General features: G+C 51.6%; 1 protein-coding gene and 3 long non-coding RNA genes across 6 annotated transcripts in view; 3 read left to right on the forward strand and 1 right to left on the reverse strand.

Moving 5' to 3' along the window:
• Positions 1 to 1,248: 1,248 nt before the first annotated feature.
• On the reverse strand, positions 1,249 to 28,487 carry TRIM29 (tripartite motif containing 29). 3 transcript variants are annotated; one of them, XM_086338299.1, is made up of 10 exons: positions 27,602 to 28,487; positions 18,165 to 18,260; positions 17,499 to 17,732; positions 15,696 to 15,894; positions 13,013 to 13,114; positions 10,398 to 10,481; positions 8,187 to 8,282; positions 6,864 to 6,935; positions 5,316 to 5,392; positions 1,249 to 2,478 (listed from the first exon to the last, which is right to left on the reverse strand). In XM_086338299.1, the coding sequence occupies exons 1-10, from the start codon at positions 28,403 to 28,405 to the stop codon at positions 2,416 to 2,418; spliced, it is 1,827 nt and encodes a 608-aa protein (XP_086194425.1). In that variant the 5' UTR covers positions 28,406 to 28,487; the 3' UTR covers positions 1,249 to 2,415. The 3 variants fall into 3 exon arrangements, with proteins under 3 accessions (XP_086194425.1, XP_086194424.1, XP_086194427.1); XM_086338298.1 differs by having other exon boundaries at positions 6,837 to 6,935; XM_086338301.1 differs by lacking the exon at positions 6,864 to 6,935.
• On the forward strand, positions 19,137 to 19,970 carry LOC147357599 (uncharacterized). The gene is made up of 2 exons (XR_015141454.1): positions 19,137 to 19,402; positions 19,517 to 19,970. It is a non-coding gene; the product is annotated as an uncharacterized LOC147357599 (long non-coding RNA).
• On the forward strand, positions 28,120 to 34,928 carry LOC147357600 (uncharacterized). Its single transcript, XR_015141455.1, has 2 exons — positions 28,120 to 28,810; positions 34,756 to 34,928. It is a non-coding gene; the product is annotated as an uncharacterized LOC147357600 (long non-coding RNA).
• A 31,638-nt stretch (positions 34,929 to 66,566) lies between these two features.
• The window catches only part of LOC147357601 (uncharacterized), a 5,125-nt gene continuing 1,639 nt past the window's right edge, over positions 66,567 to 70,052 (forward strand). The window contains exon 1 of the long non-coding RNA XR_015141456.1: positions 66,567 to 66,701. This is a non-coding gene — a long non-coding RNA (uncharacterized LOC147357601). The remainder of the gene's footprint in view (positions 66,702 to 70,052) is intronic.

The raw sequence follows: 70,052 nt of genomic DNA on the forward strand, positions 1-70,052 counted from the left end.
TGGGAAGTCTGGCTGCTGGCTGCTCTCCCAAAGCTGCCTGGCCCAGCAGGGCAGGGAGGGGAGGAGGGGTTGCCCCTCCATGATGGGCCAACAGGGAGCTCACTGAGGCTCTTTTCCTGAGGTGGGTGGGGCTTCTCCCTCAGTATTGTTTGGGCCCTGGTGGGGAGCAAAGAGGGCCATGAAAATGGGGGGACCTGGGGGCTCCCAGCCATACTGGAGAAGAGGTGAATGCAATTTTCTTGCACTTTTTTCCTTCCCTGCCAAGTTATGCTTCCTTCTGTCTTGCTTGCCTCTTCCAGGGAGCCTTCCCTGACTGCCTCTCCAGGCCTCTCCATGTCCCCAGGGACTGGAAGGCCTCTCTCCTTTCCCCATGGCCCAAGCTCAGGATGGCACTACCCTTAGGAGCCGAGCTTCCCTGCCAAGTCTCAGCTCTGTGCTCCTCAAGCCCAAGAAGCCCTCCTCCTACAAAGAAGACTCTCAGGTCTGAAGCCTCTGCCTGGCCTCCATGCCCGCCTGTGGGCCCTGCTTCCCCTGGGGCCTCGGGGGTAAGCTTGCTGGAGGCTCCGAGCTCTCGCAGCCCTCGTGGTGTGCCGGTGATCCCCTGGACCCCACCCCATTGTCCTCCCTTCTGTTCAGTGTTAACCAGGCAACTTCAGAAGGTCCAGTCTCCTGCACTGCCCACTAGGGACTCAGGTGGGCATGGGGAGGGCTGGGAGCACTGCCCACTAGGGACTCAGGTGGGGGTGGGGAGGGCTGGGAGCACTGCCCACTAGGGACTCAGGTGGGGGTGGGGAGGGGTGGGAGCATTGCCCACTAAGGACTCAGGTGGGGGTGGGGAGGGCTGGGAGCACTGCCCTCTAGGGATTCAGGTGGGGGTGGGGAGGGCTGGGAGCACTACCCACTAAGGACTCAGGTGGGGTGGGGATGGCTGGGAGCACTGCCCACTAGGGACTCAGGTGGGATGGGGAAGAGTGGGAGCACTGCCCACCAGGGACTCAGATGGAGTGGAGTGGGCTGGGAGCACTGCCCTCTAGGAACTCAGGTGGGGTGGAAAGGGTTGGGAGCACTGTCCACTAGGGACTCTGTGGGGTGGGGAGGGGTGGGAGGGAGGCTAAGAGGAACCACGTCTTCTGGAGGAAAGAAAGGAGACGACCACATGCTCATCAGCGGTGGAAAAAGTGGGTTCAGAAGAACTGCAGCCAGTCCCTCTGGTGACCCTGAGGGAAATGGTGGTTCAGTACAAAGAAGTGAATGATCAATGGTTTATTCAGGAGGGGAAAGCCCAAGCTGAATGTCTCCCTCCCCCGTGCCTCCCCCCATCCTCCCTTCCTCCCGTCCCCCCTCCCACCCCTGACAGCTGGCCCTGCTCCTCGAGGCCCCATGGCCCTTGGCAGGGATCAGTGAGAGGAGGGATGACCCTGCATTGGTGCTCCTGGATTGGGCTCCTCTCCAGGAGGCCTCATGACAACATGCAACGTGGAGAGCAGTCGGCGGGAGGAGGAAGACTCTGGTGGGGGCAGTGGGTGAGGGTGCAGGCAGGGTGTAGGCACCCTTGAATATAAGCGCCTCTGGCTGCCAGCCCCGCCACACGCTCACCTGCCTGCTCGCTGCCCATTGCCAGGGAGAAACACAATTATGGAACTACTGAAATTCCGCAGGTAAACTACATTTCCCTCAGAGAGGCTGGGCCAGCAGCTGTCTTCCTGGGTGGGGTATGTCATGCCAACGGCCAATGGAATGGCTTATCTCAGAAGAAAGGGCTATCCTGACGAAGGTCCTCCTGGCGGCGAGGGGAGCCCGTCCTCAGGGACCACACACTCACGGTGGATGTGGGGAGACCCAAGGCTGGGCAGGGTGACCCCAGGGCACTGGGAGCTTTCCGTCTGTGGAGGCCAAGGGCTACGGCCCTGCCAGGCTGGGCACTGGTCAGCAGGACCTGAGCAGGGCACATGGAGCCAGTCTTCTCCTGGGTCGGGGGGCAAGCTGCCAGGAAGAAGTGGCTCACGCGGATGGGAGGCAGGCAGCTCTTGTGGCCAGGTGCCTACTTACTGCATTGTGGCATAGGGATCCTTGGAGAGAAGTAGCCAACAGGCCTGGAGACAGCAGGGCTGGGCAGGGAAGGTGGGCGAGTACTGCGTGGGCACCCACCACCGGTCCCAAGAATCCTGCCCAAGAGCAGGAGAGTGGTGGGTTAGGGGAGAAAAGCCCAGCTGTCTCCCACCTCCATCCGAGCACAGGAAAGATGGTGACCCTTAGTTACAGAGCAGGAGAGGCCTGCATGGAGCACGCTGATGAGGAGGAAGGGGGCGGCCAGGCGGCCCTGAGCTAGCGGGCTGAGGGCAGATGAGAAGCGTAGCGAGAGCAGTCGGCGGGGAGGGCGGGGGTGGCGGGGCCTCGCTCCAGCCCATCTGGAACTCATGGGGCCTCGTTGGACCCGATCCCGTTGCCTTTGTTGACGTAGAAGGGCCGGTAGTGCGACTGTGTGGGAAAAGGAGAGTGGTTAGGAAGTCCGATGGCATGCGTGCCCGCCAGCCAGACCCCACACCCTCACCTCCACCAGGAAGCAGCTGTGGTCTGAACCCCAATAACCCTAGGGCCCTGTGGCCTAACCTGTGAGCTCCATCTACCCTGGGACTGGGGTGGGCGCCGGTGGTATCACAGTCTCCGGGTTCACATCCTGATTAGAATTCTTTCCACCAGTTGACGGGTGAGCCTGAGCCTCAGCCTGGTCAAACGCTCTCTCCATGCCCAGGAAGCCCCTCCCAGCACCATCGTAGCTCCCATTCATCCATCGTTCTCTACTCTACAGACCTGGTGTGGGGCTTTCCACAGACGGGCTCACTGAATTTCCACAACCACCCAATTAAGTGGGTTACTATTAGGAAACCCATTTTATACATGAACAAACCAAGGCACAGAGAGGCTAAGCAACCCGCCCAAGGTCCCTTAGCTAGTAAGCAGAGGCACTGGGATTCGAACCCCAGCAACCTGGCTCCAGAACTCAACCCTCGCCTCCACCCATGGCAACGTAGCACTTCTGAGTCTCAGGGGTTGGCCTCTGCTCTCTCTGCATCATTCTCCCTGACGGAAGGGGGTGTGGAGAGGGTGAACCACCCCCCAGCCCAACACAGACTGGGGGCCTCCCCCCTTGCAAGCCCCTCCACCTCTCTCATCCTGGTCCCCTCATCAGGATTCAGAAAGCATCTCTCAGGACAGAGAGGGTGACAACTTTCCTGCCAGCCCTGTGTATTACATCCTGCAGCAATTTCATGAAATCAGCACGCCCCTCTCCTCCCAATCACTTCATCAGGGCCCTGAGCAACCACTTTCCAGGCTGCAACAGAAGAGCACATTTCAGCTGCAGCTTGCCCCTGAGAGTGCCCTGGACCCTAGAGGGTCTCCAGAAGTGGCTTTGCCCTTGAACTGGGTCAGAGCCTTGGCCCATCTCACACCACACTGATCTCAGGAGACCCCAAGGGCGACCCCAGCTGCTGCCCTGGGCCTGCCTGCCTGGACACCTGTGTCTACAGTAGCTCCTTGCCTATATCTGGTCCACCGTGGAACTGGGGGCCTGTGGAACGCGAGGGCTAAGAGAACTTAGCTCTGGCCTTGGTTAAACCACTCATTAAACAATGGAAGAGACAGAGATTCAGGGCAGGGAGAGATGGCCAAAGTTCCTCAGCTGCTTAGCAGGAGAGCAGGGCTTGGATCCAGTCTCCTGATCCCCAGGTGCCAGCCTGGACCCCTGAAGAGTCAGTAAGGTGAAGTGGGTAGGCCCAGAAATGGCCAAAGCCTTTCTTAAAGGAAGGCTGGGTCAAGCAAATGGATGGCAGGTCAGTGAATAGTGCTGTCTTATTGAGAGCTGAGCGGTGGGTGGGCACAGAGCCCCACGGCATCTGGGCAGGATGCTCCCAGCACATACACACCGATCCCCTACCTGTTTCCTCCCAGGCTCAGGGTCACAGCACATGAAAGTCAGAAGACTTAGGAAGTCATCCAGGCCATCTGCCCATGTTACAGATGGGAAAACTGAGCCACAGGGAAGAATGACTCAAGTTGGTGAGAGGACTGGGGCAAGAGCCCAGGCATCCTGACTCCCAGGCCAGCCTCTGCCCACACTAGCACCTGCCCGCATCCTCCCCACTGTGCTGGTGCCAGCTGGGGACCGCAGAACCCTGCCCTGCCAGGCATCTCAAGGTGGTGACGAGTCTTCTGTGCTGGGACTGGGGCTCTGGGATGGTGGGAAAGTAGGGGCGGGTGGGGAAGGACTGAGCCAGGAACAGAAGCCTTCCTTTTTCTTCCCATGTCTGCTTTTTGCAGCCCTGCTCTTGCAGTGGCCCTGGGCCTGGTTCAAATTACACATACCATCACTCAGTTCCATCGCCAGCAAATTAAAGATTCTCTTCCAATTAAACCAGCGTCAGTCACTCTTTGTAGCCAGGAGCAAATCACCTCTATGTTCTGACCTCCAAATACAAAGACAGCAGGGAGCCAGGGGCTCCAGGCCCTGTGCACACAGAAGCCACCTCCATCCAAGGCAGCTGATTGACCCCTTCAGCAGGGCCTGGCGAAGGCCTTGGGAGAGAGCATTCCCAAGAGGAGGCCCAGCCTCCACAGGCCCAGCCTCCAGCTGTCCATCAAGGACAGCCCCTGATCACTGAGGTCTTGGGCGGGGCTCAGTATGTCAGATCTACAGATATTAGAGATCAATCCCATCTCAGCACTGCATTGTGGAGTCCCAAAAGGGGCTCTGACTCATCCAGGGTCCCACAGCTACCAGGTGGTTGGACTCCAAGACCATGCTCCTTCTTGTCCTGCTCTTTGATGCCCCTACTCAGCGACATTAGCTATCGAATCTTAAATATCTCTATTCCCAACTTCACAGCCTCTGTTTCACCCACACTATCATCCCAATGGCCTCTATGCTGTCAGAACTAGAGATGCACCCCCAGGGAAGTGGGACTCGTGTCCAGGATGCCAGTCCCCCATATTCAGCATTTTGTCCACCATTCAACAAGCAGAGGCAGCCAACAACCATCTGCAAATTTTAAAAACTGCCCACTTTACAGACTAGAAAATCAAGGCCCAGAAAATCTGTGCTTACCCAGGCCCCCTGCCTATCAGGCCTTGTCCTTCTTTACTACCCTTTGCTGGAAGCTGGTGTTCAGGCCACTGCCTCCTCTCTCCATCCTGTGGCCAGGAGATATCACCATGTTCCCACAGGCCCTGGACAAGTGATGACCAGATGCTCTGGGACCCCCATTCAGGGCCCACTCTGGACATGCTAGTGCCCAGGCGGGGCACTCCTCACTCACCAGTAAAGTCTGCTTGCCGGATTTCCAGGTCTGGGGCTGGGCCTTGGGGCTCTGGCTCCTGATGAGGGAAGGGTAGCCTGGGAAGACAAGGGGCTCCAGTCAGAGGGAGTACAGGCTGGTGTCGGGGGCTCAGGGCTGGAGCAGCACAGATGCCCTCTCTAAAGTGACCTCCAAGCTCCATCCAGCCCATTACCAAGTGTAGCCGGGGGGTTGCCATGGAAAATCCTGAGGAGGTGGGCTGGAGGGAGGAGGCACCAAGGCAGACAGAAGGAGGAGGAGCAGGCCAGGTGGGCTGGGCCAGGCAGCAGGGGAGCATCACCCCAAATCCAGGCCAGGATCACACCACTTGCAGGGATCGCCACCCACACCCCTGCAGGCTTACCCCAGAGGCCCCTCTCCTTCCCTCCCCAAAGCCCAGGAAAGCCCCTTTATAAGCACAGTCTGCCCCATCTCCACCAGGAGGTGCTCATTCCAACTCCCTGACCCCTCCCCTGCATGGACAAGGCTCCCCATCGCCCGGCCTGCCTCCGGCCAGGCACTGCGCTGGACTCCACCTAGGTCTTCCCTGTTCCTGTTGTCCTGGACTGCACGGATAATAATCAGCGGTCAGAACTGGAGCCCAGGTGTGCTGGACTCGAAACCTACCCTCTTGTCCCACCTCCCCAGTTCATTTTCCTTTTTCCTGCTTCCCAAGCAGGAGGCTGGGGCCCAGAGAGTGGCAGTAATGTGGCTGTGGTCCAGGTTTCAAACAGCAAGTCCATGGGGCGCTGTCTAGGTCTGGGGTCCTAGAGATGCTAGTTCGGGGCAGCGCTGTCTGAGCCCACCTCCCCATCCCTCTGCCCCAGCCCAGCTGGTTTGTAAGGGGCTCCATCCACAGAACTGTGAAAAGCAGTATCAGCCCTCAGCCTGCAGAGACCGACGAGGCTGCCTGGGAAGGAATAGACTGACCTGGACATAGAGGAGCTCAAGAAATTAATAAGGTCTGTCTTGGCAGGGCAGGCTGGAGCCCTGCACTGGGCTGCTTGAAGGGCAATGAGCTGGTCAGGCCCAGAACCACCTGCAGCACTGCCGGGCTGCCAGCGAGGCTGGCCCTTCCCAGGGCTGACACTTGGCAAGAAGGCAGAGCCAGAGCAGAGAACCTGGCTGTCTCCCTGCATCTGGGGGTGGGGGCAGCCTTGGAAGGAGAGGAGGAAGCAGAGGGTCCCTTAGGTCCTGAGCGGGAGGTTAAGACAAGGGGGGAATTCAGGTCACTTCTCAGTCCCCAGAAAGAAAACCCCAGGCCAGCCACGAGAGAGGTGGGGATGGGGTGGGGTGGGGTGTGGTCCAGGAGACCAGCCTGTACAGCAGGGAGTATCCGGGGCAGGTAGGCTAGGATGGTGGGGGGGCATGCATCCTCTGCCAGGGGGCTCTGGGGAGATGGGAGGGACCAGGACACCCTAGAAGTGGCAGAGAGCCCCATAGGATGTCCCAGTTGCCCTGCTATGGGAGAGAAAAGAGAGGTGATGCAAAACAGGCGGGTACCAGGATTATTTTTAAACAGCCCACTACCGTCCAGTGGTTTGGAAAACTCTGTGGTGGCCTGTCCCAAGGTGGTGAACTGATAGGGGACTTTCCCAGTGCCTGCCAGGAGAGAGAGAGCCGTTAGCACTGGTCCTAGCAGGGGCCAGAGGGGTCACCCGTCCTGCGGGCGCTGCTGCTCTTGAAGTGCTCACTCAGCCCTCCCCAGCACCCCCAGAGTAGATGCAGGTGGGAGCCACTGGGCAGCCCATGCCCAGGACCCCCATCTAGGCCAGTTCTGAGCAGATCTGCATGAAGATGACAACAAGTGTCCCAGGGGTCCTGGTGTATTTGAGGAGGGGCTCTCCTAGAGCAAGGGCCCCTCACCTGGAGAGACTGTGGACCGCCAGGGAGATGTTGAGGAGCAGGAAAGCTCTGAATCACACCTAAGGGGGGCCATCTTTCCTGCTTGGTGGCCTTTGAGCCACGCTTGACCAGAGAGCAGGGAAGGACCTGCTGGAAGCCAGACAGGCCAGAGCAAGTCCCATCGCAACACTGACCTGGGGATCCTGCAGTCTGGGACCCTCTAGTCATATCCCCTTGCGGGTAGATCCCAGAATCCCACCCTGGGTAGAGGCTGGGACCCAGCCCAGAAAGGGCAGCTGGATAAGCAACTGTCTGAGGCTGTTGCCTGGGGGTCCACCTGCGCCTTTCCCACCCGAGCCCAGCCAGCCTGCTTATCCAGGCTCCCAGGCCAGAGGTCTGCCAGCTAGAAGGCAGATAGACCTGCTGCCTCCACCCCCAGAGCTGCCCCGTGGACCTTTCAGAAGAAACGTGAGGGCTGTGGGTCCACTGGGAGCTGGGGTCTGGCTCAGGCCAGCCCCTTGGAATGACCTCAACCCCAGGGGACAGGAGGCATCGACCACTCAGTCTTGTCAAAGAGCTCTGGGGGCAGAACCAGACTCGGGAGGGAGGCCTTCGAGATCATGTAGTCCGCTCGGCCCAGAGGGGACTTGGCAGGCCTCTGGCTCTGTGGGAGGCTGACAGGTGCTTCGGCCACAGGGTTCTAGAGTCACCTGAGGCTGGGAGTCACTGGGTGACAAAGTTAAATAAACTTTCTGCAGTAGGAAGACTCAGGAGTTAAGCCTGATGGAAGCCCCCGGGGATGTTGGGGCACGGGGTACAGAGGGTGTGGTGTGTCTCCCCCACCCCCGACACTGAGCCCTGTATCACAGTGCATCCTGAGGGACCCGCATGCGGTGGCCCAGCCCTCCTGACAGCAGAGACCTGATGGAGGCGGGGCATAGTGAGCAGAGACCAAGGCAGGGCTTACAGAGAACCCGGAAGGCAAGGGCCCGATGCGGGTGAGCTCACCTTTCAGGGAGAAGGAGGAGCTGCCTTGCACTGCAGGCACGTCGTCAGAGCTCTGAATGGTGGAGGAGTATTCCCAGACCCGGGAGGTGTAGTTACCTGGTGGGGAAAGGAAGCAGAGTCAGCCCTGAGCGGCCTGGCACGTGGGGGTTGGGCAATGAGCAGAGGCCATTTCTGCAAATCTCTCCAGCCAGGAGGCAGCTGAGTCCTCATCACACCTCTGACCAATCCTTCCTGCCATCAAGCTGTCCTTCTAAAGCATCGTCCTGTCCTTACTCTCAGATTAAGGAACAAAGTCCTTAACAAGACCCCCCTGATGCTCCCACCCCTCTCCACCACCTCCACTTCCTGGCTTCCCCTCCCCGTCCCCTTCCCGTCCTCACTCAACACCCCAGCCAGGCTGCGCCCTGAGCTCCTGATGCACACCAGGCTCACTCTTGCCCCAGGCTTTTGGCACAGGAGAGTCCACCTGCCCCCCGACACTTAGTAAATTCATGCATTGGGTCTTCAGGCATCAGCTTCCATGTCATCTCCCCCAAGTCAGCGTGTGTCTCAGCCCCATGCCCCGTATCACACTGTAGTTACACGTTGAATGGTCCATCTCCCCCACTGGGTCTGTGGGGGCAGGTGGTGTGCCCGTCTGACCCAACCTTCCACCCAGTGCCCGGCACCTAGCCTGGTTCCTGGAAGGCGCTCACTGTCCGGCTGATGGATGAATGAATGAGTGAAGGAACAAATAAACACAAACACAAGCTAAAAGTCGGAGACGGAGACAGCTGCTACAAGCCCTGAAATTCTGTGTGCCAGGATGAAGCAGGCTGTGATGGTCCATTTGCAGATGGATATAAAGAGAACTGGGGACAGTGTGGCAGGGACACCACGAGGGCATTCGAGAGCCTTCCCCGGCCCCCACACATGGAGGCCTGCCCACTCCAAACCCTCCCTTTCAGCAGCTCCGAGCACCGTGGCTCCACTCAGTTGAGCTCACGCCACAGAGGCACCCCCAGCCCTGGAGATCTCCTGCTGCTGCCTGGGGGGGGGTCAAAGGTCAGATGGGGTGGGGGGCTGGCCGTCTGCCCCATCATGAACCCCCGCCCATAGGGATCTCTGACAGAGTCTGCATTAAGGCTCTCACTAAGCATGCCCACCCAAGGCTCCAAGGGGCCATTTTCTTTGCCCTCTCATCCATCCATTCATCACCCCCTCTTCCTCCCATTAAACAAGTGTTTGCTGAGCCCATCCTTCTGGACCCTGAAGTGTTAGCGGGGAAAAGGACAGACCCAGCATCTGCCTTCACAGAGCTCACAGCGTCCGGTGCCTGTGACAAACCCAATCCTGGACATAGAGGCCTGGGCACTGCGCTGTCCACAGTGCCCCAAGCCCCAGATCTCCAGATCTACCAACACTCCCACTTCCTTCCTTGCTTCTCCAGACCCCTGGTGCTGTGTCCCCAGGGACTCTGGTGGAGCTGGCCTGAGTCCCCTCCCCATCTGCATGTGGCACACACCCAGGAGCCCCCCGAATCTGGGTCCATCAAAGGCTGGGCCCTGCCCTCGGCAGAGCAGTGCCCTCCGCACTTTGGGCAGAGGAGGGGACGCTGCACTTGGCAGCTCTCCCTGGGGAAGCACGTCTCCACCCCCATTTCACCCCTTCTGGGTCTTAAGGACAAGTCGCCCGCTTACCTCCTGGCAACCATACCTCCTGGGTCTGCAGAGATGGCCCATCCCATAGCACACCTGACTTTTCCTTGCCTGCTACCCTAGTCTGTTTTAACCAGTGTCCGACTTTCTGACACAGGAGTGCACAAATCAGGAAAGGTCCCCTGTGGACGCCTGGCCTGCCACCTGCTGAGGGAAGTCTTCACACACCTCACCTTGGGGTCCGCTTTCCCCAACTCATCCTTCAGGGAGAAGACCTTACGGACTCAGGGATTCCAGTGACGCGGAGGTGCCTGGCTGCCTTTCCTCAGCCGAATGATGTCACACACACGCGTACACACAGGCACACGTGCAAACCACACGGACACACATACACATGAACACCCCCTAAGCTTGGTAGGACCCCTCCTCACCCACCTCCAGGCCAAGCCCACTTCAGCTCCCCAAGTCCACCTCGTATGGGGAGTCCAGCCCCCTGCCCGTCACCCAGCCCCCGCCTGCTGCCTGCATGGCCCCACACAGAGGCCCTGCCACCCTCTCGCGAGCCGCCTCCTACCTTTGGTACCATACAGGTTGTTAAAGTTCTTCTCCTTGGAGAGGCGGCTGGGGGAGGCTGGCTGGTACGAGGTCCTGGCCCCACCTGTGAAGGGGATAAGGAGGGGGCTGTCATCCCAGAAAGGGGGTCTGGGTCAGCCGGGGAGCCTGTGGCTCTGACTTCAGGGGTGTCAAGCAGGAATCCTTGCCCCCCCAAAACAGCCTGGGTCAGGACCCGGATTCCACCACCAAAACAGCACCCTTGGGTCTAGGATAAGGCGACCACGTAATTTACCATTCAGATCGGAGCAGTTTTGAGAGTGAGGGATGATGCTAGTAGTCAGGCTGAGGGTACCAGTGTAAACTTGGAGAGTCCTGAATGGACTAAGATGTATGGGCATCCTAATTAGGGGCTTTGAGGGTCACCAGAGCCCCGCTGCGCCAGACCCTGCGTGCTGAGACCCCAGAGGCTGGGTGAGAGGTGGGGTGTCTGTGAGGAAGCTGGGCCAGGACCACCGTGGGGGCGGCGGTGCAGTGAGGGCTGCCAGCTGGAGGGGCTGCTGAGCTGGGACCATGAATACCTCCCCACCTGGGTATGCTTTCCCCGGGGATTGGCCCTAAATGGCATGGGTTTCCCTCCCTCCCCTATTTGGGCTCCACAACCATCTGGGGAGAAAGGCAGAAAGGGGCTCCACACCCTCACTTCACAGATGAAGACATCGCATGCGTGCGTCAGAGTGCGCATCGGCTCCTGCCCTCCTGTCTAACCAGCCCCACTCCCGTTCTGGAGGAGAGCAAGCATGCTAAACCTTCACACCTTCGGTCCATCCCTCTCGCCCCTCGCCCTCTGTCCATCACAGCCATGCCCTCTCTACCAAGCCCTCAGCCCCTCTTTCAGGGAGCCTGGAAACTAACCTCTCCTCCAGAAGTCTCACTGCCCAGCCCCACTGCTCCAAAGCTCCCGGACTAGGGCCGCTGGCCCCGCTTCCTGACCTCTGTGCTGACTCTCCTTGGCCCCTCCCTTGTCTCTGTCTTGAGCCTGGGAGCCCCCAGAGGGCAGATTTCCTCCTCCCTCCTGCCCCGGGTGCAGGGGCAGAGACTGGATGAACCTGTTTCTTCTGCCTACAAATGTCACAACCTGACTCACGGTCGCAGAACTGGAGGCTCTCCTGGCAGCTGAGCCCAACCCCCTCCTTCTCAGGTAGGAATATGAAGGGGCAGTGACCAGCCCAAGGCCACTGGGCCCTGGCTCTCCAGTGACATCTGGGCGGGTCCATGCTCCTTCCTCAACACCCCCCCCCATTATTACTCGGCTCCCCTCCATCTGCAACAGAGCAGGCCAGACCCGCAGGGCCAGTCGGGGTCTGATACCACCCTGGGTCTGGTCCTCAGAAGCTGGTGAGCCAAAGGTCTGGACCATAGCCGGGGATGCTGGGACAGCTGATCAACACAGCTCATCTTCCCAGAGAACTAGGCACGAAGGACAGCGCCCCCGGGGAGGGAAGGAAGTAGAACTCGCCTGGCTGGCCCCCACTAGGAATGTAGGGCAGGGTACCTGCGCCCAGCTGCCTCGGTCGGAAGCCCAGGTGTTGTTTTGACGTTGGGTGGGGCGGCCGAGGTTCCTCTCTGCTGAGCTCACCTCTCCAAATACCCTCTGGGGTCCCTCCTCCCCGCTGTGCATGAGTGTCTGAGGGTGTGAGTCAGTGCCCAGGGCCTCAAGGCTCCCCCTCCCGGCCCCTGGTGTCTTCCCCAACTCTCCTGTCTCCCCCTTCCCTACATACCCTCTCTTCTCCTGACCCCCGACCTCCAAACACACACGTGCATGCACCCCTCTGTCTACCGGGCACACCCACCCTTATGTAACAAGCATCACAGTGGTTTGTTTGTTGCTGATGCCAAAGAATGTGACGGGCTACCGCAGGGCAAGGACAGGCCAGCGCTGGTCTCTTCCCTCACCCAGCTGGGCAGCCGCCCATTAGGCTGGCCCTCACCCGGGCCTGGGAGGGACAGCTGGCTGCCTGGGGGAGGGGGAGTGAGGAATTTACAAGAGCAGCCCTTGATCCCTGCCCCCACTGCCTTGAGGAACAGGATGGTTCTGGAGGAGCCAGCCCTCCTCCAGGACTACAGAAATCTAAGCAGAAGCAAAATACAGCTCAGCCTGGTGGATGGAAGTGGATGAGACTGTCAGGAGTCCCTCTGGAAGGAAAGAGAAGGAGGTGTGGGCTGGAGGTGGGGGTGGGGGATGGCACAGGGCAGGGGAACCAGTGGAGCAGGTGCCAAATGGAGAGCAAGAGGAGGTGCTGGTGACTGCATCAGTAAGCAGGCACAGGGCCTCCCGGGTGGCTCAGTGGTAGAGACGCAGGAGACATGGGTTAGATCCCTGACGTGGGAAGATCCCCTGGAGAAGGAAACGGCCACCCACTCCAGTATTCTTGCCTGGGAAGCCCCATGGACAGAGAAGCCTGGCTGGCTACAGTGCCTGGGGTTACAAAAGAGTCAGACATGACTTGACGTTAAACAACAGGCAGGTCCAGGCAAGGACCTTCCCAGGCAAGTCCACGAGGGTCGCCCCCTGGGGAACTGGGCTACGTCTCTCTTGGACCTGCTCTCAGCTGCAGACCCGCTCCCTTCTCTTACCCTTGGGTGTCAGATACATGGAGTATCTCTTCATGGCGTCTGGAGCACTCCACTCGCTGGTGTAGCTGTTACTGTAGTTGTTCATGTAGCGATGGTCACCACCTGGGAAGGAAACAGCTCAGGTCAGCAGAGGGACAGGTGAGGAGGACGAGCTGGCCCACTGGGAGCATCACTGAGTCAGCCTGTGGCCCCTCTGCCCCAGGGAGAGGCGAGGCCCCCAACCTCAGAGACGGTGGCCCCCTGCCCTGCACCCGCTCTGGCCCTGAGCTCCTGGTGGGTGAGGGAAGGGCTCAGTGGGCCATCCGGCCTTGCTGGGACTGGTTCCTATGAGGAGACGGTGAGCACAGCATTTTGCAACTAACGAGGTGCTACTGAGTTCCATTTCTTGTCTGATGTGTCCATTAACCCTTGGGCTGGTATGAAGATACCAGGGTGGCAGATAGGAAGATTGGGGCTCAGGAGGTGAGTGAAGCCACTGCCCAGTGTCACATGGCCCATAAGGGCAGATTTGGGATTCGAGCCCCCATGCCCACTTCCTGGCTTTGTCCCAGCCACTGCTGACAGCCCAGGGGATGGAATGAGATCCCAGCACTGGCCTCCAGGCCCAAGGATCCAAGTGGCTGAGTGGAACCGTGCAGAGGGGAGTGAGCTACTCAGAAGGGGCACCAACTGCCCCCTCCTGGCACCCACCAGCAGAGCCCTGAACCCGAACAGACCTGTGGCTCCACTCTTGCCCTTCACCCCATTCCTCTCTTGCTACTTCCCTTCCCTCTCCCTCTCTCCTGGGCAAGAGGAGGAGTGGGGGACTTAGACCCTCACCCTTCATCTCCATCACGTGGGCCAAGCAGGGGCCTGGCGCACAGTAGGCACGTCATGATGATATTGGTCCAGCTCCCTCCCCACCAAGCCCAGGAGGGGGATGCCCCGCTGTCTCTCAGCCCCCGCACCTTTGATGGTGAGAACTGAGCCCCTGGCCGGGTGGACAGACCGCCATCAAGAAAGAGAGGATGGTCACCCCAAGGTCTGACTTGCCGGCCACCCACCTCCCACCTCCTACATCCAGACACACTCCCAGCAGCACAGCAGTGACAAAATGCCAACTCGGAGGCCCAGGGCCCCGGGCACAGGTGTAGAGCCGCTGACGTCAGCACGACCCATCCTGCGCCCAGCAGCGGTCTCCCCGCACACCTTGTGCAGGCGCAGGGCCACACCTGCACAGAGGCCGTGGCCAAACAGTCATGGCCTAGAAACGGCACGTGGGCGAGTGGCGGTGGGAGGGGGGTCCCTGCGCCCCTGAGGCTCGCAGGCCACCCCAACGCAGCCAAGGCCGTCCTCATGGGTCTGGCCCGACCTCAGCTGAGGAGCTTCCCCAGCAGTTTTGTGCCCCAGGGAGCCTGACCCTCACACCCCCTACTCCTCTGCAGGCCACCACGAGCAGCAGCTTCTCCAGTGAGAAGATGTGGGCGGAGGGTTTGAATAACAGAGTCTGAAACCCAGCTCGCCCCCTGCTTAGCCATGTGCCCTTTGAAAATCTCCTTCGTCTGTGAGATGTACTACATCCCGCTGGTAGACTAAGATAATACAAGGGAGGCGCTTACACAAAGCCAGCATCCAGGGAGCACCGGATCACAGAGGGCCATCCCTGTCAGGGTCGCTGCCATCGTCATTAGGAGGATTTCAGGACCCAAGTGCCCCTTGAAGCCAAATGATTGTCTTGCGGCAGTGGCTTATCTGTCCTCAGGGTGGCAATGTCCCCCACACCTCCCGGGGAGAGTATGTGATGTCAACATTCCCAAGATATACAGACACCAGCCCTTGAGTCCCAGCCCCTCAGTGCACCACACCCCCTTCTCATGCCCCAAAGAATCACATACTCCTTTTGGAGACCAAAGACAGGGTCACTTCCTCTGGGTGTTGCAGTTAGAAGTCATTAACTAGGCTGCATCCTCAAGGTCTGGGCCACCGGGTGGAGCTTGGGGAAAGTGTCCAGCTTCGGGCCCTAAAGGGATGGGCTGGGACTGGTGGAAAAGCACTTAACGGGGCAGTTTCTCATGTTTGGAGGCTTTCTATGAAGATGATTCAGATGCCTCTGCAGAGGACAGTGTGATTCAATAGAGAAGCTGACTTCAGGGGAGCTGGTGAGTCACTGAGACATGTGCTCAACCACGCCCAGCCAGTCCACCAGGCCAAGTCCACCTCTGGGCTCAACACTGCTCAGCACAGCCATGATGACAGGCAAGTTCTCCCTCCAAGCATGCATGCAGTTCTAGGTCATGTCCCCTGGAGCCTACAAAGCCACCAGATTGCAGTCTGGCCCTTACAATTTGCAGCATCCACACGGCTCCTGGCTTAGGTCCCCTAGTCAGACGCAGGGCTGTAAAACCAATCCCTGAGTTTGATGAACAATCCAGGGAGAAGACATTTGTCCCTAGCGGTGCATCTCCCTAGCCAGTGCCTGGGATGCTCCCCTGGAGGCCCCTTGTAATAGCTGCATACCTTGGGCAGCAACTTCGAGAGAGGAGGGTACCATCTCTGAGTCCTTGTCCAGACACCCTTAGGTGAGTTGGGAGGCTGGAAACAGTGAGGTCCCAGCTGGTGGGGTGCCAGCCTGAGCCAGGCAGTAGGAACTGACCTGGGAGAAAACCTCCAAGGCCTTGGGGCCCACCTGCGGGAGGGGACTTACCATTCTCCATGTGGTTCCTCTCAATGAAGTTGCGGCTCAGGTCTGCCTTGCACATCTTCTCGACGTGGCGCATGCACACGTTAAGCAGGTCATCCTTGCAGTTGCCCAGCGCCTGCCCCAGGCCCTCCCCCTCCAGCAGAACGTGGTAGGTGGGCAGGGGTGGGGGCAGGGAGTAACTGCTCATCAAAGCACCGAATTCCTACCAGGAAACGAAAGAAGCCATTAGTGTCCTGGGTCTTTAGGAGCCACGGGGACCCACAGTCTAGCCAGAAGATTCAACCGGGAGCCAGAGGAGGTGGGGTCTACATCCAGCTCGGCTATTAACTGGCCTCACTTTTCCTCACTGGGCACGCATTTCTTATTCTTCTGTAAAATGAGAGGGTTTGACTAAAATCCACTAGATGGGGACTTCCCTGGCGGTCCAGTGGTTAAGACTCCATGCTTTCACTGCTGAGGGCACGGGCTTAATCCCTGGTTGGGGAACTAAGATCCCCACAAGCCAAAAAATAAAGTTAACTTAAAAAAAAATAACTAAATAAAATCCACTAGATGCTAATACCCCTGATGGCACTAGCAGTGAGATATGTGACTCTGTGGCTCCTATCTCTTAAACTGGATGCATGGTGCCTACCCATAGGGTTTTATTTGGGTTTATGGGAGGAACACAAGCTGCAAAGTCTTTGGGAGTGAAACCACCAAAGAAAGGCAAGGAATTACTAGCATTGTGGGTCAGTCACAGTGGTCTCTTCCCCTGCGTGTGCCCACTCAGTCCTGCCTCTATTCTCTGGCACGTCTTACCTCCTTTCTCCCTTACTGAAGACTCTCTTCTTTTCAAATCCTAACGGGCTTTCAAGACCCAATTCAAGTTCCACTGCCTCCACAAAACTGTCTCCATCCTGTCTGCCCTTCCCAGAGCTTCCATAGGCACTTATCTCCTGAACCATAGGCTTTATCACTTAATTACACGCTCTTCTATATTCTCTAATTGTGCGTGTCTTATCTTCCCAGCTGGATTGCAGTTCCTTGAGGGCAAAAACTACATCTTCTACCTTTCTAGTCTCCACAGCACCTAAAACAGTACTGGGTGTATAGTGCCCAAAATACTCTAGCAGATGGAAGGATGGAGGAACGGATGGACAGACCAGATCAAAGAAAGCAAATCCACACACTTACTTGCCACTCTCCCATACCCAAAGCAGGCATTGCTAATCTATCACAGAGCTATTTCCTGAAGTACTGAGCCTGAAGTACTATTAATACATAGTTGGTACATGGTGATCTTTGTGTGCCATCTTTAAAGTAGGTAGGATGGCTCGGATGGAAATTAAGTAGACAGATGGAATGGAGCTTAGAGGGATGGATGGATGATGAGTGGTGGATACATGGATGGATGGACAGTGGATGAGGATTTGGGTAAGTAGATGGAAGGAGTCGGGGGCTGAGTGGGATGGAAGGAGTGGGGGGCTGGATGGGATGGAAGCAGTGGGGGGCTGAGTGGGATGGAAGGAGTGGGGGACTGGATGGGATGGAAGGAGTGGGGGGCTGAGTGGGATGGAAGGAGTGGGGGGCTGAGTGGGATGGAAGGAGTGAGGGGCTGAGTGGGATGGAAGGAGTGAGGGGCTGAGTGGGATGAAAGGAGTGAGGGGCTGAGTGGGATGGAAGGAGTGAGGGGCTGAGTGGGATGGAAGGAGTGAGGGGCTGAGTGGGATGGAAGGAGTCGGGGGCTGAGTGCGATGGAAGGAGTCGGGGGCTGAGTGCGATGGAAGGAGTGAGGGGCTGAGTGGCAGCGGAGTTGCTCATTACCTGCAGGAACAGCACCGAGTCGCTGATGCTGTGCAGCTGCTCCCTGATCTGCTTGTCGTCCTGCAGCACCTTGGCCCTCTCTTCCAGAGCATCCACGATCACCTTCACCTGGTCCACTGCATCCTGCTCCCGCTGCTCCAGCGCAGCCCTCACTTCCTCCTTCTGCTTCTCCAGGTCCCGCACCAGGTCCCGGAAGCTCTGCTCCAGGATGGCCTTCTCATTGGTGGTGAAGCTCTGGGTCCAAAGTGAGGGGAGAGGGGAGGGGGTGCATCTTTATGTTCCCAGCGTAGAGTCAGGGCATTTCTACTGTCCCCACCCTGCAAGCCTGTTCAGCCAAGAATCTCATTCAAAGGCATCACTGAGGGATCCTATCTCTTGATAGAGATGACCAGGGTGTTTTTACAGCCCACCCTTCCTTATCCATCAGCAGCTCCTCCCACTCAATGGGTTGACATGAACCATCATTCCACGTTTGGGAAACTCTGTGGGTCCAAAAGTTCCAGGGGAGTCAGGGTGTGTCCACTGAAACCTCAGCCAGAACCAAGCATCATTCAGAAAGTGAACTGATGAGCTGTTTATGTAACCAGGTTCAAGAGCAAGAGCCCAGGCCCAGGCCTGCCGCCTCCAGGCCGCACCAGTTGGGGGGAGACCCTGGGCGCTGCTCACCTTGATGCGGTCTTTCTCCTTCTGCCACTTCTCAGCTTCATCTTCTATCTCAATGATCTTGAGCTGCAACTGCTCCTTTTGCAGTGACAGCTCTGTCTGTAGGGAAGGAGCCGGGGTTGGAGGAGAAGTCAAGGGGAGGAAGTGGAAAAGACCCAGAGAGTCAGGGAGGAGGGCCCACAAATCATCACTCTGCCCTTCATTCAACCAACACTCCCTGGGCCCTTGAATATGCCAGGCACTGTGCCAGTCACCAAGGATCCAGCAACAAGTCAAGCGCCACCTCATTGTAAACTCTGGACTCTGAGGCTGGGCAACCCAGCCATGTCTTTGTAAGGCGGACCCTCTACCAGGCCCTCCACCCAACGTGAGCGGGAAAGAAGCTCATTAGGGGGTTCCCGCTCCTTTCAATGGACCTGGAGCCATCGGAGAGCAGCTTACAGGAGAAAGGGGACCCAGCCCAGCTCAGCCCAGCCCAGCCCAGCCCAGGGAGCGTCCCATGGCAGTAAGAGGGTACAGCATTTCTATGACATGACATGTGTCTTGTGTTGCAAGCAGGAGTCTGGGTTGCCGCCAGCGGGGAGTCTGTCTGGGCAGGCACAGCTATAAACCTGTTTATGGGAAATGGAGCGCAGTTTGCAGTCTGGGCAAGATTGGGACTTTATTCAAGTCCCTGGGGGAGGAAAGAGGCCAGTGAGCAAGGCAGTGAGGGTGGATGGGAGAAGAGAAAGAGAGGGTCTAGGTTCCCTGCTCAGGAAGAGAATATGGGCTGTCAGGGTCTGGGGTGGGTTGGGAAGAGGATCTATCAGGAGTGAACTGGGACATAAGCTCTGATATGGAAAGTGTGGATAATAGCTTCCTTCCTTCCTTCCGTTGGAGAAACGCCCTTCTCTGAAAAGCAGCTACAACACAAACAAAAGGGGGAGCATGAACCATGTGGATGCTCAGTCACTCAGCTGAGTCTGACTCTGTGACCCCGTGGACTGTAGCCCTTCAGGCTCCTCTCTCAATGGGATCTCTCAGGCAGGAATACTCAAGTGGGTTGCCATTTCCTTCTCCAGGGGAATCTTCCTAACCCAGGAATCGAACCCACACCTTCTGCTTTGCAGGCAGATTCTTTACCCGTTGAGCCACCGGGGAAGCCCGCATGAAGCTAAGGCCAATCCAGTCCAGCCAAGAGGCACCTCTTTTGCTCTGTGGGTTCCCCACTGGTGCTCCCAAAACACCTTCCAGTTTGAAAGGTAGGTGGGTGATCTCCACCTGAAAGCAGGAAGACTGGGCCTCCGAGAGCACCCCAGAGTGCTCAAGGTCTCCCCGTTACACTGGATTTTGAACAGAGTCCCAACCCTTTCCAGCCATCTCCTTGAGGAAACACAAGAAGAATCAGGATGTGGACGCCACAAACTACCAGGAATGTGAGCTCTGCTGGCAAGGAGTCCTGAGCAGCTGTGCACACACGTCACAATTCCTGGATGCTCCCCCAGGCCAGGGGATGCTGGTGGGTCCCTGGTGCAGAGACCAGGGAAGTGGACTGATGGAGGAGAGACCATCCTGGCTTTTGTGGAAAAGAGCACTGAGAAGCTGGTGGGGGAGGTGGGAAGGACTGGGGCGGGAGCCGAAAAGCTCCCAGACCCGAAGCCCCAGATTCCCACCCCACCCCTCTGCCCACACCCCAGGGACCTCCGGGCCGCAGACTCTCAGGAAGCCAGCGCCGCACCAGCTACACACGAGAAATCCCACAACATGGAAAATGCCACCAGCCAAGACGGGAAATGTTTGTGAAGAGGAATAAAAGCAGATGAGGATGGGGGTTTGGCCCAATCTCTGGACAAAGGCTGGGAGAAGCCAGCTGTCCACAGACAGGGTGGAGGGAGAGTGGAGAGCAGAGACAAAAAGACCCCACATGGACAGTGGAGACTCTGCAGGAGGCGGGCGGAGCCAAGAGCCCAAAACACAGGTGGGCAGAGCTGGTGGCCTGGAAGGTACCTGAGAAGCCTGGGACTGGTAATGGGTCCAAGCTGTGAGAAAGAAGCCTAAAGGCTGAACAGTGCTGGGCAACTTTCCCATTCCTGGATAACCCCCTCACCCCCTCATCTGCAGCAAGCAAGGCCTGAGGAGGGTAGGGAGGGGACGCTAGAATCCACCTCCCCCTGCAGCTGAGATGTTGTCACCAGCCCAGAGATGAGCGGCTGGCACTGGGGCTCCTCACCCCCACCTCGCACCCAGAACAAGGAAAGCAGAGAGCAAATGTGCATTCACTCCCCAGGCCTGGGGCAGCGGTGACAGGGCAACTCTTCCATGAAACAAGCCTTGGGGAATCCAGGAGCCCAGAGGTTCGAATCCAGTTACCACCACCTCCAGGCAGGTAGCCTTCACAAGTTACTAAACTCCTCCATGCCCCAGCCACTCCATCTTTCATGGAGGTAGGAAGAGGACCACTTCCCAGGCAGGTGAGACTCTAGAGAAAAGCACTGACCACTGCTGTGTCAGGCACCTTCCATGGGCCAGAGCTCAGAGGGGAGAGGACAGGGAGGCAGGCAGGCCCGCAGGGCACAGGTAAGCGGGGAAGCAGGCAGGGGTGAGCAGGTGGGTCCTGGTGGTGTTCAGTGGTTGGGATGGTGTGTGCTGGGGTCCAGGTGTGGTGTGTACACCATCAGGATGCAGAGTGAAGTGTACAGAAAGGAGGGAGGTCAAGACATCAGGCTGAGAATGTGAACTGAAGTGAAAGTTGCTCAGTCATGTCCGACTCTTTGTGACCCCATAGACTGTAGCCCACCAGGCTCTTCTGTCCATGGGATTCTCCAGGCAAGAATACTGGAGTGGGTAGACATGCCCTTCTCCAGGGGATCGTCTCGACCCAGGGATTGAACCCAGGTCTCCTGCATTGCAGGTGGATTCTTTACCATCTGAGCTGCCAGGGAAGCCCTGAGGATGTAGAGACTAGATGGTGGATAACTGAAGATTGGAGGATGTTGAGGGAAAACAGAAGAGAAGGAGGATAAACGGGGTGCAGGCGGGCTACCCCCTGTGAGCGGTTGAAGGTTTTCCTAGAGAACGGGGAGGTGAGGAGCCAGTGGAATGCACAGAGGTCTGTGCATTGGGAATGTCTTACCCACAAGAGCACAGACTCACTGGCCAAGAGGGAGGAAGATGGCACTGAGTCCAGAGGAGGGGGAGTCCAGGGGCTTTAAAACAGTGAAGAGCCTCAGCCAAGGGCAGCAGGAGTCAGCCCCTGGGGTCCAGCCTGTGTAAGAGAGGTCGGGAAGAGGGAGGCTAGTAGGAGGGGATGTGCCGAGGAGAGCCAGAGATGCTGGCCAGTGACCTGGGAGGGGTGGAGGGAGAGGCTGCCAGCTGATCTGGAAACATGCACGGGCAGGGTTAAAAGCGGAGCCTTGCTGTCTGCAGCCGTGGGTGGACGCATCAGTCAGGGCGGGGGAGACCGGTCTCCTGGTTTCTTTGGGGCACTGGGGAAGTCAACACAGGCGGAGTGGAGGCCTCGCAAGCCCCGACTTGCCGAGCACAGTGGCATCTTGGAAGGGACCTTGGGCTGTGAGTTCTGTGCTACTAGAAAGGTCTTCTCTCATGTCTGGGGTGAGTGCTACCCTGTTAGGAGAGGAGGGTTTGGGCTGAGACCTCTGGGGATGTGAACAGCATCCATTTAGTCCTTGGCAATTTTTCCCTCTGGCCAGGCTGCACAAAAGCCAAATGAGGCAGGAGTCAGAAAACAATGACATATGAAGGTTCTGAAATCCTGGGTTCTCCTGCCACCATAGAAGGAAGGACCCTAACTGCTTTGCTGAACATCCACTGTGTGTCTGCATTTCTCCTTTCATCTCAAAAGCCCCCTGGGGAGGTAAGCCGTGTTGTCCCCATTGTACAGATACAGAAACCAAGGCCGAGGCAGATTGAGGAGCTTGCCTGAGTTCTCCCAGTGAGGAAATGGGAGGACCACGACACAGAGACAGGACTCAGCTCGGTTACATGGCCTCAACTCCTGGGCTGTTCTCTGTATCACCCAGAACGTCGTAGTGCCAGGCCTCCCCACCCGCTACCTCATAGACAGGGCAATTCATGGATTCTGCCTCTCTCCCTGTCCTCCCCACACCTCCCCATCGCCCCCTAAGGCCCCGCTTTCTCCTTCTCCTCCCTGGGCTTGCTAAGTCATTTCAGTCGTGTGCGACTCTTTGCGACCCTATGGACTCTAGCCTACCAAGCTCCTCTGTCCATGGGATTCTCCAGGCAAGAATATTGGAGTGGGTTGCTATGTCCTCCTCCAGGGGATCTTCCTGACCCAGGGATCAAACCTGTGTCTCTCAAGCCTTCTGCATGGCAGGTGGTGGGTTCTTTACCACTAGCATCACCTGGGAAGCCCTTCCCTCCTCCCTAGGAATCTGATTAAATCCCCTGATGTCCGATGGGGCCTCAGCTTCTGTCGGCTCCACCCTGTCTACACCTCCCTCTGACTTCCTTCTGCTCACCCGCTCTGCCTTGCCCAGACCTGCTCCTAAATGCCTTCTTTGTTCCCTTCTCCCACACTCCGCCTGTTGCCTCTCGCTCTGTGGCTGGGACGGGCCCTGTGTAGGCCACCCAGCCTTGAAATCCTTCCGGCCTTGGGGGAGCAAAGTGGTGGCCAGCAGCTGGTGGTGCCTCGGCCGGGACAGACAGGGCCTCCAGGTGCAGACACATCTGAGCACTCACCTGGACAGGTGTGCCTGTGCTGCCCCAGGGAAGGGGAAATGGGGCCCCTCTGGTCTGAATTAACCACATGGGCCATTGGCTATGACATTTGCCAAATGAGCCAGTTAATTGCCAAATTTGTACTTCCAGACAAATGGTAATTATCTGGATAAGAATCTGAAATGCTGGATAGATTTCCCCATTCCCACCCAGATGTCAACCAGCCCAGTATTCGTCGGCTTCGTTGGGACTCACCGTTCCTCCTGCTTCCTTGGACGTCAGGATGCGGAAGGGGCAAGATGGGGGGCAGGGAAGAGCATCATTCAAGCAGATTCCAGACCAGCAGTGGGCCCTTGAGAAGTTACCCCACCTCCCAGGCCTCCATTTCTTCCTGATAAAACTGGACTAGGTTCCTGATTTCCAGCCTGGCTACACATAGAAGCCCTGAGAGTGACTTAGAAATGCAGGTCTCATACCCTGAACCAGAACCTCCCAGGGAACCCCGAGGAGCCTCTGCCAAGCCTATGAAAACAACATTTAAAATGTTACATGGTTACATGGCCTCAACCATGTAAAGTGGTGAGAGAGAACAGGCTGGGCTATGGCCACACTGAGTTTGAATCCCAGCTCGGCCACCCCCAGCGCTGTAACACTGGTTAAGTCTCTCGGCATTTCAGATCCCATTTCGTCACCTATAATATAGGTGCAGATATTCCCATCCGTGGGACTGTTGTCAGGAGTAACAGTGTAAATGCCCAGGCCAGCGCCTGGCACATCAATGTACTCCAAAAAGATGAGCCATCTCCTGCCCTCCTGCCTGGCACTCTCTTTCTCCACATCCTATCTCTATACTTCTCTCATTTGGTCCTTTCCTCCTCAGCACCCAGAGAGGTCATCCCACCTCCTTTCTCACTCACCCTTTCCAGGGGCAGTTTTCCCCCCAATATCTCCAAGAAGAGTGGTCCCAGACACCCCCCAACCCCATTCCAGGCCTTTAGCCACCTGGCTGCTCTTTGTCCATGGTCATGGTGGTCCACCCAGAGAGCCCCAAAAGCCCAGACCAGCACATCTCCCAAAGCTCAAAGACCAGCAGTTGCCCATGGCCAGCAGCCTGGCAGCTCAGACTTCATGAAAAAACTGGGCAACAAGACCAGAGGCAAAGCCATAGACACTGGCGGCAGAAAGGTGCTGAGCCAAGTGACGGCGTCAGGAGAGTGGCCGAGGTGTTGAATCTGAGCTGCACTACTGAGTTAGGACCTCGCCCTCCAGAGCAATGCTTGTCGTGAGTGCTCCTCCCCATTGCCTGGCCAGACTGCTGACCTAGAGCCCAGAGAACCCACAAAATGGCAGACTACCCTACAGCAAGAGTCGTGGCCAGGAATCCTCCACTCTGACCCGATGCAGCAGAAGGTACTCGGGAGAGACAGAAGACAGGCCCTGAGACACAGAAAAAGATAGATTTGTACATTGCAAGGGCTTCCCAGTTGGTGCTAGTGGTAAAGAACCCGCCTGCCAATGCAACAGACGTAACCTGCCAATGCAACAGACGTAAGAGACGTGGGTTTGATCCCTGGGTCGGGAAGATCCCCTGGAGCAGGGCATGGCAACCCACTCCAGTATTCTTGCCTTGGAAATCCCGTGGACAGTGGAGCCTGGGGGGCTACCGTCCATGGGGTCACAAAAGAGTCAGACACGACTTAGCAACTAAACAACAACAGAAATCTCATCAGTCTAAGCCAGAGGCAGAGGAGTGCAGCTCAGGACATCTGTGGACCCTCCTTGCGACATTCAGAGTGGAACTGGAAACCTTCTGATCTTGGGTCGGCAGAGGAAGGCCTGTCATGTTGGCGGCACGCTGAGTAGCCTTTCTCCAACACCACCTCTGCTCAGATTCTGCAGAGAGGGAGGCCCAAACGCACTGCAGCCCGGGGTGTGGTCTACAGTCTCATGCAAGAAACCATGATAGATCAGTGATGGCCTCATCGGGGGCCTCACCTACTAGCCTGCAGAACGGGTTCTGGACAGGACTTCTTGCAAAAAAAGTTGTGTGTAGGCTGATGTTTGGGTCTGCAGGGGCTGCCTCTGAAGATGTCAGGGCTGACAGACTCATTCACTTTGATCTGTCAACCTACCTAAGGTTGCTCTGTGCCAACGCCCCCAGTGTCTGACATTCCAGTGGGGCTAGGCTTGGACAAAGAGCTCCACTCCATCTCTGTCTCCACTCAGGTGCTCAGCACCACCCTTCCCTGCCTACCTATGCTGCAACACACACACGCACACACACACACAGTCTGAAGCTCCCACCATTTAAGTCGCTCCAGTGGATCAGACATTTCCCCCTGAGCCCCTGTAAGGCACACGCCTCCTGAATCCCATCCCCCTTCCCCCAGTTGCTCTCAAACACTGAAAGAGGACTCAGGGGGCTTCTTCCTTAAGCACTGAGCCTGGACAGGTCCCTTCCTTCCTCTGGGCCTGTGTCCCCATGCAAGGTGGAGAGGAGATGGCAAGATTGCTCATTCTCCATCCAGCCTAGCATTCTGTCCTCTGCAAGTTGATGTTTACTTACAGCCGCTGCTGTGTAACTAGGCGGATGCACCCCAGACTGGTTTGTGCGTCTGAGCTCTGCCTCTTGACCTACATCACGAGCCCTAGAGCATGAACTCCAAGTCCCAGGTACTGCCAGAGAAAACTGCCCAAGACTGTCCTGTCCTCTGGGGCACTCAGGCTTTTCTTAAGTGGAGATACCCTGGTTTCAAATAAAATTTGGGACCAAGCCCTACACATATAACAGATAAATAAGAGTTGTTGTTGTTGTTCAGTCACTAAGTTGTGTCCGACTCTTCTGTGACCCCGTGGACTATAGCCCACCAGGCTCTACTTCCATGGGATTCTCCAGTCAACAGTACTGGAGTGGGCAGGTGCTGGAAAATCCCATGGACAGAAGAGCCTGGCGGTCTACTTCCAAAGGGTTGCAAAGATTCGGACATGACTGAGCGTGAGCATGGCACAGCTGCTTGCAGAAGCGATAGGAACCCGGGCCCCTGCCTTCTTGGCATCAGTTTGCCCCCCTCCTCATCCCTGACGTCTCAGAGACATTCCTAAGAATCTTCAGGCTCCAGGGGGTCATTTGAAAACTTCCAATCTAGTCCAATCCCTTAGTTTCACGGGAAGGGAAACCAAGCCTGAGAGAACATAAGGGACTTGTCCCCTGTCTTACAGCTGGTTCGAGGAAAAACTAGAACTGGAGCTGAGGTCTCCTAAAACCCAGCCTGGGGCTCTGCAATTTCTTGGTTGTGGTGGTTGAGGATAATTAACCCGCATTCTGTTTTGACTCCGTAAGTCAAATCCTGGAGGAGATCCATGGCCCCTGCCCCATCTCCATCTCCCTGTCTGAAGCCTGAAGCCAGGCTGGGGTCAGGGAGTTAGGGAGACTCGGACCACCTTTTTTTCCTGGGCCAAATGAGGCTCCTGAAAAGGCTCTTTGAGTCTTTTGTCATCTCTGACTCGTCTCTCCTGCCCAGGAGAATGGGTAGGAAAGAGTGACCCACAGACTTCAGGTCAAGAAGCCTGGGCACAGAGCGGGGGCTGTGCTGCCCCATTCTGTGGGGTGCAGAAAGCAGAGTCCCCTGCGTTGACAATGAGCATGGCTGACCCCGGCTGACCCCTGGCCGCCCCACGTCAGGGGGCTGTGTTGTTTAGGGGGGAGCAGTCCCAGCATCTGTGGAGCCACAGACGAGCCCTTATCCCAGCACACCCTCTCCAGGAGAAAGATGTACCACATTCACAAGCCTCCACACGCCTCTGCTCCTCCCCGCAGAAGCACAGGCAGAATCATGTACACAGAAGGCATGCAAACACACTTACCTGCCACATGTACAGTCATATGCAAACATCCATGTGCAGATATAAACACCACGTGCATATAACACACACACACACATATGTACACCCTTCCCCACCGACTCCAACCCTCACTAGGCAATGGCCACACACACAAAGCACTGAGGGTCCAGCTGAGGGAAGGATAAAGGAAGCTGCTGGGCGTGTCAAGACTGGCTAGGGGATCAGACAGAACAAGAAGGAGCCACTGTCCTACAGAGACCAACTCCGAGGTCAGGGAAGAAAGGGTCTTGATGTGGTCCCCAAATTCCCCCCTCCTCACCCATGACTAATCCCCACGAGCCAGTCCTCCTCAGCTAGGAAGAATTCTCTCTCCCTTAAATAGAAAGAGGTGGCTTTCCCAGTGGCTCAGATACTAAAGAATCTGCCTGCAAGGCAGAAGACCCAGGTTTGACCCCTGGGTGGGGAAGATCCCCTGGAGAAAGCAATGGCAACCCACTCCAGTATTCTTGCCTGGATAATTCCATGGATAGAGGAGCCTGGTGGGCTACAGTCCATGGAGTCACAAAGAGTTGGACACAACTGAGTGACTTAGCACCTAAGTAGAAAGGAAGGAAGAAGCACCCAGCCAGGCAGAGAGCCCAGGATGGAATGCTGATTTCCTGGCCTGACTTGAATTTATCCTATGACCTTGGCCAAGGCCCCCATCTTTGCTGAGCCCCTCTTTGTTCATTTAGGAGATGACTTGACTCCTGAGGCCTTAGAGGATTGGGGAACCATCTCTGACTCCCAGTCTGGGGGTAGGAGGGGAAAGAACTGTTTTCTGAAAGAACCAGGAACAGCAGAGAGGTAAGCCCCAGACCCTGGGAGCGCCCAGTGGAGAAAATGAGGTGGGAGCGTACTGCGAGGAGGCCAGCTCTTACCTCCTTCTCGGCCTTGGCCTCTTCCACGGTCACGGTGCTATGGCTCTTGTGCTCCTGGAACATGCAGAGGTAGCAGATACAGGTCTGGTCTGTCTGACAGAAGAGCTCCATGGTCTTGCCGTGCAGGGGGCACTTGCGGGCCTCGAAGTCCCGGATGGGCTCAAGCAGCTGGTGGTCACGGAAGGCGGCGCCCTCCAGGTGGGGCTTGAGGTGCAGCTCGCAGAAGGAGGCCTGGCACACCAGGCAGGACTTGACGGCCTTCTGCTTGTTGCCGATGCACGAGTCACACAGGACCTCCTCGGAGCCCGACTTGGAGCGCAGGAGGGTGCTGGAGTCGCCCCGGGGGTAGCTGTTCCGCCGGATATCCCCGGGCTCCACGATGGACACCGAGGGCTTCCGGGGCTCTGAGAATATGGATCTGCGCGGCTCCCCCTTCTCGGCAAAGGTGACAGGAGGCTTCTTGGCAGCCCCCAGCTGGAGCCCGGCATAGGGCGACCTCCTGCCTTCCCCAGAGTCCATGCTGAAGTAGCTGGAGCCCTTGTCATCCACCGACTCGACAAACTGGATGATGGGCCGCCGCCACTCGCTGCCGGAGAACAGGGAGCTCTTGCCTTCGCCCGGCTTCAGGGCGCCGCCTGTGCCCTTGCCCTCGGCCACCTCCCCGCCGTGCCCGTTGGCAGTCTTGGCCTCTTTGCCTTCAGCTTTGACCCCATTCTCCAGGCTGCCGTTGGGGCTCAGGGAGCTGCGGACATCCCTGACTTCCGGGCTGGCCCCACTGCTCCTGGAGGCGTCTGCAGCTTCCATCGCGGCTCACCTGGCTGGTCTGTGTCGGCGCGCTGGGGGTTTGGGTGGGTGACCTCTTGGGCGGCGGCACCTCTGCAGGACTGAGACAGGTAGTCACGGAGCCTGAGACACACCTACCGGGAGCCGAGAGGAGGGCCTGACACAACGGGCAGGCGGGAGAGGCAGGCGGCTCCCAGAGCCAGCAGAGCGGCTAATTATACAGAGGGGCCACGCCCTGCACATTCATACCTAACCCGGTTTTTTAAAGAAGTGTTTTTATTCTTCCCCAGTTTAATTATTTTCCACGGCTCAGCAACCAGTTGGACTGCTTCCTTCTGATGCACTTTCTTCTCATCAGGAAAGCGGGAGCCTCTGTCCTCACAGGTGGGCAGGCTTCGCTGAGCCAAGCCAGACGTGGGACAGAAGGTGAGGTGTCCACAGAGGCCCACAGGACCCAGGGCTATTTAACTGGGTCACACAAGCCAAATAATCTTGTAACTTGATGGCCTGGGTTTCAGAGGAATATCCCCCTGCTGCCCTGAGACACTGGAGTTGCTTCTTATCTTTTTTTTTTTTTAATTTCCATCAAAAAGTTTAGTATTTTTTTAAATTAGAGGATAATGGTTTTACAATATTGTGTTTGACTTCCTGTCTTAAAAGGAATGATGGGTTCCACTTGATTTGGATTTCAGGCTTTGAAGTGAGGTAGTTACTGATTCCGGAGAAGGCAATAGCACCCCACTCCAGTACTCTTGCCTGGAAAATCCCATGGGCGGAGGAGCCTGGTAAGATGCAGTCCATGGGGTCGCTAAGAGTCAGACAGGACTGAGCGACTTCACTTTCACTTTTCACTTTCCTGCATTGGAGAAGGAAATGGCAACCCACTCCAGTGTTCTTGCCTGGAGAATCCCAGGGACGGGGGAGCCTGGTGGGCTGCCGTCTATGGGGTCGCACAGAGTCGGACACGACTGAAGCGACTTAGCAGCAGTTACTGACTCTGGAACCCTATGTGCCAACTTCCAGGCATTGTGTCATGTATGTTACCTATACGAGCTCACTTATATAACCTTGAAAGGTTATATAAACCTTTCAAGGGTCTTCCCTGGTGCCTCAGTGTTAAAGAATCTGCCTGCAATGCAGAAGCCACAGGAGACATGGATTCAATCCTTGGGTCAGGAAGATCCCCTGGAGGAGGGCATGGCAACCCACTCCAGTATTCTTGCCTGGAGAATCCCATGGATGGAGGAGCCTGGCGGCTACAGCCCATAGTGTCCCAAAGAGTTGGACAAGACTGAAGCAACTTAGCGCGCACACACACACACACACACACACATGCAAGCTTCCAACAACATATTCAAACATCTCCATTGAATAGATGAGAAAACTGAAGCTCTAAGAAGGCAACATGCTGGCCTGCATCAAGTGGTAGAGCTAAAATTTGAGCCCAGGGCCTTTGAGAACCAACAGCCACCTGACTATCTCAATGGAAGATGGCTTCAGGAAATCACGTCCCACCCAGCAGCCCTAACGAGATGCTTACGGCTTAATGTTATTTCTATCAGAGCAAGTCAGAACCTGCTTGGATCCAAAGGACAGGGAGACGGTAGTGAGGGACAGGAATGCAAGCAGTGCCAGGCCAGGGGCAGCGTCCTCAGGGCCCCCACCAAGGGAAGGGCTGTGCCTCTCCCAGGCGGGCTGGACTAGACAGAACAGAGGTGGGAGTGGCTGGGGTGGCAGGTTCTGGGCTGTGTGTAGGGGAGTGGGTTTCCTTCCCCTCGAATCCAGGTCAAACTCTGGGAGCCCCCGCCCCTTTGGCTCACCAGGCCGAACAGCTAATCCTCTGCAACAACAGCTCCTGGGAACGAGAGCAGAGACAAGCTTAGCTCCCCAAGCGGCGAGAGTTTTAAGAGGAGGTGTGGGGGTGGAGAGTGCTGCTTCGTCATGGGCATTCCTTCTCACCTTGTGTCTCTGTTCTCAGGCTCCATAGGAGCCCCGTCTTGTTTGAAGTCACTGGTGAGTGGTCTAAGAGTTCGTGGGGGCTTCTGGGGGCAGGAAACACTTTCTCAAAAAGTCTTGCTCAGGACTTCTTTGGTGGACCAGTGGCTGAGACTCCACACTCCCAAGGCAGGCGGCCCAGGTTTCATCCCCGGTCAGGGAACTAGATCCTACATGCTGCAAAACTAAAGATCCCAAATGCCACAACTTAAAGTTGGCACGCCACGACAAAAATCTCACATGCTGCAGCTAAGACCTGGCACAGCCGAAATAAATTAAAAAAAATTTTTTTTTAAGTCAGGCCCACTTCCACTGGGCTCTTGGCTGAGGTGTGGAGGGAAAGGAAGAGAGACAGAGATGGAGCCACACTGCTCCTTCCCCTGCTGGTGTCTCCTGGGCCCTGTGAGAACAGGCTGTGAGGAGCAAAGACCAGAGAAGGCAAGAGCAGCAGAAGGGGAAAAGCAAAGTGTTCTGCTTATGAACCCAGCAACAGTGCTGGCTGCCCCTCCCTAATGAGGAGGCCTCTGCTAGTCTTAGAGTTCACGCTCCATCTTTCAGAAGTCTAGGAAAGATTCTGAACCTGAAAAATAGGCTGACACAGAGAAGATGCTCAGAAAGCATTTGTGGAAGGATGGATGGATAGATGGATGGATGAATGGATGGATGGATATGGGTGAATATATAGAAGAAACAAAAGTTAGATGGATCTGAGTTGGAAATGAATGGGTGGATGGATGGATAATATTAACGGATGTATGGATGATGGGTGAGTGGGTCGTAGGATGAAGGATTGATAGATGGATGGCAGAAGGATGGTGGATGGATGGATGAGTAGGTAAGTGGGGAACTGGATAAAGTAATTTTAAAAAAGGAAGGGAAGGGGAGGAAGGAAGATTTGTGGAAAGGAGAGAAGGAAGAGAAAGGAAGGAAGGAAATGGATGGTAACACATGGACAGATAGTAGATAGGCAAATGTGCTGATAAACACTTAGCAACTCTCTCTTCCAGAGCAAAAAAAGCGCTGGTTTATAGTGTTTGCCAGTTTCTTCTACCCTGGCCAATTTCAAGCCACCAACGTGAGACGGGCTGGGAAGACATGAATACGGTCAGCTCCCGACAGGGTCAGGCAATTGTGAGCCAGTCCAGAACATCACAGGGGATTGATGGGTAACTGGGTATATGAATTAATGTAGGAAGAGGGGGACAGAAAAAAAAAAAAGGATGATGGAGAATTCAACTCTTAACTGTCCTGAGAGAGGAAAATGGGTTCAAGCGATTTCAAGGCAGTGGAAGATAAGGCTACCTTATCTCTTCCACAAGGCTTTCCCCCCTGACCCAGGCCCACAGATTGCTCCCTCTTCTGAACCCCTGAAACATCACTGTCTGTCCTACTCAGGGGTATTTGTCTCAGACCACCCGATGGTGTTAATTACTCACTCATTCACACTGATATTTCTTCAGCATCCTACCACGTGCCAGGCTCTAAACAAGGGACTGACCACACCACATGAATGAATCCCAGATCTCGTGGTGGGGGAGCTTCCAGTCCAGTGGGAAAACAAACCAGTGAGTCAGTCATTTGAATCTGGCATGACCGTGAATGAGGGAAATCCATGTAAGAGGCCTGAGCTGCCCAGGGGAGGGAAGAGTCCAGGCCATGCTGTGAGAGACGGTCCCTCCAACCAGGCTGAGCACAGAGGTGTCCTCTCTGACCAGACAGAGGCAGCATTTGACTTGACTCAGCATATATTTATTCAGTTGAATTCTCAGTCCGTGTTGGTTGCTCAGAGTTTTGGTCCACCCAGACGGGGCCCCAGCCCTTCCTCACTCCAGATGCATGATGGACTCTAGGTGGAGTGTCCTAGGAATCCCCAGAATCCAAAAGTTGAAAAGAAAAAGCCAAAGAAACAATTGTGTCTCTAGGGATACCGTGACTCCATGCACACCAGCCCCAGGGCTGAGCTAAAGAGGAAGGATTTTTACTCTAACCCCTACCTTAACCTCTGGAGTACTGAGGTCTGGGGTGACCACTGGGGACCATCCACGGCAACATGATTGCTCCCAGGGCTCCCCCAAACCCTCGCTGCCATTGCATCCCCCAAAACGACATGTGGCACCATCTGCTAGGATCTAGCTGCTCTTGATCCCAAATCTGTTGCACAGGCGCCACAAAAGGGCATTTCCTGATGCTCGCAGAACCTATGTGTCACGTGCAAGCTGGCCAAAAGCCCCCAAAGGCTGTCACATCCATCACTGTGGCTTGGAGGTGAGGGGTCTCCTGGGAGCAGAAGAAACTTTGTTTTTAAAGGCTTTGAAAGAAAGGGGCCCATGGAAGCCCCTCCATCACTCATCTCCCTCCTTATCCAGTTCTCCCTCTGGTCTGGCTTAAAGTCTTCTTGCTGCACCGTTTCTCCCTATACCAAGTGATGGTGGAATGTGAGTGGCTGCCAGCCCCAACTCCATCCCTTGGAAGGGTTAGGAGGTGAGAAGAGTTGGCAGGTGTGGCTTCCAAAGGAGTCCTGTGAAGCCAGGGAGAATCCTTCTTCTTCAAACTAAGTATGTCCAGCTAGCCAGCCCCCACCAAGTCCCTTCTTCCCACACACACTGGTCAGCCAACCCCAAGCCTCCTCCCAGCCTTCTTTCATGAGGCATCTCCAAGCTATTCCCCTCCTGGAAGCCTCCCTTGATTCAGCGGGTGGAGCAGCTTCACCCACCCACCTCTGCAGCCTGACGGCACCTGATTCCCTCCCCAGTCACCTTCAGATGAAAGAGGAAACCCCTTTAAAAAGAGAAAGCTCCTCCCGCCCCTTTGGGATCCCAAGGTTGGGAGGGAGCGGCCAGCGGGTCCATCCCTTGCCTCTGAGCAAACTGTATCTAAAAACGTCCTCTAAAAGATCTGCAAAGAAAAAGATGTCACGACCTCCCTCAGCCATTCAGTTTCAAGCTTTGGGACTATTTGCTACAGGAACATCTTTGAATCTATCTGAGCCTCATGCCCTGAGAAAGATAAGCTAAGGGGCGGTTGTGTCCAAGAGAGGAGGGCTCTGGTCCAGTCTCAGTGCCGGCACGGGTCTTTTGTGCCTGTATCTCTGTCTTTCTGTGCCTCTGGTTATAGACAGCAGCCAGAAGGCTGTGGTGGTTCAAAACTTTGTGTGTTAGCCATTCAGTTGTGTTCAATTCTTTGTGACCTCATGAACTGTAGCCCTCCAGGCTCCTCTGTCCATGGAATTTTCCAGGCAAGAATATTGAAGTGGGTTGCCATTTCCTTCTCCAGGAGAACTTCCCGACCCAGGGATCAAACCGAAGTCTCCTGCATTGCAGAAAGATTCTTTACTGTCTGAGCCCAAAACTTTATAGCAACAGTAGAATTTCTGAGGTCTTATTTACTCATTTCTGCAATTCTAGTCCTACAGAGTTTGTTGTGAAATTGGTGGGGTTTCAATTATATACTAAGAACTCTCTAATTTCTTTTTCTTGTGATGAGAACTCTTAAGATCTACTCTCTTAAAAACTTTCAAACATACATGACGGTATTATTACCTATTGTCACCATGCTGCACCTCATGTTCCTAGGACCTATTTATTCTAAAACTAAAGGTTGAACCTTTTGGTGAATAAGAAAGAGAAGAAGAGGGAGATGGAGACAGAGGAAAAAGAAAAATAACTCTCTAGATCAGGAACTACTGTTTCTGCTATCAAATTTTCTTCTAGGAAGAACTTTAAAAACAGGTCTGATTTCTACCTGCCTAGAATATTTAAGGCACCTGCTGGGGAGGGTGATGAAGGGAAAGAAACAGACATGTGTAGCACCTCTCCCATGGGCCATGGTCCCAGCCCTGGGATACCGAGCGCTGAGACATGGTTCCCACCCTCAAGGACTCTTGGCCTGCCCAGTCCCTCAGATTCAGGCGAAAATCCTCTTGATCCTATTCCAAGGACTGCCCTTTACTCCTTCCTAGTCTTCTGCCCCCTCAAAAGTCACCGAGTCTTAAACGAAGCTATCAAATAGAGATCAGGGCCTCCCCAGGGAGAAGAAGTCTGGTACAGATCTGGTTGGGATAACCCTGACCTGGGACCTAGCACCTAGCATCTGCCTCCTGGCAGGCCCAGGAGGGTTCTGCCATCCTTGGCACCTTCCCAGCACTTGCCTTGAACTCTGGGGAAAATACCCACTGGATCAAGCCAACTTCTCTCCATTGACACTCGTAAAGGAGGGCGGGATGTGCAGTTTTCCGTGTCAACTTGCTTAAGCTATAATACCCAGTTATTGAGTCAGACAACTAATCTAGGTGTTGCTGTGAAGATATTTTGTAGATGTGGTTACATTACAGTCAGTGGACTTTAAGTGAAGAAGATTATCTGCTTTAATGTGGTCAGGTCTCATCGAATCATTGGAAAGACCTTCACCGTAAAAACTGAGGTTTCTTGGAGAAGAAGAAATTCTGCCTTAAAACCTGCCATCAACTCCTGCCTGAGTTGCCAACCTGCCACTTACCATCCCCCACAATCGCATGAGCCAATTCCTTGAAATAAATCCCTTGATATAAAAATTGCTGTTGTTGCTCAGTCCCTAAGTTGTGTTTGACTCTTGGTGACCCCGCGGGCTGCAGCACACCAGGCTCCTTTGGCCTCCACTGTCTCCTGGACTTTGCTCAAATTCATGTCCATTGAGTCAGTGATGCTATCTAACCATCTGCGTTCCTATGCAATATTGTTCTTTACGGTATGACTTTCACCACCAGACACATCCACAACTGAGCATCATTCCTGCTTTGGCCCAGCTGCTTCATTCCTTCTGGAGCTATTAGTAACCAACCTCAGCTCTTCCCCAGCAGCCTATTGGACACCCTCCAGCCTGGAGGTCTCATCTTCCAGCGCCATATCTTTTTGCCTTCTCATACTGTCTGTGGGGTTCTTCAGGCAAGAATATTGGAGTGGGTTGCCATTTCCTTCTCCACTGGCCCCCGTTTTGTCAGAATTCTTCACTATAGCCCGTCTGTCTTGGGTGGCCCTAAACAGCATGGCTCACAGCTTCATTGAGTTACACAAGCCCCTTCACACCATGACAAGGCTGTGACCCATGAAGGGGTGATGTGAAGATAAAGATGTATAAATGAACCTCTTTATATAAATATAGAGAGATATAGAGACAAACATATCTCCCGTTGGGTCTGTTTCTCTGTGGAATCCTGACCGGTTCCTGTTGCAGCCTGGTGCTGGCCTCCCTGGAGTTTGACAGGCTCTTCACGAGGGAGATGCTTCCAGAAAGGCCCGTGGGAACTGGCTCTCTCTGGGCACCGTGGGAACTGGGGTGGGAGTAGCAGGAGCAGGGACTCTGGGCAGGAGAGCTCTGGAACTTTCTTCGAGTGTAAATTTGGGCAAATTATTTAATCTCTCAGAGCCAGTTTCCTTGCCTACAAAATGAGGCTGCCTGGCAGGACCGTGGAGGGATTAAGGAGGTCACGATTCTGAAAATGCCTTGACAGCACATAACTCCCCAGAACAGCTCAATCAATTTTTGCTGTAAAGGGAAATGAGCAGAGCTCTCCCTGGCTGCAGGAAGGATGGGGAAGGGGGTCGTGAAGAGGGGTGGACTGGACTTCACTCCCATGCTGGCGACTGGACCGGGCAGGGCCTGACTCTCTGCGTCTGGCTCCTCCATGCCTCTCCTATGTACCTTCCAGCTCTGAAATTCCACGATTATAGGGTGGCATCCTAAAATACAGAGAGGGCAGTGAAAATAATTAAAGACTTAGAAAATAGAACCTGAGAGGAAAGGGTTAAAGGCCCCTGGGATTATTTAGCCTGGAGAAGGAATGGCTTAATGACACCCTTCCTAACCTCAGGAGGGTTATTTGGATGAAGGCTGGCCAGCTTCTCTCCACCTCTCTAGAGGCCCAAACAAGAGGGTCCAGGCTAACAGCCCATCTAGAGGGACTGAAGTCAGACTGCAGGGTGTCTGCCTTGCATGAGATACCCTTTGCTTTAGAGGACTTGGGGGGTGCAGGGCCGGGGGGCAGGGAATGCAGGGTGGGATTGTCACAGACCTGCCGTGCGGTAGGAAATGGGTTGGAAGACCTCCGTGCAGGAAGAAAGGAAAAAAACAACAACTCAAGAGCAGACAGAAGGGGTGTGGTGAGGCTGATTCAGCAGCGCTTCGCTGCCCTGACGGGGTCACTCAGCAGGAGCCCTGTGGAGCAAGAGGGATCCGTCACAGAGAGAAGGCTCTGCCTGGGTTTGCTCCTGAGACCTCCGAGGGCCCCTTCCTTCCCCATTCCTTCTACGAAGCTTGAACATGAACCTTCCCAGGTTTAGGCAATGCTGACATCTCAGGAAGGCATGAAGGAAAACAAGAAGCACTTCTGTGATAAATAGCTTTCTCTCCAAGGCCCACGTAGAACCAACCAGTTCCCTCCCAGACCCCTGAACTTCTACCCCATCTTCACCGTCGGGATGACGATACTAGCGACTATTTTGTTGAAGGTGTACTCTCTGCCTGGCACATTACATAGGTTTCCCCCAATTCCACAACTCTCTCTGGTACAAAGTACCAGGAAACAGAGGCCCAGAGAGGTGAAGCAACTTGCCCAAGGTCACACAGCGGAGCTGGAATGCAGCCCTGTGCCATCCATCCACGAGGTATAAACTCACCATTGAGATCGCATTATCCCCATCTCACTGATGAGGCAGTTAAGACCAAGAAGTTAAGCCCATTAATCAATAAAGCCATACATTCCAGCTGCAAAACCTGAACATTTCCTGCACCGAATGAAGATGCTAGAGAGCACCCCCATCCTGCAGCTCTCTCATTCCATGGGGGGGTGGATTCGGGGGTGTATAAACCCCTGAGAGGGCCCCATTAGGTGGCAGGCAAGGGTCACTCACCTGTCTATCAGAGAGATTGCAGGAAATAATATCAATAAATAGCATCTTAATTACTTATTAAGCCTTCCCTAGTGGCTCAGATGATAAGGAATCTGCCTGCAATGCAGGAGACCTAGGGTTCGATTCCCGGGCTGTGAAGATCCCCTGGAGCAGGGAATGGCTTACCCACTCCAGTATTCTTGCCTGGGGAACTCTATGGACAGAGGAGCCTGGCGGGGCTACAGTCCATGGAGTTGCAAAGAGTCGGACACGACTGAGCGACTAACACTTGACTATGTAGCTGGAACCATGCTAAGCGCTTAACATGGATTATCTGACTCAGCCCTCCCATAATCTTATGAGGTGGGTGCTTTCATTCTCCCCATGTTACTGAGGAGGCGATTGAGACACAAAGAGACTAAGTAGCTTGCCCAAGGTTACAAGGTTAATAAGTAGCAGAACTGGGTTTTGAACTGTACATTATCTGACTCCAGAGTCCTCCTTCTAATCCCTTAAACTGGACTGTTAAATTTGCTTCTTCTGAGCCAAGATTTTAGAGTCTTAACAGCTACCTTTGTGATGTCTCACAAAACTCCTTCCACGTCTTCTGTTTCTTCTTTCCAGCCTCCATTGCTGAGAAGTTCACCCACAGCCTGTCTCACCATCCTGGCTCAGGGATGGGGGAGGCCCTTCCCCAGGAGGAGGCGCTGAAGTCAGAATCTGCTTTCCTGGGCTTGACAAGACCTGGCTCTTGTGTTTGGCCTCACCTGTGGGTCCAGCTGAGCCCAGAACCAGAGTCGGAACCTGAATCAGAATTGGAACTAGGACCGGAACTGGTACGGAAACCAGAGCATTCCCTGAAAGGCCAAGGGGGCAGAGAAGTCTCCCTGATCCCACAGAGGCAGAAGGCGTGGGTCACATGAAAGGAGGCAAGCCCAGCTCTGCCTGAATCATTGCCCAGCCTGAGGGCTCCAGGCGGGGAGGACCACTGAGGGGGAACAGGGAGCACCCAGGTGCCCCCACTCAGCTCCATCCCACTCAAGTCCTGTGCTGCTCAGGGGAGGATGGCTCCAGCCACCCTGGAGCCCCCGTGGTTCAGGCAGAAGCAACACTGCCTTGGGAGAGGCATACGGGTCTGGCAGCTCTGGCGGGGGGGCCGCGGGCTCTCCAGCCCACATCTCCCGGCCTGACCCACCCCTCACACCTGAAGTCTAGCCAGACTGAACCTTCTGCAGCTCCCAGAAGGCCCTGCCAAGGTGCACTCAACCTGCGGCTGTTTCACAAGCCTCTTCTTTGCCACTCCACCCACTTTGGGGCTTAGCTTCGTTGGCATTTCCTCCAAGAATCGCTTCCTGACACCCCCTCACCCCAAGCCAGGCCGTGTGACCCCTCCCTTCCTCTCCTCCTCCTCCTCCCATCCCACCCTCTCCCCCTACTCTCCTAGTTCCCCAGCGGCCACCCCATCACACCACCCTGAAACCTTCTGTTCCTCCGGCCACCAGGCTATCTCGATGGTCATCAGTGTCTCACTGGGTGCCCAGCTCACAGTGGGTGGCTTGATAAATATCTGTTGAGTTCCTGGATGATTAAAACAGAACAGAAAAAGCAAAAGAGCAGACTCTAGGCATCTTGTGGGCCGTGCCCCCCAAAGCCCACAGTTTCTGCAACAGCGCCGGGCACTCAGCTGGTCTTGGCAAGAACAACTCAGGGTACCAGGGCTGAGATGCTGATGAGGCAGTGACCCAGTGGAAGCCGGGGTAGGGCAGGGCGGCTCCAGAAAGGAGATGAGCTGGGGTTTAGGGCTTGGGAACCTGGCTCAAATTTCCCTCAAATCTGAGAGTTTTCAGAGAAGCCAGGTAGAGGAGACGTGTCTGGGCAAAGGCAGCCCGTCCGTCTGGTTGCAGAGCTGGCTCTCGGGCAGCAAAGCAGCAGGAGCAGCCAGCCTCCTCCCTGGGAGGCACATGGTGGCCGAGCCATGGGAGTGAGAGGAGAAAGCGAGAAGCAGCACCCTCCCTGACCTCCCCATGGCAGGCTGCTAGCTGTGTGGCCACACCTTCAAGACACCGTCCTCAGGACTTCCCTGTGGTCCAGTGGCTAAGACCTCACATTCCCAATGCAGGCAGCCCAGGTTCGATCCCTGGTCAGGGAACTAGAGAATGAGACCAGTGCCACCAGAGCCCCCTGCAGCAGATCTGGAACCATCAATGGACAAAAGGCGATGGGCTAACAGGAGAAGGAAGGGAGTAGGCAGGCGGGAAAGAGAAAAGAAAGCAGAGCTGCAGGAAGGACAAAGAACAGGAGTGCAGCAGACAGCAAGAACTAGAGTAAATGAGACAGATCCAATGGAGAAAGCTCATGTCAAAATATACTCCCCAGCCTCCAAAATCCTTTTCCCAACGATGTCTCATATGAATGCACAACGGCTCCAGGAGGCATCATTATGCTTTTCTTTCCTTTTATTTTATTTCACTTTTTATTACGGAAAACTTCAAAAATACACAAAGTAAACATAATGGTATAATTTAAATCCCTGTACACCCATCGCCCCGTTGCAACAATTATCTCACTGTGCCATTCTTCTTTCATTATATTCTCACCCACTCAATTCTTATTGTTTTTTGACATGTCTGTTTTTTAGGGAAATTCACATGCATTAAAATGTACAAATATAGGTGTATCACGTTGATAAATGTTTATATCCAAGTAACCCCCAACCCTGTCGCAATATGGTACATAATCATCTCACAAGGAAATTCTCCATGTTCATTTCAAGTTAAGCCCACCACCTACCTCCACCCTAAACTGACCTAATCTGTAGCTAACAATAGTTTTGCCTAATCTGAAACTTCACATAAGTGGAATCATATAATATGTACTCCTGAGTGTCTTTCTCCTTTCTCTTGGCATATTGTTTTTGAGACTCACACATCTTGATGCTGTTGTTTAAACTGATTAAACATCAGTTGCTGTTGTTTAATCACTAAGTCATGTCTGACTCTTTCAACCCCATGGTCTATAGCATGCCAGGCTCCTCTGTCCATGGGATTTTCCAGGCAAGAATACTGGAGTGGGTTGCCATTTCCTTCTCTAGGGGATCTTTCCTATCCAGAGATCGAACCCATGTCTCTTACATCTCCTGCATTAGCAGGTGGGTTCTTTATCATTGAGCCAGCTGGGAAACCCACATACATCAGTAGTTAATTTCTTTTCCATTGCTGACTGGTACTCCAGGGTAGGAATGTATCAGAATTTATCTAGCGAGTCTCCTGTTGATGAACATTTGGCCTGTTTCCAGTATGTGACTAGGATGAATAAAACTTTTATGAACAGTTGTTTTTGTGGGCATATGTTTTCATTTCTCTTGGATAAATACCTAGGAGCAGAATTACCAAGTCTAAGAGTAGGTGTATAGGTGTATGTTTAACTTTATGAGAAACTATCAAACCGTTTTCCAGAGTGGTTGCACTGGTTTGCATTCCCACCAGCAACTTGTGTGTCTTCCAGCTGCTCCACAGTCTCGTCAACATTCGGTGGTTGTCAGGCTTTTAAATTTAGCCATTAAGGTTGGTATGTATTACTTGCAATTTGCACCACATTAATGATGTCAAGCAATGTTTAACGTGCCATTGGCGTTCGTACATCTTTTGTGAAGAACCTATTCAAACCTCTTGCCCATTTCTAATGGTCTTGCTTGTCTTTTTATTATTGAATCATAGGAGTTCTTTGTTTATTCTAGTCTCCTTTGTTGGATACATGTTTTCTGAATATTTTCTCCAAATGTGTGGCCTATTAATTTTCTTAATGGTATCCTTTTATCAGATTTATCAAGGCATAATTTAGATAAGCAGAGAAGGCAATGGCACCCCACTCCAGTACTCTTGCCTGGAAAATCCCATGGACAAAGGAGCCTGGTGGGCTGCAGTCCATGGGGTCGAGAAGAGTCGGACATGACTGAGCGACTTCACTTTCACTTTTCACTTTCCTGCATTGGAGAAGGAAATGGCAACCCACTCCAGTGTTCTTGCCTGGAGAATCCCAGGGACCAGGGAGCCTGGTGGGCTACAGTCCATGGGGTTGTACAGAGTCCGACAGAACTGAAGCAACTTAGCATATGCCCACAGGCTATGCAGGAAACCCCAGTTCAATTCCTGGGCTGGTGAAGGAAATGCCAACCCACTCCAGTATTCTTGCCTGGAGAATCCCCACGGACAGAGGAGCCTGGTCTATGGGGTCTGCAAAGAGAGAGTACAGTGAGATAGAGCTACAGTCCATGGGGTCACAGAGTCAGACATGACTGAGCTACAAAGCACAGTGACTAAAGATGTCAGGCTTCTTTTCACATCTTATTTGCTATTTGCTTGCCTTTATTGGCGAGATGTCTTGCCAGATCTTTTGCTCAATTTTTAATCTTTTGATCACTTTTTAATTTGTCTTGCTACTGAGTGGGAAGTTTCTCATGCATACTCTAGATCCAAGTCCTTTATTAGACATGTGAGTTGCAATATTTTCTACCCCATTGTGGCTTGCCTTTTTACTTTTTTGACAATGTCTTTTTTAAAAAAGCAAAATGTTTTCATTTTGATGAAATCCAATATATTGATTTTTTTTTCTTATTAGAAGTTGTCCTTTCTGTATCCTAAGAAGTCTTGGTTAACTCAAGATCACAAAAATTTCAGGTCTTTGACCCACCATTTCAAGTTGTTTATTGTATGAGACGAGTCATTGTTTTTTCTTATATACAGACATCCAAATATTCCAGCACCATTTGTTGAAAAAGACTGCTATTTCCCTCACTGATTCACCTTGGCACCCTTGTGAAAAGTCAATTAGCTTTAGATGTGTAAGTATTTCCGGACACTCTAGTCTGTTCCACTCATCCAGATTTCTATTCTACACCAATATGTACTGTCTTCATTACTGTGATGTTATTGTAAGCCTTGAAATCAGGGAGTAATTCCTCCAACCTTGTTCCTTGTTTTTCATAAAATTTGTTTTAGCTATTATAGTCCTTTCCATTTCCACATAAATTTTAGAATCAGCTTGTCAAATTTTCAAAACACCTGCTGAGATTTTGACTGGGAATATGTTAGATGCGTAGATTGATTTGAGGAAAATTGAGATCCTAACAATATCAAGTATTCTGATTCATGAACGTGGTCTCTCTATTTACTTAAATCTTAATTCCTTGCAGCAATATTTTATAGTTTTCAGCATCTTTATAAATTTTGCTAATTTGTCCCTAAATGTTTCACGTTTCATGCTATTATAAATGTTATTTTTAATTTAAATTTCCAGTTTCTAGTATATAGAAATACAATTCATTTTTGTATATTGAGCTTGTATCTTGAAACCTTGCTAAACTTATTAGTTCTAGTCCCCTAGCTTTTCTATAGATTCCTTAAGCTTTTTCTAGATAGACAATCGTGTTGACTGTAAATAAAGAAAATTTCAAATCTTCCCTTCATAACAACATACCTTTTAATTCTTTTACTTGAATTATCATGTTGCCGAGGACCTTAAGTACACTGTTGAATAGAAATAGTTATAAAAGAGGTTCAGGCATGGTGGAAATGGTGAAGGTGGTCAAGATGTCCAGTTTATAGTATTAGTAAGTTCTGGTGGTGTAATGTACAACTACAGTGACTACTGGTAACAATAACTTATGTTTGAAAGTTTCTTAGAGAATAGATCTTAAAATCCCCATCACAAGAAAAAAATACATAACTATGTGAAGTGATGGGTATTAACTAAATTTATTGTGGTGATCATTTTACAATATATATATACATATAATCATTATCTCATACACCTTAAACTAATACAATCTTATGTGCCAATAATATCTCAATAAAACTGGAGGGAGAGAATAGTTTGAACAGATTCCCTTGTTTCTGATCTGAGAGGGAAAACATTCAGACTTTCACCACTTAACTATGAGGTTAACTCTTAAGATGTTATGTAGACATCCTTTTCTCAGGTTGTGTAAGTTTCCATCTATTCCCAGTTTGCTAAGATTTTATCATGGATCTATGCTAAATTTTGTCAAAAGCTTCCTTTGCATCAACTGGCATGATCCATGTGTTACTTCTTTTAAGACTGTTTAAATGGTGTGTTAATGTTCTACTTAGCTTCTTCCTGCTGCTGTAACAAACTTAGTGGCTTAAAAAACAACACAGATTTATTATTTTACCAGTCTGGAGATTTGGAGTTCAAAATGGGTCTTACTGGGCTAAAGTCAAGACGTTGGCAGGGCTACCTTCATTTTGCAGGCTCTAGGAGAGAATTCCATTCCATCTCAAAATCCTTAATCACATCTGCAGAATCTCTTATGTTACTGAAAGCAGCATGTTCACCAGTTCTGGGATTCAGACGTGGATATTCTGTCTACCACATATGATAGAGCATAGACTGACTTTTGAATATTAAAGCAACCTTGATGGGACTTCCCTGCCAGTCCAGTGTTAAGACATCGCCTTTCAATGCAGGTGGCGTGGGTTTGACCCCTGATCAGGGAGTTAAGGGCTTCCCTGGTAGCTCAACTGGTAAAGAATCCGCCTGCAATGCAGGAGATCCCGGTTCAACTCCTGAGTTGGGAAAATCCCCTGGAGAAAGGATAGGTTATCCACTCCAGTATTCTGGGGCTTTGCTGGTGGCTCAGACGGTAAAAGAATCTACCTGCTCTGTGGGAGACCTGGGTTTGATCCCTGGGTTGGGAAGATACCCTGGAGGGGGGCAGTAAAGAATCTGCCTACAATGCAGGAAACCCAGGTGCCACCCCTGCATCAGGAAGATCTCTTGGAGAAGGGAATGGCTACTCACTCCAGTATTCTTGCCTGGAGAATCCCATGGACAGAGGAACCTGGCTGGCTACAGTCCATGAGGTCACAAAGAGTCGGACACCAATGAGCAACTAAACACAGCACAGAGAGCTAAGATCTCACATGCTTCAAGGTCAAAAAACCAAAATGTAAAACAGAACAAACTCAATAAGAACTTTGAAAAGTGAAAGAAAGTGAAAGTGAAAGTTGCTCAGTTGTGTCCTACTCTTTGCAACCCCATGGGCTGTATAGTCCATGGAAATCTCCAGGCCAGAATACTGGAGAGGGTAGCCGTTCCCTTCTCCAGGGGATCTTCCCAACCCAGGGATTGAACCCAGGTCTCTCGCATTGCAGGTGGATTCTCTACCAACTGAACCACCAGGGAAAAAAAAGTGGTCCACATCAAAACATCTTTTAAAAATATAAATAAATAAAACAACCTTGAATTCTGGATTAAAGGCCATTTGGGCATGGTTTGTTATCCTTTTTACATATTGTTGAAATTTCTTTGCTAAAATTTTATTAAGTATTCCTGTATCTTTTTTTTTTTTTTTTTTATGCGCTGAATCTTTGTTGAGGTGTGCAGGCTTTCTCTAGTTGCAGCTAAGTTGCCCCACGGGATGCAGAATCTTAGTTCCTGGACCAGGGATTGAACCCGCATCCTATACATTAAAAGGTAGATTCTTAACAACTGGGCCACCAGGAAAGGCCCTCTGTATTTATGTTCTTGAGTGACAGTGCTTTGTAGTAGTCTTAGCGGTTCTTTTCCCTTATAATGTCTTTGTCTCATTTTGGTATCCAGATAATGCTGGCTTTCTAAAATAAGTTTGGAAATGTTCCTTCCTCTTTTATTTTTTATAAAAGTTTTTTATAGGATTGGTACTATTTTTAACTTAAATGTTTAGTAGAATCATTGGTATACCAGAACTGGCTTGTACTGACTCATGAGAGTCTACTGTTAAATTTTTAGGAATTTTATGAACCTGTTGTTAAATTCAGCCATTATTAAAAATTTTTTAATTTCAAGACTTGCATTTAAGCTTCTTTAAAGTATGTCCACAGCAGCCTTTAGACTAGAATTGACTTAGCTGCACTCTTAAGACAATACCCTTTTTGACCATTCTACCCAATGTCCCAGGTATTGTAAGGTTTCTTAACTCGGGCTCTAGAAATTATTTTGCCCACTGCTTTCTGATGATCCTTTCCCGAGCTTTGGGTCATTTCCTCTCACATGTTGCAGATCGAGGAGTGAAGGCAGAGACACCTCTGTACATCTCCAGAACTCTGTCTGGGTAGATTCCTCCTCTTCGGTACTCTGTCCTCCAAGTCCTGCTCCTTGCCTTTCCTCAACTCCAGTCACTGTCTCCTCGATTCACCCAGACCCTATTCAGCTTCTCTCTTCCTCTTCTATGACCTGGAAACTGCCTCCAGGCAATAAAGCAAGGTATTTATTTGTAGGACTCATTTCAGCTGTTTCCCTTATCTCAACTATTACAGCCCTGTGCTGACTATTTTCTTCTAATACTTGAAAAACATTATTTCATATATTTTTTCCAGTTTTCTAGTTGTTTAAGGTGACAAAGCAGATCTGGTCCAAGTCACTCCATCATGATGAAAGCAGAAGTGTTTATTGATGAGTAATTTTTTTTCTTTTAATTTTATTGAAACATATTTTATCTTTTTTTTTTTTTTTTTCTTTTTTGATTATCGACTTTTGGGTCTTGTTCAAGAACTCTTGGGCTTCCCAGATAACTCAAGCAGTAAAGAATGAACCGGCCAACGCAGGAGACGCAGGAGAAGTAGGTTCAATCCTCGGTTCAGGGAAGATTCCCCTGGAGGAGAAAATGGTAACCCACTCCAATATTCTTGCCTGGGAAATCCCATGGACAGAGGAACCTGCCGGGCCACAGTCTATGGGGTCGCAAAGAGTTGGACATGACAGAGCGACTAAACATGCACACAAAAGAACTCTTTGCTTACTTTTCGGTCTCAAAAATATTCTCTCCTATGCTGAATTTAAACAAAAAAAAATTATAGTGTAAGCTGCTACATTTAGGTCTATGGCTCAACTCAAATTTTTTGATATAAGATATAAAGTTCAGGTGTCAAAGCTTTTTTTTCTGGATAAAGACATCCCCTGTTTCAGGACCACTTATTGAAAGATTTTTTCTTCTCATAATTACTTTTACACCTCTGTTCAAAATCAATTAACTGTGGGAGTACAAGTCTTTCTAGAATCTCTATTGTGTTTCATTGATCAATTTGTCTATCCTTACATCAATACACCACTGTCTTAATTGCTGCAGCTTTATAGTAAGACTTAAGGTAATCTAGTATAAACTCTTCCATTTTGTTTTGCTTTTTTAGGATTATTTTGGTCCTTTGAATGTTAGACTAAACTCTATAGCCTATAAAATGTTATTAACAAACACTTCTAGGATTATGAATAGAACTATATAATATATTAAATCTACAGGTTAATTTGGCAAAAATGACATCAAGGTTGAGTCTTTCAATTCATAAGTGTTATGTAACTCTCCACTTAGTTAGGTCTTTTAAAATTTTAATTAGCAATATTTTGTAATTTTCAGTACATACTTCTTGAATATCTTTTGTTAAAAATTTTCCTAAGTATTTTCTTATGTATAATGCTGTTGTTCTGTATAATACTGTTGAAGTAAACTTGCTAGATTCATTCACTAGTTCTAGTAAGGTTTTATTCACATAAACTATCACATCATCTGTAAAAGGATGCCTATAATCTTCAGTACAATGTTAAACAGAAGTAATAAAAGTAGACATCCTGATCTTACGAGAAAAGTGTTCAATCCTTCACCAATAAAGTTGGCTTTAGCTGTAGGTTTCATATAGTGCCCTTGATCAGACAGAGAAACTCTCTTGTTACCCCAGTTTTCTCACAGTTTTTATCGTGAATAGGTGGAATTCTGTCAAATGTTTTTTGTGCATTTATAGAGATAATCATATGGATGTTCTCCTTTATCCTATGAATACGTGGATTATAATAATTGATTTACAAATGTGAAATGGATAAATCATACAGTCAGATGTATGATCCTTTTTATATATTGTTCAGTTCAATTTGTAAATACTTTGTTAGGGTTCTTGTGTGTATGTTTATGAGAGATATTGGTCTATAATCTTCTTTTCTTTGTCAAATTTGGGCTCAGGGTTATGTTGGAGCCATGAAAAGAACTGAGAAGTTTTCCTTTACACCACAGTTTCTGAAAGACGGTTGGTACAATTTCTTCCTTAAATATTTGATGAACTCACCAGTGAAACTACTTGGGCTTGGAATTTCCTTTGCAGAGAAGTTTTGTACCTTGAACAAATTCAAGGTACTGGATAGGTATAGAACTATTTTGATTTTCTATTTCTTTTATGTCTGTTTTGGTACATTGGGTTTTTTCAAAGAATATGATTCATCTAGGCAGTCAAATTTACTGGCATAAAGTTATTCATAATCGTCCCTCATTATCCTTTTATGTCCTGTAGGATCTGTGGGAATATTCCTCTATAATTCTAGATGCTGGTACTTGATATTGTCTCTCTGTTTCCTGGTCAGTTGATAGAGGTTTATTAATCATATTAATTTTCCCCAAAATTTTGGTTTCATTATTTTTCTCTATCTTTTGTTTTCTATTTTGATTCTTCCCTTTATTATTTCCTTTCTTCGACTTATTTTCAGTTAAATTTTCTCCTTTCTTTCCAGTTTTTTGAAGACGAAAATGTAGATGATTGATTTTAAGCCATTATTATTAGCTAACAGAATCATTTAAAAGTGTAAAGTTTTTTCTAAATATTACATGCTATGAATTTTGATATATTTTCATTATTTTTTAGTTCAAAACACTTTATTTTCCCTTTTAGATTTTCCTGTGTGTGTGCTCAGTCACTAATCATGTCTGACTCTTTGCACCCCATTGACTGTAGCCTGCCAGGCTTCTCTGTCCATGGAATTTTCCAGACAAGAAGACTAGAATGGGTTGCCATTTCCTACTTCAGAGGATCTTTCCAACCTAGGGGTTGAACCAACATCTCCTGAGTCCCTCATTGGTAGGCAGATTCTTTTGACTGTGCCACCTGGGAAGCCCTTTTCCTTTGATTCACAAGTTATTCAAAGCTGTATTATTCCACTTTAAAATATTTGGATTTTTCTAAATATCTTGTTGACTTTTAAATTAATTCCATTTTGGTCAGAAAACATCCTCAATCTTGTTTCAATCTTATGGAATTTACTGGGATCCTATTTTGCTTAGCATATGATCCATCTCAGTGAATGCTCCATGGACACTTGGGTGGAAAATGTTATGGGTAATATTCTATAAAAGTCCATCTTTTATATTCTAACTGAATTTCTGTCCAGTTGTTCGGAGAGAAGAGTGATGAGATTTGCAACTATGACTGTGAGCTTGTGCGTTTCTCTCTTTTCTTCTGTCAGTGTTTGCTTCATGTATTTTGAAGCTCTGTTACTAAATTTAGTACAGATTATACATAATTATTTTGTTATTATACTTCAGTACAGATTTATAATTATCATGCTTTCTTTATGTATTGACCCTTTTATCATTATGAAATATTCATTTTAATTCCAGTAATAACCTCTGGCTTGAAGTTTATTTTGTCTGAGATTGATATAGTCACTCCAGGTTTCCTATGAGTTGTGTATAAATGCTACATTAGAGATCTAGTAGAAATAGAACCTTCTGGAGATCTATAACAATATTTCTTTATCCATATTTTCTTATATAAAAATAGAAATTTATACGAGATTTATTTCAAGCAATTAGCTGATGTGATTGTCGGGGTTGGGAAGTCTGAAACCTGTAGCATAGGGCAGGCTGGAAGGCTGGAAACTTTCAGGCAGATGTTGAAGCTGTGGGTCACAGGCAAAATTTTTTCTTTCTTCAGGAAACCTTAATTTCGCTCTTAAGGCCTTTCAGCTAATTTGATGAAGCCCACCCAGATTATAGAGGGTAATCTACATATGTAACAGACCCCTCAGCACGGTGTTATAATTTTTGCTTTAAATAGTCGGAGAAGGCAATGGCAACCCACTCCAGTACTCTTGCCTGGAAAATCCCATTGACGGAGGGGCCTGGTGGGCTGCAGTCCATGGGGTCACTAGGAGTTGGACACGAGTAAACGACTTCACTTTATTTTTTCACTTTCATGCATTGGAGAAGGGAATGGCAAGCCACTCCAGTGTTCTTGCCTGGAGAATTCCAGGGACGGGGGAGCCTGGTGGGCTGCCGTCTATGGGGTCGCACAGAGTCGGACACGACTGAAGCGACTTAGCAGCAGCAGCAGAGCATGCCTTTTAAAGAATTTAAGAAAAGAAAATAATACATATAGTCTTCTATATTATACCCATATATTTATCAATTAAAAATGATCTTAATTTTCCCTATAAATCTGTGTTACCATCTGGTATCATTTCCTTTCCATCTGAAAAACTTCCTTTAACATTTTTTGTAGTGTTACATGTGATGGTTAATGAATTCACTTTGTGTTTCTTAAAATTCATTCAGTTGGCCTTCATTACTGAGGACAATTTTGCTGAATGCTGAGTTGGCAGGGTTTTTTTTTTTTTCCTTTTCTCTTCCAGCATTTTGAAAACGCTGCTCAGTTGTGTCCTGGCCTCCATCGTTTATGAGAAGTTGGCCATCCCTGTATCATTGTTCCTCTCATGAAGTTTTTAGTATATTTTCTATACTCTGGGGTTTAGCAGCTTGATCATCTGTTCCTACATGTGGTTTTCCATATGCTTACTTTGCTTAGGGTTCACTGAGCTTCTTAGGTCTCTAAATTGAGGTCTTTCACTAAATTTGTACAGTTTTGAGCCATTATGTCTTTAAATATTTTTCATATCCATTCTCTCTCTCTCCTTTCCTTCCTGGGCTCCAGATACATTCATGCTAGAGTGCTTAATGTTGTCCCACAGGACTGAGATGCTCCATTGGATTTTGCATTTGTGTGACCCTGGACTTCTCAGGAGCCTCCTACTGCCCTCCCCACAATGCCTCTGGCTCACTTCAAGGCATTCTCCATGCAGCAGCCAGGGGATCTTTCTGAAGCATACATTTGAACTTGCCATTGCTTCCCTTCTTCACATGCTTGGCCTACCTAAATTCTTCCAGCACTCCTTACTGCCCTCAGGAATAAGCCCCCAGGCCTTAAGACAGCCCCACGCCCTGCAAAGTGCAGCCGGGTCTTTGGGTCCTCAGAGCTTAGCACACCGCGGATGTTTATTGAACAAAGGGGCCACTTCACATCGCTGAGTGGCATCCTCATATGTCCTCAGTTTATGATGCAGAGCAAATGACTCAAATGGAGCAAAAGGTGCTCCCCAAGCTGTAAAAGCGCTACCCAAGCAGTCAAAGTCGCTCAGTCCTGTCCGACTCTTTTGAGACCCCATGGGGTATACAGTCCATAGAATTCTCCAGGCCAGAATACTGGAGTGGATAGCCGTTCCCTTCTCCAGGGGATCTGCCTGCATTGCAGGAGGATTCTTTACCAGCTGAGCCACCAGGGAAGCCCGCCACCCAAGTAGGGAGTGGCCTCATCTCTGAGGTTAAAAGGGGGAGGGTGGTGCAGAGAAGGTAGAGCGGAGGGCTCGCACGGCAGGTCGGGCGCCCCCGTGTGGCGATGCTGGGACGGCGCACGAGGGAGCGGTGGCCGCGGTGGGAAGCCGGCGGCGCCCAGGCTCTCATGGCTCCCAGACCTGCCCTGGCTCGCTCGGCTTTGATGGCTGCTCCCGCCCCTCACAGAGGCCTGTTTCATCCCCCAACGCTGGAATGGGGCTTATGTGTGCCCTCGGGTTCTCCCGCGACGGGCGAATCGGGGACCTGGGTTTGCTGCCGCGTTAGCGTCTCAGGTGGCAGGGGCCCAGACTCCAGGACGTTTTGTCTGGCCCCCCAAAAGAGTTTGGGATGGGTGAGGAGATTGACAAGCCGAACAGGGAGGCAGAGGGCGCTTCTAAACTCCGGCGTGCAGCCGGTCACCGGGAGCATGAGAATCGTTCCTCTTCTAAAGGGAGGTCCCGCAGGTTTTTTACCGGGTGGTGCACTTTGCACGGGCTCTGTGTCCAGCTCCATTCCTTCATTAAATACCTCGGTTTCTGTCTCTGGGTCCCCTCCTGTCTCTGTCCACAAGCCCCGCGGTATACTCACGCACTTCCCATCCCTGACACCAACCATCGGCTGGCCCAGATCAAGACTGGAAAGTTCATTTAATGCTCACAAGTACTCTCCAGAGGTGGATGGGGGTTCTTCATTTTCCTGATGAGGAATCTGGGCCCAGGGAGGTCACCTGCCCAGGATCACGCAGCCAGAAGGTGCTGGGTGGAGGAAACAAGCTTCCCACAGGAGATTCCCTGAGCTTCATGGACTTCAACTAGTTCAACTCCAGGGCAGAGAGCCCCCCTGGCAGCCAGTCCTCCCCAGCCGCACCCACCTCACAGGGTCCCCAGGCGCTCCAGTGTAGGGATGGCTGTCTGTGCCTGACACCGGAGAAGCCGTAGTGGCGGCTGTTGGCGCAGCATCTACTGCTCTGAGCTTCTGGAAGGATTCAGAGACCATGTAGGCTCCTGGCTAAGCCAGGGCTTCCCAAACTTCATCACAGCCCGGCACATGTGAAAGTGATGACGTGGGGCATGGCGTGGCCCACTGAAGTTAAGTGAGAGGCTACTTCCAGCCAGAGGCTATGCTGGGGGAGGGGCAGCAGGTTCTACAATGCGGGAGACCCAGGTTCAAGCTCTGGGTAGGGAAGATCCCCTGGAGAAGGAAATGGCAATCCACTCCAGTACTATTGCCTGGAAAATCCCATGGTAGGCTACAGTCTATGGGTTCGCAAAGAGTTGGACACGATTGAGTGACTTCACTTAAGAAACAGCCTGTCCCCTTCCTCTACCTTCTGTCACCAAACTTGACCTAGGCAGAAGGATTTCTCTGCCACCATGGAGCCATCTTTCACCCAGTAAGTCCCCTTGGTATCTAACTACAATCCCTCCTGCTGGTCATTAGCTCTGGCCTGTGGGGTGGTGAAGACTGGATCCTCACTCTCCTCCCTGCAGTTGGTCCAGGGAAGGCTGTCTTAAAGCTGAGGAGAGAGGAGGTGTAATTGAACATCAGAGTGAACACAGAGGAGCAGGCAGTTCAGAGATTCAAGGGTTAGCTGGGGAAAGTACCTGCCCAGCACAGGTGTGAACTCAAATAAGCCGCATCCCCACTTTACCCCATCAGTGAGCCCAGGGAACCAGACTGTGGTTCCTCATTCCCACCACAGGGTGTCGCCACAGCCCTGCTCAACCAGCTGTCCCAGGCTCCCTTCACAGAGCCCTTGGTGAGTCTGAGGGGCTTTGCCTGGTGGTTCAGTGGTAAAGAATCTGCCTGAAATCCAGGAGACCCAGATTTGATCCCTGGGTTCAGGAAGATCCCTTGGAGAAGGGAATGGCAACCTACTCCATATTCTTGCCTGGAGAATTCCATGGACAGAGGAGCCTGGTGGGCTACATCATCCACGGGGTCACAGAGAGTCGGATAGGACTAATGTTTTCACTTTCCTGAGCCTGGCCTCAATCCTCGCTGCTACTATTTAGCGTCTTTCTGCCTGTTTTGTCTTCGGGGGAGATGGGTTGTGACTGTTGGCAAGCACAAGGCCTGTCGCGACCCATGCCTCACTCCGTCGGGTTAAGCTGAGTGGTCTGGAAGTCACTGTCTGTGTGAACTCACATACTGTGGCCCCCTGGATGCTGTCTGACCTCCTCAGGTGTGAACAGCTTTTAGGAAATTCTGCCCCCTCCCATGACAACCCACTCCAGTACTCTTGCCTGGAAAACACATGGAGAGAGGAGCCTGGCGGGTCGCAAAGAGTCCATGGGGCCGCAAAGAGTCAGACATAACCGAGCAACTGAGCACACACCCGCTCCCCCAGACGGCCTTGACCGTCCTGCAGGGAGGCTCGTGACACCTGCTGTGGGGAGCCCTCCCCAGCCTGGCAGAGTAACTGGTCACCCACGTGTTGCTTCCTAGTCGCCACACCCCACGTTCTCGTGAACTTCTCCCTGTGAGGGTAATTAAAAGAGCATAATTATCTTTTGAAAGATTAAATGAGGCTCTGCAGGTGAAAAACATTTTTGAAAGCTCTTTGTTAAAATGTAAATGTTGGTTGCCAAAGATAGGGAAACTGAGGTTCCACAAGGTTAAATGACTTTCCAGAAGCCACATGGCAAGTCAGGGTTTTCCCAAGGGGAGGAGCTCTGGCCTCCCGATCCCAACCTATTAATAGAGTCTCTCAGGACATCACACTTGGCTTTGAATGGGCTCCTCTGTGTGACCCTCATCTGGGGGAGTGGGGTGGTGAAGGCGCCACAGAACAGAGATTCTGGGAGGAGGAAGGGAGCCAGGGAAGAAGGGGTTAAGGGGGCTGGGAGCCAAGATGGCCAACGGCTATAACCCGACCCGTGGAAGAGGAAGGGGCCAGGGAGGGGTCTGGCTCTGATCAGGTTCTAAGGCCATCTGGAGAACCAGACTCCGGAGGAGACCGGCTGGTTTTATGGTGGGGGGTGGGGGGTGGGGGGTGGCAGACGGCCTGAATTACAGGGGCTTTAATGGGCCGGCAGGGCTCTCCCCACAATGCCTTCCCGAGGGGTTGGGATGTGGCATCTTCCCGAGCAGCCTGTCCCAGTGACATCAGTTCCAGCCCTGCTGTGCTTCCTGGCCCCCTCTCCACACACCCCTCAAACCCCTCTGCCATCACCCAAAGGAGACAGACCCTCTGCTTCCTCTACGGAAGCCACACAGGATGTGGTAGCCACGTGGAGCCGTTGTAGGCTGGATTTCGCCCTGTGGCCCAGCAAACCAGGAACAGCCAGCTTGCCCCCAAGCTAACTGCAGGCCCTTGGATAGTCATCAAACCACATCCTTGATGGGGAGAGCCTGCAAGACCATCCTGTCCAAAAGCTTCCCCAGAGGCCCCAGAGCACCCTGCTAACACCTGGGTGCCGGAACAGGACTTCAACCCAAGACTCTCACCCGGCAAACCGTACCTTTTCACAGCCACACTCCATCAAGAAGCCTTTCTGGGTCTGTTTTCTCACCTAACCTAACAGTATTTGTTTGACTTCCCTCACAGCTGATGGAGAAGGCAATGGCACCCCACTCTGGTACTCTTGCCTGGAAAATCCCATGGATGGAGGAGCCTGGGTGGCTGCAGTCCATGGAGTGGCTAAGAGTTGGACACAACTGAACAACTTCACTTTCACTTTTCCTTTCATGCATTGGAGAAGGAAATGGCAACCCACTCCAGTGTTCTTGCCTGGAGAATCCCAGGGATGGGGGAGCCTGGTGGGCTGCTGTCTATGGGGTCACACAGAGTCAGACACGACTGAAGTGACTTAGCAGCAGCAGCAGCACAGCTGAAATGCAATGGAACTTCCACTACGAAAGTCTTTGAAAAGTTAAATCCTACAATGATCCCAGCACCATTGCCGTTCAGTGAATGGAGCTGGGAAGCCTGTGGGGGAGGGCTCGCTAGACCAGCTGGCACCTCCTGAGCCTGGCAGTCCCTCCTCTGTGTAGGTCTGTTCAGGAGAAGGAAGCAGTGCTCAGCCCAGAAAAATATCACTAGGAGGATAGATTCTTGTAAATCAACTCTAATATAAAACTTTAAAAAAAAGAGGACAGACTATTCCGCCGGGGGAGAAAAAAAAGAAGAAAGAAGCCAAAAAACAAACAAGAACATCTTTCTTTGTGCATCCTAAAGCTGGAGATGATTCATCAGTTACCCACTAGGAAACTATCCCACCCTGGTTGGGAAGATCCCCTGGAATTGCCTTGTCAGTGGTGTGTCCTTTAAGCTCACAGACTTTGCTCAGGTTGTTTTTTGGCCAAGATTGCAACCGAAGTGGGGGGAAAATTGTCTGTCAACCTTCCATCCCTTCCCTACCCCATCTAGGAATAATGTGACCCGTGCGTGCATGCTAAATTGCTTCATTCGTGTCCAGCTCTGTGCGACCCTGTGGATGGTAGCCCACCAGACTCCTCTGCCCTTGGGATTCTCCAGGCAAGAATACTGGAATGGAATGCCACGCCCTCCCCATATTTATATTGCCATATATGACTTGTTCTTAGTATATCTTAGAGTTCTTCATATAAATCTACTTCGTGCATATAAATGAAGTAGATTTATATGAAGAACTCTAAGGTATACCAAGAACAAGTTATATATGGCAATATAAATATATATAAGATATTAAAAATAAATTTTTAAATCAAAAAATAAAAGAACAAGTCATAATGGAAGAGTGAGTATTCTGTGTTCTTGTTGATGGCAAAAAATAAAAGAAATGAATACATCTGTATGTGTGTGCTCAGTTGCTCCGTTGTGTCTGGCTCTTTGTGACCCCCAGGAGCTATAGCCTGCCAGGCTCCTCTATCTATGGGATTTTCCAGGCAAGAATACTAGAGTGGGTTGCCATTTCCTACTCCAGGGGATCTTCTCGACCCAGGGATCCAACTGGCATCTCTTGTGTCTCCTGCATTGGTAGGTGGATTCTTTACAACTATACTGCCTGGGAAGCAGAAGATTAAAAAAAGTAAATACATCTAAGAATAGAAAAGTTCTGAATGGTACCCAAAAGGCTGTTGCTAGTCGTTTAAGAGGCAGGTAGTCTTCATAAAAGGGGACTTGCTTTCAGTAGATTCCTATTTTAGCATTTATATATACGCTAATTTTTTCAGATAAATGAAGAGGAGAAAAAGAACTCTTGGTCTCAGTCCCATTTCTCAACTCCATTCGCCTTCCGACTTCCAAAGCCTTGCCCTGCTTCCCTCCCAGCCAGCTCTCATCCACTCCAGCCTCCAAGCCTGTCTGCACCACAACCACTGCCCCTCGGGTGGCTACTCTTCACTGTGTGCGGACCAAGGCCTCCCTTTCATGCTCAGCTGCAAGAAACACAAGGGCCTCAAATGCTTGAAGGAGGGAAATTGCCCCAGGTGGGAGCCCTGTGAGCAAGCCAAGGGGCTTGGTTTCCTATTAAGTGCAGGGAAGGAGTGGCAGTTAAACACCGAGCTTCAAAGAGTCTAGCATTTTCAAAACTTGCTTTTGGGGAATATGCAGCTTTTATTGGAGGTGTCAGACATTAATGAGAGTTCTGGATGTTCCCAGCCTGAAGAGCCCTCTCCCTCTCTTCTCTTCCCCCACCCCTTCTAACAACTAGATAGCCCCTCCTTGATGAATCAAGAGAGGCTCAGCCTTTAAGGGGTATTCCTGTCCCATGGCTCAGCCCACTTCCCCCCCCCCCATCACCTCTGTAATAAGGGGTGGAAGCTGAGAGGATGCAAGGGGTGGGGAGTGGGAACCCAAGGGCAGGGCAGGGAGCAAGTTCAGACAGAGGCAAAGCGAGCCCGGCTTGTTCACCTGCTGCTTTGGACAAGGTGTCGTGGCTGATGATTAGGAATTCTGGGGCCTGACCTTTGCCAGTTGGGATGAACCTTCCGCAAACAATTGCTCCTATGGGAAGTGACCACGCTCTTAGATATTTTGAGCTCCTTAAACAAACGGAAGTGTGAGAGCTCTGTTTTGTCCAAATATGTAGTTACAAATGAGCCTTGCATGCATGCTCACTCACCCAATCGTGTCTGACTCTTTGTGACCCCAGGAACTGTAGCCTGCCAGGCTCCTCTGTCTATGGGATTTTCCAGGCAAGAATACTGGAGTAGGTTGCCATTTCCTCCTCCAAGGGATCTTCCCAACCCAGGGATTGAACCCGGGTCCTACATTGGGAGGCAGATACTTTACCATTTAGCCACCTGGGAAGCCCCCACAAATTAGCCTTATTTGACCACATTTGTAATGCCTTCAAAGGTAGATTGAAATGAGCTTGAAAGGTTAAGGAACGTGTCCAAAATACAAGGACATCTTCCAATATGTCTAGAACAGAGGACACACTCAAAAATATTTGTGGAATAAATGTATGCATTCGTGTAGGCATGAGTGAATGAGTGAGTGAATGATCCTGTTTTATCTTTATCTTTACTTACAACACTTAAACATTAGATGATATTAGACATTTAGATTAGATGTTAGAAATTACTTCTGTTGGTTAGGCATTGGAATCCCTGAAAAGACAATACCCTGAGATACTAAAGGAAAGCCTCCCTGTCTTACTTATATTTCAATGAATAGTGGATGGATGGATGGACAGATAAATGAGTAAATGAATGGAACGATATATGGTATCATCATCCCTACAAATACAATATGAGGGCTTCCCTCAAAAATATAAGAGGGCTTCCTCATAGCTTAGTTGGTAAAGAATCCGCCTGCAATGCAGGAGACCCTGGTTCAATTCCTGGGTTGGGAAGATTCCCTGGAGAAGGGATAGGCTACTCACTCCAGTACTCTTGGGCTTCCCCGGTGGCTCAGCTGGTAAAGAATCTGCCTGCAATGTGGCAGACCCGGGTTCAACCCCGGGGTTGAGAAGATCCCCTGGAGAATGGAAAGGCTACCCACTCCAGTATTCTGGCCTGGAGAATGCCATGGACTGTATAGTCCATGGGGTCGCAAAGAGTCAGACACCACTGAATGACTTTCACTTTCAGAAATATAAGGGCATATTAAGACAACCATATTTCAACAGTTGGTCAGTTCTGCCTAAGGCAGTAAGGAGAAATGATGACCTATTTGGGTCTGTTTTCCAACGTAACTATCTACAGCCAGAGTGAGTGTTCAAAAATATTTCATCTAGAGCATATGACATTACTTGAGGATGTGACATTACTCAGATTTCTCAAAAGTCATTCCTTGCTAACCTGTGAACTCACTGGAAAAGACCCTGATGCTGGGAAAGATTGAAGGCAGGAGGAGAAGGGGACGACAGAGGATGAGATGGTTGGATGGCATCACTGACTTGATGGACATGAGTTTGAGCAAGCTCCAGGTGTTGGTGAACAGGGAAGCCTGGTGTGCTGCAGTCCATGGGATCACAAAGAGTCGGACATGACTGAGCGACTGAACTGAACTGAACTGAACCTGTGAACAGCCATTAGGGAATTCAGTCTCTCCACTGAACAGGCAGAGTGTGGTGATCATTTCCACCACTTCTGCCACCAGTAACCATGGTGACCCCACTTAGTAGGCCATCAGGAATCTATACTCCTTCAGTCTCATCTCAGCAGAATTCCCTGAAAGAAAATGGGAAAAGACATATGTCTTTTTCTAAATGCATGCCTGCATGCTCAGTCACCCAATCGTGTCTGACTCTCTGTGACCCTATGGACTGTAGCCCGCCAGGTTCCTCTGTCCATGGGATTCTCCAGGCAAGAATACTGGAGTGGGTTGCCATTCCCTTCTCCAGGGGATCTTCCTGACCCAGGGGTTGAACACTGACCTTCTGCACTGGCAGCCAGATTCTTTACAATTTGAGCCATTAGGGAAGCCCTCTTGACAGCAGAGGTTAGTCTAGGAGAGCAACAGTGGGCTCCCTGACTCTACTCAGCCTCCCACCAGAGAACTATGGCCAGGGTCCTTACTGACCAAGAAGTAAGCATGCCTCCATTCACGGGGACCTCTCGTTTTTTCCTCAGAGCCAACACAGCCTGGTCTCGTCCTGGAAGGGCTATTTCTCCTCTTCACCTGATTTTAACCTGCCCCTATAAAACAAGGACCCAGCGTTAATTCATCTAAGAAAGCATCACTTGTTCCCAAGCTTGGCTGGCACAGAAGCGTCACCACGTCAGTCGTTAAGTGTTCTCAGCAACCGGAATGACTAATTGGATTTCTCCTAATTCCTAATATCCTCTTGATGAAGAGAGAAGAGGTCACTGGGTAGTTCATTCCACCATAATAAGAATTATCATCAAGAAAGATCCATCCAACTAGATCCTGTCTCTGTTGGGAGTGTGGAAAGGATGCTGTTCTTCTGATGTCACTGTCAGAATAACTTGCGGGGAGCAAAAGCCAAACATCCCTTATTCCCCGGGTTGACATTTAGATACTTGACTTTTTACAGTTTACCAACCATGTTAATGCACAGTATGTCATCTAACCCAACTCCCGGGAGGCTGATGGTATTGTTATCCCCATCATAATTAAGGAAACTGAAGTTCAGAGGGTCGCCCAAGGTCATACAATCTGTAAGAGGCTGAGTCAAACCAGGCACACAGGTCCCCTGACCTTCCTGCTTCTCCACTTTACTTTTTCAAAAAATTGTTTCTTTCCACCTAGAGGCCAATACTGGTGCCAAGGCTGCTGCAATACCAGGGAAGAGTTACAAAGCCACCGCCCTCTCCCCAAGACAGGGCTAGATATCGGGTGTCCTGAAACTGTGGAAAGACCAGGGCCAGCAGTTCTGTTCCTCACAGGCCTGGAAAGAAAACTTGTCAAGCACAAAGACAGCGCATTACATCATCCAGAAGGGAGAGAGACAAGAGGAAGGGGAGGGGAAGAAAGGAGGGAGGGAGGGACAGAGGGAAGGGACAGAGGCCAGTAAACAGTCCCCCAAGGGCTTCGGGGAAATCATACACAAACAGACGGCATATGTGCATGAAGGTGAAATGAAGGGAGCGTGGCTTTGGAGCCAGGTGGACTTGGTCAGTTTCCCAGCTCTAACATTGTTGGCTGTGTGTCTGTTAAGTAAATCACCAAATCTAGATGTCTATTTTTTCATCTGCAAAATGCAAGAATTTATACCCATCCAAAGACTGCAAAAAAAAAAATAATAATAATAATACTGCAGAAAAATGTTGAGCCCAAGACTAGAAGAGAAGACGATGGGGACTCAGAGCAGAGGAACTCAGGGAGGCTGAAATGGGAAGGCATTTAAGAACTTCAGATAAGAATCAAAGAGGTCATATTGAAGAAACCATTCTCTAGAATTCACAAACCCCAGAAGAAAGTTCAAATTCTTTTCCCCTTACGATTTTGATCCCAAGCCCAGCTCCCCTCCTTCCTCAGAACCCTTTCCATCCATCCCACCCTAATGAGTCTTCCAGACCAGGCTGAGATGCTCCCAGCTGCCTGTCTTTGGCCATGCTTCCTCCTCCCTCACTCCCGCTCCTGTGCCCACCCCCAGGATGTGCAGACCCAAGGCAGAGCTGGGCCTCCTGGCCCCAGCTGGCCTCTCTATGGCCCACTGCCCCAACACCCAAGAGGAAGAAGGTTCACAGGTAGGGAAACTAATGGCAGGACTCAGAAGGGTCAACTCAGAATGAAGATTTGAAAAAGGTCCATGTGGGGAAAGGGCCAGATTTGCTGCACTCACTTGCCTGCCTATACAAAGGGCAATAAAGTAATAAATCATTATAAATAAATAAATAATAAAGATGGGGACAATAAAAGACAAAAATGGTATGGACCTAATAGGAGCAGAAGATATTAGAAGAGGTGGCAGGAATACACATAAGAACTATATAGAAAAGATCTTCATGACCCAGATAATCACAATGGTGTGATCACTCACCTAGAGCCAGACATCCTGGAATGCAAAGTCAAATGGGCCTTTGGAAGCATCACTAGGAACAAAGCTAGTGGAGGTGATGGAATTCCAGTTGAGCTATTTCAAATCCTAAAAGATAATATGTGAAAGTGCTGCACTCAATATGCCAGCACATTTGGAAAACTCAGCAGTAGCTGAGTTTTGGAAAAACAGCACTGGAAAAGGTCAGTTTTCATTCCAATCTCAAAGAATGTTCAAACTACTGCACAATTGCACTCATCTCACATGCTAGCAAAGTAATGCTCAAAATCCTCCAAGCCAGGCTTCAACAGTACGTGAACCAGTAAATTCCAGATGTTCAAGCTGGATTTAGAAAAGGCAGAGGAACCAGAGATCAAATTGCCAACATCTGTTGGATCACCGAATAAACAAGAGAGTTTCAGAAAAACATCTACTTCTGCTTTATTGACTACAGCAAAGGCTTTGGCTGTGTGGATCACAACAAACTGTGGAAAATTCTTAAAGAGATGGGAATACCAGACCACCTTACCTGCCTCCTGAGAAATCTGTATGCAGGTCAAGAAGCAACAGTTAGAACTGGACATGGAACAACAGACTGGTTTCAAATTGGGAAAGGAGTGCATCAAGGCTGGATCTTGTCACCCTGCTTATTTAACTTATATGCAGAGTACATCATGCAAAATCCCAGGCTGGATGAAGCACAAGCTGGAATCAAGACTGCCAGGAGAAATATCAATAACCTCAGATATGCAGATGACACCACCCTTATGTCAGAAAGCAAAGAACTAAAGAGCCTCTTAGTTGAAAGTGAAAGAGGAGAGTGAAAAAGTTGGCTTAAAACTCAACATTCAGAAAACTAAAATCATGGCATCTGGTCCCATCACTTCATGGCAAATAGATGGGGAAACAATGGAAACAATGAGAGACTTTATTTTGGGGGCTTCAAAATCACTGCAGATGGTGACTGCAGCCATGAAATTTAAAGACACTTGCTCCTTGGAAGAAAAGCTATGACCAACCTAGACAGCATATTAAAAAGTAGACACATTACTTTGCCAACAAAGGTCCGTCTAGTTAAAGCTATGGTTTTTCCAGTAGTCATGTATGGATGTGAGAGTTGGACTATAAAGAAAGCTGAGTGACAAAGTATTGATGCTTTTGAATTGTGGTGTTGGAGAAGACTCTTGAGAGTTCTTTGGACTGCAGGAAGATCAAACCAGTCAATCCTAAAGGAGATCAGTTATGAATATTCATTGGAAGGACTGGATGCTTTAGCTGAAGCTCCAATACTTTGGTGACCTGATGCAAAGAGCTGACTCATCGGAAAAGACCCTGATGCTGGGAAAGATTGAAAGCGGGAGGAGAAGGGGATGACAGAGGATGAGATGGTTGGATGGCATCACCAACTCAATAGACATGAGTTTGAGTAAACTCCAGGAGTTGGTGATGGACAGGGAAGCCTGGCATGCTGCAGTCCATGGGGTTACAAAGAGTCGGATATGACTGAGCGACTGGACTGAACTGAACTGAGCAGAACCAAGGACAAGGGCAGGACTGAGTCAGATACCAAGATTATTGAGCAAATACACCTGGCTGTGGCCAGAGCCATGTTCAACGACACTAAGAGGTGGAGGTGGTGGCTGAGGCTGGGGAGGCAACAAGGACCAGAGAGGGCAACTTGGCGTCGATGAGACAGATGGTCTGCAGCCACAGGCATCCGTGGACATCAACCCAGTTGCCTGAGTCAGCAACCCAAGCTGGAGGCATAGAAAGGACAACTGGGCTGGAATAGGCTGCTTCAGAAACCAGTGGGGGCTGTGAGCTGGGTATAGCTGCATCAGGCCGGCCCCGTGGGAAGCTCAGGGGTAGTGGGCCCAGCACTGTTACACGGTTCCCAGGGAATGATGCCCAGGGCAGCTTTGATCCCGGAGCGTGGAGCATCATCATGGGGGCGGGCAGCCTTCTGTCCAGGGAGTCAGCCCCTCGCCTCTGCTGATGCCTTATTAAAATGGAACCTCCCCACCACCCCACCCCTTCTCTTTGTGCAACATCCGGATTTTCCTCTGCCCCCGTCTTCCCCACGACACCCCACCCTCCCACTCCCTCTCTGTTCCCACCTGCTGAGGTCAACAGCTCCATCTTTCTTCACCCTGAGTCAGCAAGCAGGCAAGCTGCATCATCCAAGCCTAGAAAGGCAGGAATGGATGCCCTTTGAAGGCTTCTTCACGGCCTGGGTTCTATTCTTGGCTGTGTGAACTAGAGCGCTCCACATCGCCTCTCTGTGCTTCATTCCTGGACAGAAGGGAAGAAGGTTCTGGCCAGCCACCCACCCCACCCCGCGCCCCCCGCCCCGTGCTCTGCAGTTCTTCTCCCCTTTGCAATATTAGTAGGGCTGGGATCCAGACACTGAGCCAAGGAGCCATTTGCCAAGGAAGGCATTGAAGTTCAGAGCAGTTACACTGATTACCCAAGATTACACAGCTGGATTTAGAACTTCCATCTGTTTGTCTTGAGGTGAGTACAAACAGCCTCAACAATTGTCGGTCAATCTGTTACTGTGAATATTCTGATGGTAGACAAACTCAGCGTTACCAGTTGCTAAAACCACTTGGGATGCCCAAGGCCTGGGGCCATAATACTGTTTCCCCCAAAATAGAATGTATGGTCGTGTACAGATGTGAGAGTTGGGCCATAAAGAAGGCTGAGCACCAAAGAATTGATGCTTTGGAATTGTGGTGCTGGAGAAGACTCTTGAGAATCCCTTGGACAGCAAGGAGATCAAACCAGTCCATCCTAAAGGAAATAAACCCTGAATATTCATTGGAAAGACTGATCCTGAAACTGAAGCTTCAATACTTCGGCCATCTGATGCGAAAAGCTGACTCATTGGAAAAGATCCTGATGCTGGGAAAGATTGAGGGCAAGAGGAGAAGGAGGCAACAGAGGATGAGACGTTTGGATGACATCACTGACTCGATGGACATGAGTTTGAGCAAACTTTGGGAGATAGTGAAGGACAAGGAAGACTGGCATGCTGCAGTTCATGGAGTTGCAAAGAGCTGGACACGACCTAGCAGCTGAACAACAACAGGATAGAAGATCCCCAAAGCCGGCTGAACCTTCACCCAAAGCCTCTGCTGTGCACTCTCCCCTTTCCTGACCCCCTCAGCCCCCACCACCACTTGAAAAACCAAAGCTGTACAGGTTCCCCTTTAGCAACACTGATGGGATGGGCACCCACCACACGGCCCTCTGGGAAATTCCAGCCCTGCAAACACAAGCCTCCAAGGACTTGCGCAGAGCCTTGGATCCCCTCATCACGGAGGTTCAGGCCAGGACAAACGAGCCCAGCTCTGCAACGGGTGCCTGCATCTAGAGCCTGGAGCAGAAGCCTGTGGTTAGGAGATAATGGGCTCCCTGGGTACCAGAGTCAAGGCTTCATTCAGGGGAAAGTTGCCTCCTCTGGGCTTGGGCCCCAGCTTTCTCCTGTTAATTGAGATCATGACCCAACTCCCAGGACTGCTGCAGCTTGAAAGGGGCTTTGAGATGCTGGGATGAAAGGCGCTGGGCTGAGTACAAAGCACAGTGCGGATTGTCCTGGGAGTGGGAGGCCTGGCCCTGGGCCTTCCCCAGCCCCCGTGCTGAGTCACTTCCTCCATCCTGGCTGATTTTGCCTCTGTAATCCAGAGACACCAAACTCCCCTTTCAGGAGAGCTTGGGGTGGGGGCTGGAGGTGGTGTTCCCAGAGAGTGTGTGCAGGACACAGGCCAGGCCTGAAGCTCAACTCCCTGGGAGGGGAGGGGGTCCACCGGTATTGATGCTGATGGTGCTGCTGTCCTGCATTTACAGCTTCCTGACTCCCTCTCCACATGGTTCATGGACGAGCATCTTTTTGTTACGCTTGAAGAAACTGAGGAACAAAGAGCTGAAGAGGTTTCCCAAGGTCTCGAGGCACATCTGAAGAAATCTGAAGCCTTTTGACTCCTGGCGTCCTTCTCCCAGAGGGCAGCCAGAGCGCAGTTACTCATTTCTTTAAGTATGAGGCTCTCCTGGGAGCTTCCAGCCCTGTGCTTTGGATTGCTGGGGCTGAGACAGACGCACCGCATAGGCATGACCTGAAGGAATTTCTTCTCCTGCTCAACTAGTACCTCTTCAGTGCCTGGAAAGATCACTAGATATTTCAGGGTGAAGAAAAAGAACCAGAGATTGAGCAAGAGAGAGAGGTCTTCTGGAAGATCGGAGGGGAGAGGTGACGGCTGCCCAAGGGAAGGGTTCCCATGTTGGCCTCTGCCAGTGGACTGGAACCACCAAGTCCTCCCAGAAAGGCTTCTCCTGCTGGTCTTCAACTGGCCTCCAGGAGATGGAGCTCCCCAAACCTCCTTCATCTGGTGACCCTCAGAGCATCCCCCTCCCAAGGGACTAGGGTCCCCATTCAGTGTTCCAGTGGGTAGACCATGGTTATCCTGGCCACTCATGGGCCCCGGACAACAAGATATGGTTCCTGCCCTCAGAGTCAAGAAGAAACAGTTGTGGCAACCCAGACTGAAAGGGGAGACACATTAACCTTCCCAGGTGACCCTAGTGGTAAAGAATCTGCCTACCAATGCAGGTGACGTGGAATTCAATTCCTGGGTCAGGAAGACTCCCTGGAGAAGGAGATGGCAACCCACACCAATATTCTTGCCTGGAGGAATCCCAATGACAGAGGAGACGGGTGGACTACAGCCCATGGGGTTGCAAAGAGTCGGACACAACTGAGCGACTGAGCATGCACACAGACTGAAAGGGATGTGAGCTGAGATCGAGGGAGGTCCGGGCAGTGTGCTGTGGGGGCCAGTGGGGAGGAAGGGGAGGTCTGGTCAACTCAAAATACAGAGGCTGCTCACCTGTATTTGAGAATCAAGTCTTATCCCTGTCCATTGGTAAGGCATGTCCCTCCAGTTCAGGGGCCATCTTTTGAACTAGCCAGACCTTGTTGTTATCATTCAGTCACTAAGTCGTATCTGGCTCTTTGTGACCCCATGGACTACAACACACCAGGCTTCCCTGTCCTTCGCTATCTCCTGGAGTTTGTTCAAACTCCTGTCCATTGAGTCTGTGATGCCGTACAACTATCTCATCTCGACCAGGCTGAGCTCAAATCAAGCAGGTGCTTCCCCTGGGAGCTTTCTCATGGCAGGAAACCCCAAAAGGGACACTAACAGCAGCAGCCAGCGGGTTTTCAGGTCACAGACACCAAGTCTTAGAACAGCCCAGCCCAGAGCAGGCACTTCAGGGGTCCGGGCTGCTTTACTGCTGATGCTTTCAAATCCACGCTTATTAGAAGGTGATGGAAAGCATCGTGTGAAGGGTAGAGGAAATTCCCCAGAAGTAGTAAATGTGTTTAAACCACGGGACGGAAGGGTGAAGGTGACCGGGTAAGTCCTTCAAGGGAAGACGTCAGCGTGCTGGGTTGTTTGAGGTGGTTTGGGTGGAGTCTGGCCGGAGGCAGGGGACCCCCTGCAATGACTTCTCAGGTTTCTTCTCAGCTGGGGCCGATCTGAAGGCCCAGGGAGAGCACAGAACGGAGCAGAGCTGGGGTGCGAGGAGCCAGTGACGGGTTTGTTTTCCCTATTTCACTGGGAGCAGGGCTCGCGCGCCTCCTGGCACCGGTCCTTCCTGGGGCCCCAGCTCCAGCTTGTTAGTTTTAACTGGAACAATTTCCTTTGAACTCAGCTTGAATTAGCATCACCATGGCGATGGATCAGAGTTTTCACAAGTCGACCTGGTCTTCACCCCTTAAGCAATTAGTTCGGAGGAGAAAAGCAGGAGGAGGAGGAGGAGAAAGAGGAGGTGACAGTGAAGGGAGAACACAGGCAGGAAGGGAAGGGGAGAGGAGGGAGATGGGAGGAGACGGAGGAAGAGGAAGAAGGTGCAAAGGTGTGTGGGGGTGGGGGGCCTGGCCTACCAGCTCAGCCCCGCCCCAGGGAACAGAGTACCCACCCTGCCCTTGTAAGCCTTTACCTCCCGAGCCCTTCCCACATCGAACACCAGACCTTCCACAGGTAGCCCAAGAGGAAGGGGTACTGTTCCAGTTTCTCAGGGGAGACCCACAGCCCAGACCCTGGAGCAGTCACCCCCAGGCAGCCAGCCCACCTCTAGCCACTTCCTCCTGCACGGACCAGGTTGGTGAGAGCTGAGAACAGGGGTTCTGGAGCCTGAGAACTGAGGAGGCGTCTCAGATCTCCTACTTACCTGCCCCATGACCCTGGGCAAGCCACCAGCCCATGTAAAATGGCAGAGGGAGGGAGGGTCAAGTGAAAGGGCTGCGTTGGTGCAGACCCTGCAGCAGTCTCGGTGGGGGTCATCGCTTGCCTGTTCCTTGGCCCTCACTTCTCTGGGAGCTTCTGATGGGGGCGGTGACTAGCTCTTAGTCATTGCTGAGTTCTCAACACTAACTCAGGGCCTGACCCATACAGGGCAGCCAGTAAGTATTTTCCAAATGTATTAACAAACAAATGAATTATCGCTATTTTTTTTAATGGTGGTAAGAGTGGGGAAAGTGTGTGTATGAAAGTTGCTCAGTTGTGTCCAGCTCTTTGCAACCCCATGGACTGTATAGTCCATGGAATTCTCCAGGCCAGAATATTGGACTGGGTAGCCATTCCCTTCTCCAGGGGATCTTCCCAACTCAGAGATCGAACCCAGGTCTCCCGCATTGCAGGTGGATTCTTTACCAGCTGAGGCACCAGGGAAGCCCAAGAGTGGGGAAAGGGGAATAGCAAATCCGAATCCTCCAGAATTTGATGGAGTCTTTCTTCAAGACTCTTGTCCACGCCTCCTCCAGGAAGCCCTCGAGGACTTGCCACGCCTCCTTCCCCCTCACCCTACCCCAGGTTCACACCCACTGGGGCTTCTGCATCTCCATTACCAGGCTATTAGGTCATTCATATTCACTCACTCATCTCTCTCCCCAGCTCTGTCTGGTGTCCCTCGAACAAGGACCGTGTCTCATTCGCCAGCTCCTTGCATGGTCCAAGCACGGAGTGGGTCCTCTAGAACTGGACGTGAATGTAGGAACCTGAGTATTTGTGGAATGCTGGCACCGTCATTCAGCTGTGTCCGGCGCAGGGCCAGGTGTCTGACTTTCAGTAAAGGTAGTCCCTGGGGAAAGCAATGTATGAAAAGAGGACTTGCAATGAGGCGCGTCGAGTGGAAAACAGGGGCATAAGAGGATGGGGTCACGAAGCAGGAGACCTCATGACGTCTGCTCTACAAAGAGCTGAGGAAGAAAGGTGTTTCCTAGGTCCGCCAAGGCACGGAGCATTTGCAGAACAGTCTTTTCACAAAGGGAGTCAGATGGTGGAGTACGGGCTCGTAGATTTCTGAACTGACCCTGAGGAAGGACCAAGTGTGGTGTCTACAGCTGGAAAAATATGTCTTCTCTCTGGCTAGGAGGCACCTCCAGGCAGGCTCACGGCTCCAGCTGTCTCCGCAGGTTGCACCAAGCCCCACCCGGCAGCAGGAGGTGCCCATGAGCTCTGAGCTCAGCTGCAAGCCACCGCTGCGGCTCAGCTGACTGCTGTCACGTTGCTGCTGCTGCTGCTGCTGCTGCTGCTGCTGCTGCTGCTGCTGCCAAGTCGCTTCAGTCATGTCCGACTCTGTGCGACCCCATAGACAGCAGCCCAGCAGGCTCCCCCGTCCCTGGGATTCTCCAGGCAAGAACACTGGAGTGGGTTGCCATTTCTTTCTCCAATGCATGAAAGTGAAAAGTGAAAGTGAAGTCGCTCAGTCGTGTCTGACTTAGCGATCCCATGGGCTGCAGCCCACCAGGCTCCTCCACCCATGGGATTTTCCAGGCAAGAGTACTGGAGTGGGGTGCCATTGCTGTCACATTAGGTGTTAGTAAGGTGCCAGACTTCTCAAAGTTCCTCGCCTGCAAAGTGGTGCTGAGTGGGATGATGACACATCCCGGGCCTCGTGTGGTTGTCGTGAGGATTAAATGAGGTGCTGCTTGCAAAGCCTTTCAACACAATACCTGGTGCCTGGTGTGGGGAGAAGTCTCCACCAGCTGCTGCATTCTCCCAACTTAAAAAAAAAAAGGTTTACTTATTTGGCTGTGCTGGGTCTTAGTTGCAGCGTGTGGGATCTAGCTCTCTGACCAGGTGTCAATCCAGGGCCCCCTGCATGGGGAGCTTAGCCACTGGACCACCAGGAAAGTCCATCCTGCATCCCCTTGAAGCCTGTGTTTCCCACATGTAAACTGGAGGTCAAATTCTTTCTCGCACCTTCATTGCACCCACTCCTCCACCTCCAAACATGAGCACCCTTTCTCTTTAGAAGCTGTCCATTCAGGCATGGACATGGCGACTCCCCTCTGTCCTAAGAATTGCCCTGCTGGGCCCTGTCTCTCTCTGTTTCTCTACCTCCTTTTATATTTTTCCACGTTCTTTAAAACCTCCCTCTCCAGCCCTTACCCCTCCTCCTCTCTCTTCTTTTCCCAAGTCCTGCCTTTGGCCTCTCTGTCTCTCCCTCCCTCCCTCCCCTTCCCCCTTCTGCTGCTCATTAAAAAAAAAAAAAAAATCATTCTAAAAACGCCAAAAATGCACTCATCCCCCAAGGACCCCAGTCTAGCACAAAGGGCTGGTTCTTCAGGCTTCTCTGGTGGCCTCCCTCTTGCCCACCGCCTTTGACTGGTTGTGGCCTCATTCTCATGACTGGGAGGGCTAACTGGGGAATTTCCCATGTGGTCGGGCAGGGAGGAGGCTGGGAGGGCAGGAGTTGGATGCAGGAGGTTGAGGACGAGCTGTTTCAAATCTTCCCTAACTTTGGTTTATCCTCGGGGAGAAAAACAAACTGCTTACTTGATATCACGAAACCTAAAGAATTTTATCAGATTGGCAGGAAAGATGTAGGTTGGCAATCGGGGTGACTGCAGACCAGGATGTCCACCATGTGGAATGTTCCATCTGGAGAGCAGAGTTGGAGAGCAGAGCAGGGGTGGGTGGGGAGCCCTTTGGGCCTGGACGCAGGGGAGGGGCCCCCTATCCCTGAGAGGCCCTCTAATGGGAGCACACTGGGGTTCTTCCGGACGCCACCCACAGCCCTACCTTCCCACTCAATGCCCTCTGGCCAAGTCCCTGACCCACAGGGCACTGACCTGCAGGGTGCATAGCTCCTCCCCTCCAAAGCCACTGTGACCTCACCCCAGTCAAGTCCAGAAAGAAACATAATCTGATGCACCCAGGTTTGGGGCAGGGAACCTGGGGCAGAGGACAGGAACATAGGACAGCATAGGAGCCCTCTCAATCCCACAGGAACCCCCCTTCTCACAGGGGCTCTGGGCTGCCCCTGGACTGTGGCCTTCCCAAGGCTGCCCAGGAGATGCGGCAGAGGGCTTGGCTGTAGCCTTTCTGGCCCTCACGTCCTCCGGGATCTCAGAATTTCCCAATCGCCTCCCGCCTCCCGCCTCCCGGCACTTTTACTCAATACCCTCCCCTCCCTCCCCATCCACCCCTTAGCGGCTGGGCTGCTGG

Source organism: Bos grunniens, chromosome 15 (genome assembly GCF_055505025.1).
Source record: "Bos grunniens cultivar Pamir isolate PY7600 chromosome 15, Bosgru_T2T1.0, whole genome shotgun sequence".
Lineage (NCBI taxonomy): Eukaryota > Metazoa > Chordata > Mammalia > Artiodactyla > Bovidae > Bos > Bos grunniens.

Excerpts from the sequence above, each read along its gene's own strand:
- TRIM29 (XM_086338298.1), bottom strand. The coding sequence starts at position 28,405 with ATGGAAGCTGCAGACGCCTCCAGGAGCAGTGGGGCCAGCCCGGAAGTC. Across the intron at positions 18,261-27,601 it reads AGGCCAAGGCCGAGAAGGAG|ACAGAGCTGTCACTGCAAAA; the intron begins GTAAGAGCTGGC and ends CCTTCCCTACAG. Across the intron at positions 17,733-18,164 it reads AGGAGAAAGACCGCATCAAG|AGCTTCACCACCAATGAGAA; the intron begins GTGAGCAGCGCC and ends CTTTGGACCCAG.